Source organism: Salmo trutta, chromosome 8, assembly GCF_901001165.1.
Source record: "Salmo trutta chromosome 8, fSalTru1.1, whole genome shotgun sequence".
NCBI lineage: Eukaryota > Metazoa > Chordata > Actinopteri > Salmoniformes > Salmonidae > Salmo > Salmo trutta.
Genome location: NC_042964.1, coordinates 27,566,002 through 27,628,705, shown reverse-complemented (window position 1 = coordinate 27,628,705; position 62,704 = coordinate 27,566,002). Strand labels below are relative to the sequence as shown.

Sequence of the window (62,704 nt, the reverse complement as noted above, 5' to 3'; positions counted from 1 at the left end):
TCCATGAGGAGATGCACTGCAGTACTTAATGCAGCTGGTGGGCAATCTGAAGAGCCAATTGGAAGCTGGGGATGATTAGGTGGCCATGATGGTCAGATTGAGAATTTAGCCGGGACACCGGGGTTAACACACTTACGATAAGTGCCATGGGATCTTTAGTGATCACAGAGAGTCAGGACACCCGTTTAACAACCCATCCAAAAAGTGGCACCCTACACAGGGCAATGTCCCCAATCATTGCTATGGGACATTTTTATTTTTTTTGACCAAAGGAAAGAGTGCTTTCTACTGGCCCTCCAACACAACTTATAGCAGCATCTGGTCTCCCATCCAGGGACTGACCAGGAACAACCTTGCTTAGCTTCAGAGGCAAGCCAGCGGTGGGATGCAGGGTGGTATGCTGCTTTCTCTGAACAAGAATGAAAACAATAACATACATTTTTTGTAAGGGGCAGCATTTCAGGTAGTACAATGGGATCTTTTCACACAGACAATTTCATTTTAAAGAAATACAACCAACCATAGAGGACTCATCTTTATATCTGTGCCTTTATAGCATCTGTGACAGTATGGGCAGCACCGTTGAGGATATCTCAATTTTGAAATAGTCAATTTTGGGGGTAAATACAGGCAAATATATTGATAAGTCACCTTGTCCTAGAAAGATTTACACAGTTATCAAAACGTCACGTCAGCATGACCCCTAGGTTTTATGGGTATTATGACTCATACTGTGGTACTCTATACCCATAAAACCTAGCGGTCAAACAGGGAAATGGTTCCAATTGTTTTTCCACCATTCATTTTTCCCATAGGGGACAAGAGAAACACTTAAAATAAGGGCTGTGTTACCCTGGCATGATGTTTTGATAACTGTGTAAAGTACTTAAGTAAAAATACTTTAAAGTGCTACTTAAGTCGTTTTTGGGGGGTATCTGTACTTCACTATTTATATTTTTGACTACTTTTATTTCAGAAAATATTGTACCTTTTACACCATACATTTTCTTTGACACCCAAAAGTACTTGTTACATTTTGAATGCTTAGCAGCACAGGAAAATAGTCAAATTCACACACTTATCAACCGAACATCCCTGGTCATCCCTACTGCCTCTGATCTGGCGGACTCACTGAAAACAAATTATTTGTTTGTAAATGATGTCTGAGATTTGGAGTGTGCCCCTGGTTTTCCGTAAATAAATAAAAAAGAAGAAAATGGTGCCATCTGGTTTGCTTAATATAAGGAATTTGAAATGATTTCTACTTTTACTTTTCATACTTAAGTATATTTGAAACCAAATACTTTTTAGACTTTTAGTCAAGTAGAATTTTACTGGGTGACTTTTACTTTTAAGGTATCTTTACATTTACTCAAATATGACAGTTGGGTACTTTTTCCGCTACTGTGTGTAAATCTCTCTAGGACAAGATGACTTATCAATATATGTGCCTGTATTTACCCCCCAAAAATGAAATGTTAATTAGCTGCTAATGTGGTTATCATAAAGAACTACAAATTCCATGATGATCTGGGCAAGACTGCCGAAACGAAGCAAAGGTAAGAATATGTGTATTAACTATCTAATGTTATCTAAATGTAGTGAATAAATTGGCAACATTTCTTTAAACGGACTGTTAACGGTCTTGTTCAAGTTTTAAATTGACACAATACCCGTAAGCAAAGGTGTCAGCAAGAGATGACGTGCAGGAGCTTGCAGGGATTTGTAATTTTGCACGGTCTACTTTGATGCTAATTAGCATTTTTGAATCTGAGAGTAAATAGAGCCAAATATATTGATAAAATCACCTTATCCGAGAGAGATTTCCATGTGATCGATTCTATTAAAATGTAAAATGTTTCAAGTTTAACTGTAGTTTGTATCCTGTTTAGTGAATGATTACTGTGAGAATTAATGGAGTTTAGGCCATTAATTTAGGGAGGTTGACCTAATCAGAAAAGAGGAAATTGCCTAGGATCAGAGAGCAGGGTCAGGCCCAGGACAATGAAGATGGACGGGTTGTGATTCTGACATCTAGCTAAACCAAGAGAGGACCATGGACATTCCACAGGGATGTATAGCTGGGGAGGTGACACCTACAAGAGGGTGGTGACCAAAAGGAGGGAAGAGTATAAGATGTTTTGTGAACTTTCTAAATGTGTGCACACAGCTGACTGTATCCTTGGTATTAAATACTTGAAACTTCTCTTGAGCTTTTGGTCTTAATTCCTTATTGCAGAGAGGTTGCAATAGCATTTTTCTTTTTAACACATGGTTATCAAAACGTCACACCAGGGTAAGCCTTCACGAAACACAGCCCTTATTTTAAGTGTTTCTAAAATCCCCAAGTAAAAAACATGAATGGTGGAAAAACTATTAGAACCATTTCTGTTTGACTGCTAAGTTTTATGGGTGTTATGGCACCTCCAATGTGGGGCTCTATGGTCTAGGCTAAAATAGCCTCTATCATGCTCTATGGATTCAATCTAATAATACCAGGTGGGTGCAGTAAATCAATTACCTTGGCTAGTCTTTCAACCAGTCTGTAAAGAAGCATGTAAACACTTTTCGATTACTTTAGTAATGTGGAATACATTGAAGGCTTTTGCATATGTAATTTCTGTGTTCAATATTTGCAATTACAATCCTTGCCAAACCTTTCAATGGGAACATTATGCCATAGACATGTCAGATGACCATAGTGATATGCAAAAATTGTTTACTCAGTGGTGTCACAGGCCGGCTCATAGCCTGTGGCAAAAATGAGGGGACATCAACAACAGGTATAGGCCAATTCAAAAGGTTCTTTATTGTAAACAAAACTATTAACTTTAAACAAAGAAAAAGGAATGAGGTGTGGAAATGTAGGGTGTATGTTAAGTGCATGGATGCGTGAATATGTGTGTGTGAACATGACTGTGTGGAAACTACGTAACTACAAAGGAACAAACAAAACAGGATCATACCTGGAGGAGCAGGGAGAGCGAAAGAGAGATGTTAGTGGAGCAGTTTTATACCCTGAGCCCAGGTGGCTCCAATCACGCCAGCTCCAATCACAAATGACCCTCCTCTGCCTGCAGGAGGAACCGCCCCTACACTGCAGAGGAGGAGCCGTGACAGTGGTTTAACATGGAGGAATTTCCTTTATCTGCCACAAATGTGAGATTCCTTCTACTTTTGTCTAATCCATTCAATAACTTTTTGTTGCCACTGGATTTCAAATAATCAAACAGATTGGATAATGTAAAAAACAACTGTTTCCATTTGAAATGTTTTCTGCTGGACATAAATACTTTGGAATGAGATACAGTGCACATCCAAACATTATCTCATTCAGATCACATGCCTCTGATGTAAACGTCATGCACGTGCATATATGCGGTTTCTTCAGATTGCAAGTAAAAAAAAATATTTACCAATCCCAGTCTGCCCCTTTTGTATTGATCAAGTTTACTGCAAAATGTAAATCTTAGGAAGTCTATCTGCCACTATAGTTTCATTTAAAGAAGCACTTAAGGAAGCAATATCCCACATATAAATACAGTAATGTACACATGCTTAAGGGTAAACTAATATGTTTTGAGCAATATTTTCAAAAACTTAACGGAGTAGGCCATTCAAGGAGTTGGTCTAATGGTTCCTTCTGATGAGAAATAGACAAGCTCGTGTACTGTGTGAAGGCGTTGGGCGCACGCCTCTGTCCAGGCGTTACTTATGCCTGCCAGATTTTACAACGCCTGGATAGGTATTTTGCGTATCAGCTAACCATATCATATATTATAGCAATATGTCCATCAGTGACACAGTCGATGACATGGCACGCAACCATTGGTTGATGCATGCAACGTCTGAGCGGGAGAACACGACCAAATCATGTATTGCTTGAGTGGACTTTATGCAAACTGGAAACCACATATCCTGCAAATTTGAAGAAAATGCTACCGAAGTTCTAACAACACAGACTGCAGTACTCGTGCTGCTAAAACACTCGATAAGGCCCTCCCTTCGGCAAATCTTACCACGACTCCATATTGGCTCCTCCCTTCGTATAGGCAGAAACTCAAACAGGAAGTGCCCATGCTAAGGACTATTCAACGCTCAAGATTGTTTTGATCACGCGGACTGTGATATGTTCCGGGTAGCCTCTGACAATAACATAGACAAATACACTGATACAGTGACTGAGTTTATCAGGATGTGTATAGGAAGAAGAATTATAGTAGACGGTTTGTGTTCGAAAGTGATTGATGACCTATTTTATGTGTCACGTGGTTGTGCCCATTTATGTACATCTGGTCCGGATGTTCTCACATTATCGAGTGAGTGCTTATGTAACCTGATATTGCAGCTCTTTTGGGTAAAGCCTGTGTTTGCACTAAAGCTGTCCTGGTGAATGTTGTGTAGTGACCTTGTTGAACTGTGGAATGTGTTTGAACATTTGAAAGAGTTGTGAATTAGTTTTTTTGTAGTGAGCTTATGTCTCTGCTGTTTAGTGATCTTGTATATGAAACAGTAATTTCCGGGGAGGGGGGGTGGGTATGCCTCAGTATAAGTAAAGAGCTGTGAACACTACAAGTGACAAGACACCTCAAGAGAGAAGAACCACAGATAATTCTAAAGAAGAAATAAATAAAACATGTCTCATAGACCAATTGTTGGTGTATTGTGTCCTTCGTATCATGAACACAATGACAAAACCATCGAAGCTATTCTTTGTGAGGCCCCTGATTGTTTTAATGCTGTGGTGGATATGAGTGACGGACATATGGGTTACATTTTCCAACCGGACGATTCAACGGTGAAGATTTTCACAAACGGCTGCCTCAACACCCTTTTTCAACCAAAAACAGGGAGTTTTTCTCCTGCGTTGCGGATGAGAGAATGGCTTAAGTTAAGACTTGCTCTAGTTTAGATCGAACAGGCCCTCAGTGGAACATCCCTGCCCGGGGTACGCATTGGAAGAGGAAGTTTGCGGGCGAGATGATTTGAAGGCCATAAGAATCTCTTCAGTGCCATATAGTCCAATCTCCAAAGTGACCATTTTAGGTTGTGCCGAATTCAATAGTCCAAATGTAACCAAATCCGTTAGTTCATATGTATTTTAAAAAGCCTGCACAGAGGTCAACTATTTTGTGCCCGTCTTTAGCTTTAGGTGGGGAGATTACTTTAAAGTCCTTGAAATCATGAAACAAGTGGAAAATCTTTTCCAACATCGTGAACATTTACGTCGATGGGCCCTTCTGTCTTCATGACATAACATGGGCCTAAAGGCAAGAAGGCTGATCTATCAGGGGAAAGAAAACATACGAAACCTGAAAGGCGCTGGAGATCAAGGGGGGATGAGACAGTGTCGGAACCGGTCACATCTTGATGATGGGGATTTAGAGACGGATCATAGTGTTGGCTTACAATAGATCATTCCCAAAGCCTTTTTCTCTAAGAAAGGAATTAAAGAATAATTACGTATAAACAGTTGAATGTACAGTTGAAGTCGGAAGTTTACATACACCTTAGCCAAATAAATTTAAACTCAGTTTTTCACAATTCCTGACATTTAATCCTAGTAAAAATACCCTGTCTAGGTCAGTTAGGATCACCACTTTATTTTAAGAATGTGAAATGTCAGAATAATAGTAGAGAGAATGATTTATTTCAGCTTTTATTTCTTTCATCACATTCCCAGTGTTATGTCGTGTGTGTAGGTGGCAGGAAAGTCAGGCGCAGGAGAATCAAACTTGGTATAAATGGGGTAGTTTAATAATGTAAAACAAAAACTCCAAAACCAAAGTACATAATAAAATAAACGTGGGTACAAGAACCCGTCGCGCACCAATCCATAATCACGAGCATAACAACAAACAATCTCTGACAAGGACATGAGGGGAAACAGAGGGTTAAATACACAACATGTAATGAATGGGATTGGAACCAGGTGTGTAGGAAGACAAGACAAAACCAATGGAAAATGAAAAATTGATTAATGATGGCTAGAAGACCGGTGACGTCGACCGCCGAGTACAGCCCGAACAACGAGAGGCATCGACTTCGGCAGAAGTCGTGACAGTACCCCCCCCCCAACGCGTGGCTCCAGCTGCACGTCGACACCGGCCTCGGGGACGACCCGGAGGATGAGGCGCAGGGCGATCCGGATTGAGACGGTGGAACTCTCGCAGCAGGGAAGGATCTAACACGTCCTCGACCGGAACCCAGCATCTCTCCTCAGGACCGTACCCCTCCCAGTCCATGAGGTACTGAAGGCCCCTCGCCCGACTTCTCGAATCCAGGATGGATCCAACAGAGTACGCCGGGGCCCCCCTTGATGTCCAGAGGGGGCGGAGGAACCTCCCGCACCTCAGCCTCCTGGAGCGGGCCAGCCACCACCAGCCTGAGGAGAGACACATTTAACGAGGGGTTAATGGGGTAATCGGGGGGAAGCTGTAACCTATAACATACCTCATTCACTCTCCTCAGGACTTTAAACGGCCAGCTTCCGGCAGGGCAGGCGGAGGGGCAGGTTTCGGGTCGAGAGCCAGACCCTGTCCCCAGGTACGAACACCGGCGCCTCACTGCGGTGACGGTCTGAGTCAACTTTCTGGTGCAGTACGGCACGCTGAAGGTGGACGTGGGCGGCGTCCCATGTTTCCTCCGCACGCCGGAACCAGTCGTCCACCACTGGAGCCTCGGTCTGACTGTGATGCCAAGAAGCCAGAACCATCTGATACCCCAATACCCACTGAAAGGGAGAAAGGTTAGTGGAGGAGTGGTGGAGCGAGTTCTGGGCCATCTCTGCCCAGGGCACGAACGCCTCCTACTTCCCTGGCCGGTCCTGGCAATAAGACCTCAGAAACCTACCCACATCCTGGTTAACTCTCTCCACCTGCCCGTTACTCTGGGGATGAAAACCTGAGGTAAGGCTGACAGAGACCCCCAGACGTTCCATGAATGCCTTCCAGACCCTTGACGTGAACTGGGGACCCCGATCAGACACTCTATCGTCAGGCACCCCGTAGTGCTGGAAGACGTGTGTAAACAGGGCAGTTTGTAGGGCCGTAGGGAGACAGGGCAAAGGGAGGAGACGACAGGACTTAGAAAAACGATCCACAACGACCAGGATCATGGTGTTACCCTGTGAAGGTGGAAGATCGGTTAGGAAATCCACCGACAGGTGCGACCATGGCCGTTGTGAAACGGGTAAGGGTTGTAACTTACCTCTGGGCAGGTGTCTAGGAGTCTTGGGTGCACACTTAGCAGGAGGAAACATAAACCCTCACGTCCTTAGCTAAAGTGGGCCGCCAGTACCTCCCACTAACACAGCGCACCGTCTGACCGATCCCAGGATGACCAGAGGAAGGTGACGTGTGGGCCCAATAGATCAGCCGGTCGCGGACAGCAGACGAAACATACAGACGCCCAGCTGGACACTGAGGGGGAACGGGCTCTGCACGTGACGCCCGCTCAATGTCCGCGTCCAGCTCCCACACTCCCGGTGCCACCAAACAAGAGTCTGGGAGTATGGGAGTGGGATCCATGGACCGCTCCTCTGTGTCATACAGCCGGGACAATGCGTCTGCCTTAACGTTCTGGGAGCCTGATCTGTAAGAGAGGGTAAACACAAAACGGGTGAAAAACATGGCCCACCTTGCCTGGTGAGGATTCAGTCTCCTTGCCGCCCGGATGTACTCCAGATTGCGGTAGTCAGTCCAGATGAGAAAGGGGTGTTTAGCCCCCTCAAGTCAATTTCTCCACGCCTTCAAAGCCTTGACGACAGCCAACAGCTCCCGGTCCCCCACATCATAGTTTCGCTCCGCCGGGTTGAGCTTCTTCGAGAAGAAGGCACAGGGGCGGAGCTTCGGTGGCGTACCTGGGTGCTGAGAGAGCACAGCTCCTATCCCAGCCTCGGACGCGTCCACCTCCACTATGAACGCCAAAGAGGGATCCGGATGGGCCAACACAGGAGCCGAGGTAAACAGAGCCTTCAGGTGCCTAAAAGCCCCGTCCGCCTCAGCTGACCACTGCAAGCGCACCGAGCTCCCTTTCAGCAGTGAGGTAATGGGAGCAGCTACTTGACCAAAACCCCAGATAAAGCTCCGGTAGTAGTTGGCAAACCCTAAGAACCGCTGCACCTCCTTCACTGTGGTGGGAGTCGGCCAATTACGCACGGCTGCAATGCGGTCACTCTCCATCTCCACTCCTGACGTGGATATGCGATGCCCTAGGAAGGAGACTCCTGGGAAGTGCAGCGTCTACCAGGAGATTTATCGCACAATCCCCCCATCAGTGGGGTGGTAATTGAGTTGCCTTCTTTTTACAGAAGGTGAGAGCCAAATCGGCATATTCTGGGGGAATGCGCACGGTGGAGACCAAGTCGGGACTTTCCACCGTTGTAGCACCAACGGAAACCCCTAAACACCTACCTGAGCACTCTCGCGACCACCCCGTGAGAGCCCTCTGTGGCCAAGAAACAGTGGGGTTATGACAAGCTAACCAGGGTAGGCCCAGCACCATGAGATACGCAGGAGAGTCAATAAGGAAACGACTCATCTTTTCTGTGTGACCCCCCCTGCGTCACCATACTCAAAGGAGCGGTGGCCTCCCTGATAAACCCTGACCCTAATGGTCGACTATCTAAGGCGTGAACGGGGAAAGCCACATCCACGGGTACAATGAGGGTCACTAAACTATGAGCTAACGCTTTATCAATGAAATTCCCAGCCGCGCCTGAATCTACTAGTGCCTTATGCTGGGAACGCGGGGAAAATTCAGGAAAAATTACAGACACAAATATATGTGCAACAGAGGGCTCTGGGTGAGAATGGTGCCGACTTACCTGGGGTGACGCCAGAGCGCCCTGCCTGCTGCCTCGATTCCCAGAGGAACCAACCCGGCACCGACCAGCAGTGTGACCTCTGCGGCCACAGATGGTGCACGAGCGGGAACCCTCTCTGGTGTCCCTGCGCACCGTCCCTCCCAGCTCCATGGGTATCGGAGAGGGGGTGCGGGAGGATGGAACCACCAGACCCAGATCTGGACGTCCGCGAGCAGCCAGCAGGTTGTCCTGCCGGATAGACAGATCCACCAGCTGGTCGAAGGTGAGGGTGGTGTCTCTGCAGGCCAGCTCCCGACGGACGTCCTCGCGCAGACTGCAACGCTAATGGTCGATCAGGGCCCTATGGTTCCATCCCGCGCCGGCAGCCAGGGTCCTAAACTCCAGGGCAAACTCCTGGGAGCTCCTCATCTCCTGCCTCAGATGGTAGAGGCGCTCACCCAACGCTCTGCCACTGGGTGGGTGGTCGAAGACTGCCCGGAAACGGCGGGTGAACTCCTCAAAATGGTCCAACGCCGCATCTCCCTCTCCACACACGGCGCTGGCCCACTTCAGGGCTTTCCCGGTGAGGCACGAGACGAGGGCGAAACCCTTCTCACGGTCCAATGGAGCTGGGTGGACCGTGGCCAGATAAAGGTTTAATTGGAGGAGGAAACTCTGTCAGTTGGCAGCACTTCCGTCGTACCCCTGTGGCAAGGAGAGACGGATCCCACTGGGTTCAGATGGAAAAGGGGCGCTCAGGATAGACCCCGGTTGTGAGGCACTGGAAGAACTCCCTGTCTCTCCCAGCAGTCCATATTCTGGACAACACGATCCATGGCGGCGCCCAAATGGTAAAGCTTCTCCATATGCTCCTGGACGCGCTCCTCCACCTCCATGTCCGGGGTACCTTCTCCTGCTGACTTCATATTTAGGGTCAGAGATTCAGTTATGTTGTATGTGTAGGTGGCAGGGAAGTCAGGCGCGGGAGAATCAAACTTGGTATAAATGGAGTAGTTTAATAACGTAAAACAAAAACTCCAAAACCAAAGTACATAATAAAATAAACGTGGGTACAAGAACCCGTCGTGCACCAATCCATAATCACGAGCATAACAACAAACAATCTCTGTCAAGGATATGAGGGGGAAACAAATGGTTAAATACATAACATGTAATGAATGGGATTGGAACCAGGTGTGTAGGAAGACTAGACAAAACCAATGGAAAATGAAAAATGGATCAATGATGGCTAGAAGACTGGTGACGTCGACCGCCGAGCACCGCCCGAACAAGGAGAGGCATCGACTTCGGCTGAAGTCGTGACACCCAGTGGGTCAGAAGTTTACATACACTCAATTACTATTTGGTAGCATTGCCTTTAAATTGTTTAACTTGGGCAAATGTTTTGGGTAGCCTTCCACAAGCTTCCCACAATAAATTGGGTGAATTTTGGCCCATTCCTCCTGACAGAGCTGGTGTAACTGAGTCAGGTTTGTAGGCCTCCGTGCTCACACACGCTTTCTCAGTTCTGCCCACAAATTTTCTATAGGGTTGAGGTCAGTGCTTTGTGATGGCCACTCCAATACCTTGACCTTGTTGTCCTTAAGCCATTTTGCCACAACTTTGGAAGTATGCTTGGGGTCATTGTCCATTTGGAAGACCCATTTACCACCAAGCTTTAACTTCCTGACTGATGTCTTGAGATGTTGCTTCAATATATCCACATAATTGTCCTTCCTCATGAAGCCATCTATTTTGTGCACCAGTCCCAATGTATGTACATGTACAGTTGAAATCGGAAGTTTACATAAACTTAGGTAGGAGTCATTAAAACTCATTTTTCAACAGCTCAGTAAATTTCTTCTTAACAAACTATAGTTTTGGCATCTACTTTGTGCATGACACAAGTCATTTTTCCAACAATTGTTTACAGACAGATTATTTCACTTATAATTCACTGTATCACAATTACAGTGGGTCAGAAGTTTACATACACTAAGTTGACTGTGCCTTTAAACAGCTTGGAATATTCCAGAAAATGATGTCATGTCATTAGAAACTTCTGATAGGCTAATTGACATAATTTGAGTCAATTGGAGGTGTACCTGTGGATATATTTCAAGGCCTACCTTCAAACTCAGTGCCTCTTTGCTTGACAACATGGGAAAATTAAAATAAATCAGCCATGACCTCAGAAAAAAGAATTGTAAACCTCCACAAGTCTGGTTCATCCTTGGGAGCAATTTCCAAAGGCCTGAAGGTACCACGTTCATCTGTACAAACAATAATACGCAAATATAAACACCATGGGGCCACGCAGCCATCATACCACTCAGGAAGGAGAAGCGTTCTGTCTCCTAGAGATTAACGTACTTTGGTGCGAAAAGTGCAAATCAATCCCAGAACAACAGCAAAGGACCTTGTGAAGATGCTGGAGGAAACAGGTACAAAAGTATCTATATCCACAATAAAACGAAACCTATATTGACATAACCTGAAAGGCCGCTCCGCATGGAAGAAGCCACTGCTCCAAAACCGCCATAAAAAAAAGCCAGACTACGGTTTGCAACTGCACATGGGGACAAAGATTGTAGTATTTGAGGAAATGTCCTCTGGTCTAATGAAAGAAAAATAGAAGTGTTTGGCCATAATGACCATTGTTACATTTAGTGGAAAAAGGGGGAGGCTTGCAAGCCGAAGAACACCACAGCACGGGGGTGGCAGCATCATGTTGTGGGTGTGCTTTGCTGTAGGAGAGACTGATGCACTTCACAAAATAGATTGCATCATGAGGAAGAGTTATTGAAGTGACTATGCATAGATGATGTGGACACCAAGGAACTTGAAGCTTTCAACCTGCTCCACTGCAGCCGCGTCGATTAGAATGGGGGCGTGCTCTGTCCTCTTTTTCCTGTAGTCCACAATCATCTCCTTTGTTTTGATCACGTTGAGGGAGAGGTTGTTGTCCTGGCACCACACGGCCAGGTCTCTGACCTCCTCCCTATAGGCTGTCACGTCGTTGTCGGTGATCAGGCCTACCACTGCTGTGTCATTGGCAAACTTAATGATGGCGTTGGAGTCGTGCCTGGCCATGCAATCATGAATGAACAGGGAGTACAGGAGGGGACTGAGCATGCACACCTGAGGGGCCCCTGTGGTGAGGATCAGCGTGGTGGATGTAACCGACATGTAAGAATTGGTTACCCTTGATGTCCAGCAGTCAGTGGTAAGGCAAACTGCTGCAGCTTTTTGGACTCTTTCCCGCACTGAAGCCTGTGTGCTCTCGTACAGTTGTGGAATAAGTGATTTTGAAAGGGTTTTCCTGCTTGGAATTGTGTACATTGGATTTAGACTATTGCTATAATTTCTAAAACCTCTGTCCTCCACGATCGGAAATGGCTGGAAATCGGTGGCAATCATTTTAGCCAATGCAATATCAATTTGGCCTTGTTTTGCTATAGACATAGACTTTGGCATATACTGGTCCATAGAAGGCTGCGTTGCTGTGAGTCGCGGAGTAGGCCTACTTGACTGAGTGGATACATCTCCACGTGTGGAGGTGCTGGCTCCACCACTATCCACAGCAGGCCCGCTAGTTTCTCGAAGCTCCACTACAGCTAGCTTCACAGTTGGGTGCACAGTTTGCATATACCGGTGTAGGTTGTGCGTAGAACCGGCTTTATATGAGATTTTGTTTTGGCAAATTCGACACTGTGCTCTAACATACTCTAACTTTTTACCTCAACACCGAGATTTTAACACCTGCATATTTGCTGTGCATGGACAGAGCCATGCTCCGTTTGTTTCTATGCTCCACCACTATCCACAGCAGGCCCGCTAGTTTCTCGAAGCTCCACTACAGCTAGCTTCACAGTTGGGTGCACAGTTTGCATATGCCGGTGTAGGTTGTGTGTAGAACCGGCATATGAGATTTTGTTTTGGCAAATTCGACACTGTGCTCTAACATACTCTAACTTTTTACCTCAACACCGAGATTTTAACACCTGCATATTTGCTGTACATGGACAGAGCCATGCTCCGTTTGTTTCTATTGCAGAGGCTGTGGTACAGCTAAGCCTAATCAGACTTGCCTGTGCTAATGGAGCTCCAGGCAAAGTAAAATGATACAAATGACTTTTTTGATGCACACCCCTCAAATGATACAAATGTAACAACAGCCTGAGCCACAGAACTTGAAACAACAATACAGATGTAACCATGTGTGCCATACAATGTATTATCTGAGTGGCACTGGTGCTCCCAAATCAAAATTCCATGTACATTCCACAGGTCACGTTTATAAGTGTGTTCCAAAAAATTATCAAGATTAGGAAATGTTTCACGGCACACCTGAGAGTTCCAGTAGAGTAAAGTATAATGTACTGAATTGTACTGTACTCTGCTATACTATACGTACTTAACTGTAGTCTACTGTACTGTATTCTACTGTACTGTACTCCACTCTATTGAACTAAACACTGCTGTACTGTGCTGTACTGTCCAACTTGTGAAATGTAGATGTCTATGATCGGTTCAGATTTGGTCCGGTCCAGACCAACCAAACGTGAGCATTTTGATCATATAGAGATCTACAGTCAGTGCATTCAATTAAGGTATATAAACAACCACATATCACAGTCATAGCAAGACAAAAACGTTTCTGTAACCTTTACTGAGAATGTTGCAGTTGAAGTGTTCCGTTTTTTTTTTTTTGACAGATGAGAGCAATAATACATATTCCACACAGCAATCTTCAGTTGGCTCCATTTTCTCTTTTAAATTGTAATTCAATATCCAGAAAATACGTATTTTCACATTTAATTTAGAACAGAAAATTAACCTGATTTCAATGTCCGGAAAACGTTATTTGGCTCAATGGGTAGCAGTTGATCAAATATTGTATTTGCTCTAGCATGATGTATCTAGTAATATGCATTATTGAAATAAGCATTACAATGTTTCATCAACTGACTTTTGGCCTGTAAGGTGATGTGAGTAGAACGAACGCTTCATAGGCTAGAAGTATGACATGTTGCCTACAGTCAATGCTAGACTATAATTGCAATTAGCCTACAAAAATCATACCGGTATTCATTGAAGTTTATAAACAAGCAAGCTAAATGCACGCTAAACCTATGCGGCTACACTCGAACGTCTGCTGTGGAGATAACCGCTCTTTAACCAAACTATCAACAGAGTACTGGGTATAATAAATAATTAAATTGCGCGAAGGGAGCTGCAGCTGAATTGCTGATGTAAGGGGTTCAGTGCAGCATTTCATGTCGCAGGGTGGAAGGAAGCCTTGTAATCTGCCCGGCGTTTATTGCTATCTCACACATGCAAGTCCGACAAAAAATATGCTGTCAATAGTTAAAAACTGCGTGTTATTTTCATTTGTGTGCTTGTACATAGCTACGCCGATTTCTTTAAAAAGGGTTTCCAGATGTCCTTCAGCATGCAGCTGTTCCAAGGAGTCCATCATTTGTTTTGGATCTTCCTATGTCCCAAGGATCATCCCGAACGACATTAATTCACTGTAAGTAACTTCAGTCATACCTGATTTAGTCTAGGCTACAAATAATGATGTCTTTGCCGCTAATGCAAGTTATGACATATGAACGAACGAGTTATAGTAGGCCTACATATCTCATATTGTATAGGATAAGAGATGTTTGTGGTGACACTCGCACAAGCTTGTTATAATATATATATATATGCAATGGCATAGGGTAGACCGGGGCTAACACTTTTGCTTATTTCTGAAAAAACGGAGTTAGATTAATAATATTTTTATACAAACATAGGCTACATGTCTCAGCTACCATTGCCCGCTGTCACTACGTTTCTAGGACATACCAGTCATATACAATTTAAACCGAAAGTGGTGGAGGTGAAATGTTACATTTAACCCCACAGACTGGGTTAAATGTAACACTGTCTTCAACTATAAAAATGAGGGGTTATAGAAAAATGTTACGATTTGAAACTGATATTAAGATAAAAATACACAAAATGGACAAAAAATGTTTTATTACAGTTTAAGAATGCCATATTGACCAAAAACGGTGTAGCCAGAATTTATTAGCATTCAAATGTATGAATTAGACTTAATATATATTTTTTATTATCTTATTTCTAGTTGATGTAAAGAGGTGACATTTTATACAATTATGTAAATATGTCTAAATACCGTAATAAAATCTGATATAATTTTTGGTAACCTGCGTTTACAACTAGCCCTCATTTACTAATCTGAGTCTAATCTGAGTTTTGTGAGGAAATACAACAATAATGAATGTAATCAACAATACCAATCATAATACCTCTTCATACTGATCAAAATTAGGCCATGGCTACGGATATGGTGTTTTTGCGTCCGGAAAGCTCTTTTTTAAATCTGAGGATCCGAATCACGTTCTGCGCATGTGTTATTTTACGTTTTTTCTCATTTAGCTACTGCTCATACTCCCCCTCCCTTCACGTTTCGCTCTTCTGAACCATTATGTAGCCTTTGTCTTTGCCTCTTATTTTTCTGAATATCTGAAATTAAAAACCCTGCAGCGATTTGAACGAACATTCCAAAACAGATATACTATGAACCTTCTCTGTCTGTCTGTTGTAACGGATATTGCAGTTGCACAAGCAGGACGCAGTCCGTACACTTTGGACACATTCTGTATGATTATGTAGGCTAATCTTTATAGTTGCTGCCATATCATGGTTCCTGAAAAAGTGTGTATAAGGACCGGTAAAAAATAATCTGACATTGGGCGAGTTCGTTTTGCATCGCCCGGTGTCATAGTTATGCCATATATACTGATATCGTGTCGATAATAAATAGCTGAATCCATGTCAGCAGCTAAGAAAAACATGGAACCGCTAGACGGCCTGTTTGTGTCGTATTTACAGTATGCTTTCAATACTGACAACACATTTTGTACAAACGTCGATATTGTATTTTGTGTAAAACATTTAAATAGCTGCATGTAGCCTACTCTCCTCCTGAAAAAAATAACACGAAATCGCGTTTATGCCTACTGAGGAATGGAATGCAATAGTTTGAACAGTTTTGTGTACAACATGAAATGTGTAAACTACCCCAGTGACGAGACAAAGGCGATCAAGGAGGGGTGAGTGGCGTCAGGGCACTCAGCACAGCAGCTAAGTAATCACCGGAGCGGGCACAAAAAATATCCTGCACGTGCACAGCAATATCCGCATTTTGCGGCAAATTGGGATACAGAAACTCTGTATCCGTAACCACTCCCGAGGGTTCCCGAGTGGCGCAGCGGTCTAAGGCACTACATATCAGCGCTAGTAGGGGTCACTACACACCCTGCTTCGATTCTGGGCTGTATCACAATCGGCCGTGATTGGGAGTCACATAGGGCAGCGCACAATTGGCTCAGTGTTGGCCTTCATTGTAAATAACAATTTGTTCTTAGTTAACTGACCTGCCTATTTAAGCCATCACAAAGGCGGCTTCCACCCAGTTACGTAACCCTGAACCTTAGAGGCCGCTGCCCCATATACATAGACTTGAAATCACTGGCCACTTTAATAATGGAACACTAGTCACTTTAATAATGGTTACATATTTTTGCTTTAGTCATCTCATATGTATATACTGTATTCTATTCTACTGTATTTTAGTCTATGCCACTCTGACAATGCTCATCCTAATATTTATATATTCCTTAATTCCATTCTTTTACTTTTAGGTTGTGTGTCTTGTCTGTATTGTTGTGAAGCAAGTGGGCACAGCAGACTGGGTTAGGGAGAGATTGAATATGTCCGTAAACACTCCAGCCAGCTGGTCTGCGCATGCTCTGAGGACGCGGCTAGGGATGCCGTCAGGGCCGGCAGCCATGCGAGTGTTAACACGCTTAAATGTCTTTCTCACCTCAGCCACGGAGAAGGAGAGCCCAAAGTCCTTGGTAGCGGGCCACGTCAGTGGTAATGTGTTGTAAAGCTGGCGAAGAAGGTGTTTAGCTTGTCCGGGAGCAAGACGTTGGTGTCTGTGACATGGCTGGTTATCCCTTTGTAGTCTATGATTGTCTGAAGACCCTGCCACATACGTCTCGTGTCTCAAACCGTTGAATTGCAACTCCACTTTGTCCCTATACTGACGTTTTGCCTGTTTGATTGCCTTGTGGAGGGATTAACTACACTGTTGGTATTCAGTCATATTCCCAGTCACCTTGCCATGGTTAAATACAGTGGTTCACACTTTCAGTTTTGTGTGAATGCTGACATCTATCCACTGTTTCTGGTTAGGGTTGCTTAATAGTCACAGTGGGTACAACATCTTCTATACACTTCCTGATAAACTCAGTCACAGTATCCGTGTATTCGTCAATGTTATCCTCAGAGGATACCCTGAGCATGTCCCAGTCCGCATGATCAAAACAATCTTGACGGGTGGATTCCGATTGGTCGGACCAGCGTTGAATAGTCCTTTGCACGGGTGCTTCCTGTTTGAGTTTCTGCCTATAGACAGGGAGGAGCAAAATTGAGTCGTGATCAGATTTGCAGAAGGGGGGGAGGGCATTGTAGGCATCCCAGAAGTTGGAGTAGCCGTGGTCGAGTGCTACAGTCAATGTGTTGATAGAACTTCGGTAGCTTTTTCCTCAAATTTGCGGCCTCGGGATATGTGGTTTCCAGATTGCGTAAAGTCTGTCCAACTCATCCCAAACCATCTCAATTGGGTTGAGGTCGGGTGATTGTGGAGGCCAGGTCATCTGATGCAGCACTCCATCACTCTCCTTCTTGGTCAAATAGCCCTTACACAGCCTGGAGGTGTGTTGGGTCATTGTCCTGTTGAAAAACAAATGATAGTCCCACTAATGCCAAGAGTGTGCAAAGGTGTCATCAAGGCAAAGGGTGGCTACTTTGAAGAATCTAACATATACAATATATTTCGACTTGTTTAACACTTTTTTGGTTACTACATGGTTCCATGTGTGTTATTTTATAGTTTGATGTCTTCACTATTATTCTACAATGTAGAAAATAGTAAAAATAAAGAAAAACCCTTGAATGAGTAGGTGTGTCCAAACTTTTGACTGGTACTGTATTTATTCAACAGTTTTCAAAATACAAGTACCCCACAATTAGATCTTTAGTAGCTTCTGATAGACTAATTGACATCATTTGAGTCAATTGGAGGTGTACCTATGGATGTATTTCAAGGCCTACCTTCAAACTCAGTGCCTCTTTGTTTGACATCATGGGTAAATCAAAAGAAATAAGCCAAGACCTGAGAAAAATAATTGTAGACCTCCACAAATCTGGTTCATCCTTGGGAGCAATTTCCAAACACCTGAAGGTACCACGTCCATCTGTACAAACAATAGTATGCAAGTATAAACACCATGGGACCACACAGCCGTCATACCGCTCAGGAAGGAGACGCGCTCTGTCTCCTAGAGATGAACATACTATGATGCGAAAAGTGCAAATCAATCCCAGAACAACAGCAAAGCACCTCGTGAAGATGCTAGAGGAAACAGGTACAAAAGCATCTATATCCACAGTAAAACGAGTCCTATATCGACATAACCTGAAAGGAAGCTCAGCAAGGAAGAAGCCACTGCTCCAAAACCGCCATGAAAAAGACAGACTACGGTTTGCAGCTGCACATGGGGACAAAGATTGTACTTTTTGGAGAAATGTCCTCTGGTCTGATGAAACAAAAATAGAACTGTTTGGCCATAATGACCATTGTTATGTTTGGAGGAAAAAGGGGGAGGCTTGCAAGCCGAAGACACCATCCCAACCGTGAAGCACGGGGGTGGCAGCATCATGTTGTGGGAGGGACTCCTGCAGGAGGGACTGGTGCACTTCACAAAATAGATGGCTTCATGAGGGAGGAAAATTATGTGGATATATTGAAGCAACATCTCAAGACATCAGTCAGGAAGTTAAAGATTGGTCGCAAATGGGTTTTTCAAATTGACAATGACCACCAAGCATACTTCCAAAGTTGTGACAAAATGGCTTAAGGACAACAAAGTCAAGGTATTGGAGTGGCCATCACAAAGCCCTGACCTCAATCCTATAGAAAATGTGTGGGCAGAACATAAAAAGCGTGTGCGAGCAAGGTGGCCTACAAACTTGACTCAGTTACACCAGCTCTGCCAGGCGGAATGGGCCAAAATTCACCCAATTTATTGTGGGAAGCTTGTGGAAGGCTACTCGAAATGTTTGACCCAAGTTAAACAATTTAAGGGCAATGCTACCAAATACTAATTGAGTGCATGTAAACTTCTGACCCACTGGGAATGTGATGAAAGAAATAAAAGCTGAAATAAATCATTTTCTCTACTATTATTCTGACGTTTCACATTCTTAAAATAAAGTGGTGATCCTAACTGACCTAAAACAGGGAATTTTTACTAGGATTAAATGTCAGGAATTGCGAAAAACTGAGTTTAAATGTATTTGGATAAGGTGTATGTAAACTTCCAACTTCAATTGTATGAACATAGTGTACAGTTTGCCACTACTCTCCTGCACTGTAAAAAAAAAAGTCTGCCCCCTGATAATTGCACTGCTACAACTTCTCTGCCTCCTCAGTTTCTTTGAAACTGTACCTTTTTTCTCTCTCTATATATATATACATACACTGCTCAAAAAAATAAAGGGAACACTTAAACAACACAATGTAACTCCAAGTCAATCACACTTCTGTGAAATCAAACTGTCCACTTAGGAAGCAACACTGATTGACAATAAATTTCACATGCTGTTGTGCAAATGGAATAGACAACAGGTGGAAATTATAGGCAATTAGCAAGACACCCCCAATAAAGGAGTGGTTCTGCAGGTGGGGACCACAGACCACTTCTCAGTTCCTATGCTTCCTGGCTGATGTTTTGGTCACTTTTGAATGCTGGCGGTGCTTTCACTCTAGTGGTAGCATGAGACGGAGTCTACAACCCACACAAGTGGCTCAGGTAGTGCAGCTTATCCAGGATGGCACATCAATGCGAGCTGTGGCATGAAGGTTTGCTGTGTCTGTCAGCGTAGTGTCCAGAGCATGGAGGCGCTACCAGGAGACAGGCCAATACATCAGGAGACGTGGAGGAGGCCGTAGGAGGGCAACAACCCAGCAGCAGGACCGCTACCTCCGCCTTTGTGCAAGGAGGAGCAGGAGAAGCACTGCCAGAGCCCTGCAAAATGACCTCCAGCAGGCCACAAATGTGCATGTGTCTGCTCAAACGGTCAGAAACAGACTCCATGAGGGTGGTATGAGGGCCCAACATCCACAGGTGGGGGTTGTGCTTACAGCCCAACACCGTGCAGGACGTTTGGCATTTACCAGAGAACACCAAGATTGGCAAATTCGCCACTGGCGCCCTGTGCTCTTCACAGATGAAAGCAGGTTCACACTGAGCATGTGACAGACGTGACAGAGTCTGGAGATGCCGTGGAGAACGTTCTGCTGCATGCAACATCCTCCAGCATGACTGGTTTGGCGGTGGGTCAGTCATGGTGTGGGGTGGCATTTCTTTGGGGGGCCGCACAGCCCTCCATGTGCTCGCCAGAGGTAGCCTGACTGCCATTAGGTACCGAGATGAGATCCTCAGACCCCTTGTGAGACCATATGCTGGTGCGATTGGCCCTGGGTTCCTCCTAATGCGAGACAATGCTAGACCTCATGTGGCTGGAGTGTGTCAGCAGTTCCTGCAAGAGGAAGGCATTGATGCTATGGACTGGCCCGCCCGTTCCCCAGACCTGAATCCAATTGAGCACATCTGGGACATCATCTCTCGCTCCATCCACCAACGCCACGTTGCACCACAGACTGTCCAGGAGTTGGCGGATGCTTTAGTCCAGGTCTGGGAGGAGATCCCTCAGGAGACCATCCGCCACCTCATCAGGAGCATGCCCAGGCGTTGTAGGGAGGTCATACAGGCACGTGGAGGCCACACACACTACTGAGCCTTATTTTGACTTGTTTTAAGGACATTACATCAAAGTTGGATCAGCCTGTAGTGTGGTTTTCCACTTTAATTTTGAGCGTGACTCCAAATCCAGACCTCCATGGGTTGATAAATTGGATTTCCATTGATTATTTTTGTGTGATTTTGTTGTCAGCACATTCAACTATGTAAAGAAAAAAGTATTTAATAAGATTTTTTCTTTCATTCAGATCTAGGATGTGTTGTTTAAGTGTTCCCTTTATTTTTTTGAGCAGTATATTTGTTTTACCTTTATTTAAGTTAAGAAGAAATTCTTACTTACAATGACGGCCTAACCCCTTGGGCGACACTGTGCCAATTGTGCGCCGCCCAATTAGACTACTTGATCGCGGCCGGTTGTGATACAGCCCGGGATCGAACCCGGTTCGGTAGTGATGCCTCTAGCACTGCAATGCAGTGCTTTAGACCGCTGTGCCACTCGGTTACCTAAACGTAATCTTTTCTACTTTTAATTTGCTCTGTGCTTACTCCATAATCTTACTATCTTTCAGGAGCATTGTCAACGGGTCCTTCTCCGAGATCAAGGAGACCATGTTTGCTCACATGCCATCTCTCCAACTCCTGTGAGTCAATGACACTTGTACTATACATGAATATACAAACGAGACATGACTATCGGTATGTGTGTCCATGGGAATGGGTAGGGGTTTTACCAGTTGGGCAATTAAGTTGAACTCAACAACAGATGGTCATAAAAAGTCAATTTTATAAGTGAAAACTCAGAATGTAAACAGTGTCGTTCTTAAAAAAATGTGATGTTTGACCTACAACAACAACAACACATGACAGTAAGTCACTATGGATAAAAGCGTCTGCTAAATGGCATATATTATTATATATTATTAATATATTTAAGTTTGTGACTGTAGTTACATTTATTCACATCATAGTTAAGCCCCTGCTAGTGTTGCTGCAGGTAGAAAAGCCTAGGAAATGTTCTGTACTTGACACAAGCTTTCTCCAATTAATCAATCAATGTCTGGTTGTGTGTGTGTGTGTGTTTTGCGGGGTCAGGAGAATCTTTGTTGCTTTGACATTTCTGAAGATAACTATTTATTTCATGTGATTAGTGATTAATTTACGTTTGTCCCTCATTTTAAGCTCCACCCTGTAACGTGAACTGAACTCTTGTTTTAATATAGTAAAACTATACCTTATTTTTATCAAAAGAAAAATTTTAACATCTAGTAGTCAAATCATAGTGTAAAAGCAGGTGATACTCTTATTGGCCATTTTATGGTGTTTTGTGGTAGAAAACTGAGCACGTTGAGCATAACACACCAACCCTGTTACCCATAGATAGATGGGCTGCACATGTTTTAACAAGTTCAAATGTTTTGTTAAGTTTACATTTAATTGCACACAACATGCTTCCATTCACCCTGTCACAAGGGGAGTTATAGCTGATTTTAAGATGAAATTGTCAACCCTGTTACTTTAATTGGCATTTTTCTTAACTTGATCTCTTGAGATGGTAAAACATGATTTTTATTAAGTTGAACATGTGCTCTTATGACAGAATATAAACATTTGTTAAAAAAAAAGTTAAAATAACTATAAAATAGTTATTTTTGACAGAATTACACTACCCAAAAAGGACTCTATTTATGGAACGACGCATATCTATTTAGCCAAAGCCAAGACATGAATGTTGATCTTACCATATTCTACCTTACACATGACTTGATATTCACATAGTTTTTGTGTGTTTTTTAATTACCTTAATGTTTGACTTGTCTATTTGAGCATGTAGAGAATGTAGGCTTAGTGGAGTGCTCAGTACTGAATTTGATGATGAGCATACCGAGCAAACGGGATGTCCTGAGCACAATCGGCGACATTCCCATTAGGACCCTTAAGAGTTTTGAATGTTGTGGGATGGTCCAAAGGGAAAGTTCTCTGGGGGACCTTTGTCTAGTCCCCTGTAAGTTCCTAGGATGTCACTGAGGACAATATCAGGACCTTTTTAGGACATTCTCAGGGTGTTCGTTTTACTAGTCCTTAGACATTGCGTGATGGTCCCAAGGGAACGTTCTCTAGGACTTTTCTTGGGACATTGTGTCATTGTTCCCTGGAGGTTTGTCTAGTTCCTGGTTTGTCCCGGGGATGTCCCCGAGGACATTTTTAGAACATTCTTGGGAAGTTCTGTTATTTTGTTTAATTCCCGGTTTGTTCCAGGGACATCCCTGAGGACGTTTTTTTAAGACGTTCTTGGTACGTTGTGTCATGGTCCCCTGAAGCTCCCCTGATTGTCCTAGGTGTCCCAAACCATGATACACTATATATACAGAAGTATGTGGACACACCTTGAAATTAGTGGATTCGGCTATTTCAGCCACACCTGTTGCTGACAGGTGTATAAAATCGAGCACATAGTAGAATTGCCCATACTGAAGAGCTCAGTGACTTTCAACTTGGCACCATCATAAGATGCAACCTTTCCAACAGTTCATCAAATTTCTGCCCTGCTAGAGCTGCCCCAGCCAACTGTAAGTGTTGTTATTGTGAAGTGGAAAGGTCTAGGTGCAACAACGACTCAGCTGCAAAGTGGCAGGCCACACAAGAACACATAATGGGACTGCCAAATCTGTCCTTGGTTGCAACACACTCTACAGAGTTCCCAACTGCCCCTGGAAGAACTGGTCGACGGGAGCTTCAGCCGAGCAGCCGCACGCAAGCCTTAGATCACAATGCATAATGTCAAGCGTCGGCTGGAGTGGGGTAAAGCTTGCCGCCATTGGACTCTGGAGCAGTGGAAATGTGTTCTTTGGAGTGATGAATCACACTTCACCATCTGGAAGTCTGACGGACAAATCTGGGTTTGGTGGATGCCAGGAGAACGCTACCTGCCCAAATGCATAGTGTCAACTGTAAAGTTTGGTGGAGGAGGAATAATGGTCTGGGGATGTTTTTCATGGTTCAGGCTAGGCCCCTTAGTTCCAGTGAAGGGAAATCTTAACGCTACAGCATACAATGACATTCTAGACGATTCTGTACTTCCAACTTTGTGGCAAAAGTTTCAGGAAGGCCCTTTCCTGTTTCAGCATGACAATGCCCCCATGCACAAAACGAGGTCCATACAGAAGTGGTTTGTCGAGATCGGTGTGGAAGAACTTGACTGGCCTTCACAAAGCCCTGAACTCAACTCCATCGAACACCTTTGGGATGAATTGGGACGCCGACTGCGAGCCAGGTCTTATCACCCAAAATCAGTGCCTGACCTCACTAATGGTCTTGTGGCTGAATGGAAGCAAGTCCCTGCAGCAATGTTCCAACATCTAGTGGAAAGCCTTCCCAGAAGAGTGGAGGCTGTTACAGCAGCAAAGGGGAGACCAACTCCATATTAACACCCATGATTTTGGTATGAGGTGTTCGACAAGCAGTTGTCCACATACTTTTAGTCATGTAGTGTAAATAAAGTAATGAAAAATGTATCAGGGTTCTAAAGTAAGTGGTATACTATTAAGCTAAAATAGTGTAAATTCTTTAAACAATGACAATGTTATTGCATTTGACATGATCACTTAGTAGTACTGACTTTCCAATATGACCCCACCTGTGATGAATTCACAACCTCTGGATTTGGAGTATGCTTTTTCTTCCTGCTGTGCCACAGTTTGTAGAATTTCAGAAGTCCCCTACACATGTATCACCTATAGTGCCATCTGCACTGCTATTTTAATTATCAGTTAATCTGACTATTCTTTCATTGATTTCATTTATTTGAGGTTGGTGTTTTAGTATAGTTGTCTAATGTTGGTGGGGCATATTATTCTGTTTTAATGTTACTCCTGAATCACTATGATATATATAATGGGTTTTGTTGAGTGTTATTTATGATTTTTTTACCCCCTTTTTCTCCCCAATTGCCATCTTCTCTCATTGCTGAAACTCCCCAATGGGCTCGTGAGAGGCGAAGGTCAAGTCATGAATCCTCCAAAACATGACCCGCCAAACCTTCTTAACACCTGCTCGCTTAACCCAGAAGCCATCTGCAAAAATGTGTCGATGGAAACACTCTTCAACTGACTACCGAAGTCAGCCTGCTAGGCGCTCGGCCCGTCACAAGGAGTCGCTAGAGCGAGATGAGCCACACAGGAGGCTGTTGAGTGTATTTGTAACTGAGCTGAGATTTAATTTGAAGTGAAAAGTGTAGGAATAGGCCTACAGGCAATGTTCCCTCAACATTTTTTGGGCACTGAGAAAATGCCAGGTCTGCTGAGCACAAACTTGAACATTGTGGAAATTCTGTGCAACTTCCAGCACGCGTTTACTGTGAGCACTGTACCCGCTTTAAGTTACAGTTTCAACAGAGGCCAAGTAGGCCTGCCAGAGTGGCCTACCATCAAAAACAATGGAGAAAAATGCATTACATTTTAACATGAAAATAGCTGTTAGATCATTCAACCTTCAGTAGCAGCAAATGTGTGGTGTTCAATGTAAGTCTACATTCCATGAAACTTTAGAAAAAAAAACATGCAGGGCTTGACATTAACCTGTTTATCTACTCGTCTTTCAGACAAAAAGATGACTGAAAATGTTGTGTTTGATGCAAGAAACCACTTTACAAAATACAGTTCATTATTATTCCCATACCATTATTACAGGGAATCAGACAAATTATGATACACTCTGCCTACTGGCTACTTAGATTATTCAAGGCTGTCTCACAATACAACATTGCCTCTTTAAGACATAAAGAAAAGCTCTTTACCTTACTCGCTTTTCAAAGATATCTAGAAATGCACACATTTTGTGCTCTTGTAGGAAGCAACCACTACCCATTGTTGACTAGAAATTAGCTATAACTGTGCTAATGAATCACTAACTAGCAAAGAATATGAACAAATGTGCCCAAGTGACAACATGCTTTGATCTCAAAACAAGCGCATCTACAAGTGACCGTTCATACTGTAAACACAGTCCTGTTCAAAGTGAATGGCACAGATCCATATATGGCAATGGCTATTTGCATATACAGTGCATTCGGAAAGTATTCAGACCGCTTCACCTTTTCCACATTTTGTTACGTTACTGCCTTATTCTAAAATAGATTAAAACACTTTTTTTCTTCATCAATCTACACACAGTACACTATAATGACAAAGCAAAAACAGATTTTTTGAAGTTTATAACATATATTTTTTAAATAACACATTTACATAAGTATTCAGAACCTTTACTCAGTACTTTGCCGAAGTACCTTTGGCAGCAATTACAGCTTTGAGTCTTCTTGGGTATGACGATACACTTGGCACACCTGTATTTGGGGAATTTTTCCCACTCTTCTCTGCAGATCCTCTCAAGCTCAGCAGAGGGAGCACCCCCCTATCCACATCGACGGGACAGTATTGGAGAAGGTGGAAGTTTTAACTTCCTCTGCATTCACATCACGGACAAACTGGAATGGTCCACCCACACAGACAGCGTGGTGAAGAAGGCGCAACAGCGCCTCTTCAACCCCAGGAGGCTGAAGAAATTCGGCTTGTCACCAAAATCACTCACAAACTTTTACAGATGCACAATCGAGAGCATCCTGTCGAGCTGTATCACCACCTGGTACGGCAACTGCTCCGCACACAACCGTAAGGCTCTCCAGAGGGTAGTGAGGTCTGCACAACGCATCACCGGGGGCAAACTACCTGCTCTCCAGGACACCTACATCACCCAATGTCACAGGAAGGCCAAAAAGATCATCAAGGACAACAACCACCCAAGCCACTGCCATCCAGAAGGCGAGGTCAGTACAGGTGCATCAAAGCTGGGACCGAGAGACTGAAAAACAGCTTCTATCTCAAGGCCATCAGACTGTTAAACAGTCATCACTAACATTGAGTGGCTGCTGCCAACATACTGACTCAATCTCTAGCCACTTTAATAATAAAAAATTGGATGTAATAAATGTATCACTAGTCACTTTAAACTATGCCACTTTATATAATGCTTACATACCCTACACTACTCATCTCATATGTATATACTGTACTCTATACCATCTACTGCATCTTGCCTATGCCGTTCGACCATCAATCATCCATATATATTTTTATGTACATATTCTTATTCATTCCTTTACACTTGTGTGTATAAGGTAGTTGTTGTGAAATTGTTAGATTACTTGTTAGATATTACTGCATGGTCGGAACTAGAAGCACAAGCATTTTGCTGCACTCGCATTAGCATCTGCTAACCATGTGTATGTGACAAATAACATTTGATTTGATTTGAAGTAGGATGGAGTTGCGTAGCTGCACAGCTATTTTCAGGTCTCTCCAGAGATTTTTGATCAGGTTTAAGTCCGGGCTCTGGCTGGGCCACTCAAGGACCTTCAGAGACTTGTTCCGAAGCCAAAACCTGCGTTGTCTTGGCTGTGTGCTTAGGACCGTTGTCCTGTTGGATGGTGAACCTTCGCCCCAATCTGAGGTCCTGAGAGCTCTGGAGCAGGTTTTCATCAAGGATCTCTCTGTACTTTGCTCAGTTTATCTTTCCCTCGATCCTGACTACTGTCCCAGTCCCTGCCATTGAAAAACATCCCCACAGCATGATGCTGCCACCATCATGCTTCACCATAGAGATGGTATTGGCCAGGTGATGAATGATGCCTGGTTTCCTCCAGACGTGACGCTTAGCATTCAGGCCAAAGAGATCAATCTTGGTTTCATTAGAACAGAGAATCTTGTTTCTCATGGTCTGAGAGTCCTAAAGGTGCCTTTTGGCAAACTCTAAAAGGGCTTTAATGTGACCTTTACTGGGGAGTGGCTTCCATCTGGCCACTCTACCATAAGGGCCAATTTGGTGGAGTGCTGCAGAGATTGTTGTCCTTCTGGAAGATTCTCCCATCTCTACAGAGGAACTCTGTAAGAGTGACCATCAGATTCTTCGTTTTCTCCCTGACCAAAGCCCTTCTCCACCGATTGCTCATTTTGGCCGGGTCGGCCAGCTCTAGGAGGTGTCTTGGTGGTTCCAAACTTCTTCCATTTAATAATGATGGAGGCCACTGTGTTCTTGGGTACCTTCAATGCTGCAGAAATGTTTTGTTACCCTTCCCCAGATATGTGCCTTGACACAATCCTGTCTCAGAACTCTACGGACAATTCCTTCAACCTCATGGCTTGGTTTTTGCTCTAACATGCACTGTCAACTGTGGGACCTTATATAGGCAGGTGTGTGCCTTTCCAAATCATGTCCAATCAATTGAATTTACCACAGGTGGACTCCAATAAAGTTGTAGAAACATCAAGTATTATCAATGGAAACAGGACACCTGAGCTCAATTTCAAGTCTCATAGCAAATGGTCTGAAAACTTACAGTTGAAGTCGGAAGTTTACATACACCCTAGCCAAATACGAACCACCAAACAGGCAAAGCGTCAATACAGGACTATGATCGAGTCGTACTACACCAGCTCTGACACTCGTCGGATGTGGCAGGGCTTGCAAACCATTACAGACTACAAAGGGAAGCACAGCCGAGAGCTACCCAGTGACACGAGCCTACCAGACGAACTAAACTACTTCTATGCTCGCTTCGAGGCTAATAACACTGTACCGGAGGACTGTGTGATCACGCTCTCCTCAGCTGATGTGAGTAAGACCTTTAGACAGGTCAACATTCACAAGGCCGTAGGGCCAGACGGATTACCAGGACGTGTACTGCGAGCACGCGCTAACCAAGTAGCAAGTGTCTTCACTGAAATGTTCAACCTCTCCCTGTCTGAGTCTGTAATACCCACATGTTTTAAGCAGACCACCATAGTGCCTGTGCCCAAGAACACTAAGGTAACCTGCCTAAATGACTACTGACCTGTAGCACTCACGTCTGTAGCCATGAAGTGCTTTGAAAGGCTGGTCATGGCTCACATGAACACCATCATCCAAAAAACCCTAGACCCACCCCAATTTGCATACCGCCCCAACAGATCCACAGATGATGCAATCTCTATTGCACTCCACACTGCCCTTTCCCACCTGGACAAAAGAAACACTTATGTGAGAATGCTATTCATTGACTACAGCTCAGGGTTCAACACTATAGTGCCCTCAAAGCTCATCAATAAGCTATGGACCCTGGGACTAAACACATCCCTCTGCCACTGGATCCTGGACTTCCTGACGGGCCGCCGCCAGGTGGTAAGGGTAGGTAACAACACATCCGCCACGCTGATCCTCAACACAGGGGCCCCTCAGGGGTGCGTGCTCAGCCCCCTCCTGTACTCCCTGTTCACTCATGACTGCACGGTCAAGCACGACTCCAAAACCATCATTAAGTTTGCCGATGACACAACAGTGGTAGGCCTGATCACCGACAACAACGAGACAGCCTATAGGGAGGTCAGAGACCTGGCCGTGTGGTGCCAGGACAACAACCTCTCCCTCAACGTGATCAAGACAAAGGAGATGATTGTGGACTATAGGAAAAAGAGGACCAAGCACGCCTCCGTTCTCATCGACAGGGCTGCAGTGGAGCAGGTTCAGAGCTTCAAGATCCTTGGTGTCCACATCACCAACAAACTAACATGGTCCAAGCACACCAAGACAGTCATGAAGCGGGGACGACAAAACCTATTCCCCCACAGGAGACTGAAAAGATTTGGCACGGGTCCTCAGATCCTCAAAAGGTTCTCCAGCTGCACCATCGAGAGCATCCTGACTGGTTGCATCACTGCCTGGTATGGCAAATGCTCGGCCTCTGACCGCAAGGCACTACAGAGGGTAGTGTGAACGACCCAGTACATCACTGGGGCCAAGCTTCCTGCCATCCAGGACCTCTATACCAGACGGTGTCAGAGGAATGCCCTAAAAATTGTCAAAGACTCCAGCCACCCTAGTCATAGACTTCTCTCTGCTACCACATGGCAAGCGATACCGGACCGCCAAGTCTAGGTCCAAGAGGCTTCTAAACAGCTTCTACCCCCAAGCCATAACATCTAGTCAAATGGCTACCTGAACATCTAGTCAAATGGCTACCCAGACTATTTGCATTGCCCCTCCCCCCCTTTCCACACCACTGCCACTCTCTGTTGTCATCTATGCATAACTCTACCTACATACCGTTTTATATGTACATGTACATAGTACCTCAACGGTGCCCCCACACATTGACTTTGTCCCGGCACCCACTTGTATATATTGTTATTTTTTACTGCTGCTCTTTAATTGCTTATTACTTTCATCTCTTATTCCTATCTGTATTTTTTTTAAACTGCACTGTTGGTTTGGGGCTCGTAAGTAAGCATTTCACTGTAAGGTTGTTGTATGCGGAGCATATGACTAATAAAATGTGATTTTATTTGATATTGCGTTGATTCGAGCACAATTCACACAGTAGAGCTAAACACTGATAGTGTTAACTAAAGGGGAAAACTAGAGAGTTGAGTGAAGTTCAATCTCAGGCCACACAAGAACACATAATGGGACTGCCAAATCTGTCCTTGGTTGCAACACACTCTACAGAGTTCCCAACTGCCCCTGGAAGAACTGGTCGACGGGAGCTTCGGCCGAGCAGCCGCACGCAAGCCTTAGATCACCATGCATAATGTCAAGCGTCGGCTGGAGTGGGGTAAAGCTTGCCGCCATTGGACTCTGGAGCAGTGGAAATGTGTTCTTTGGAGTGATGAATCACACTTCACCATCTGGAAGTCTGACGGACAAATCTGGGTTTGGTGGATGCCAGGAGAACGCTACCTGCCCAAATGCATAGTGTCAACTGTAAAGTTTGGTGGAGGAGGAATAATGGTCTGGGGATGTTTTTCATGGTTCAGGCTAGGCCCCTTAGTTCCAGTGAAGGGAAATCTTAACGCTACAGCATACAATGACATTCTAGACGATTCTGTACTTCCAACTTTGTGGCAAAAGTTTCAGGAAGGCCCTTTCCTGTTTCAGCATGACAATGCCCCCATGCACAAAACGAGGTCCATACAGAAGTGGTTTGTCGAGATCGGTGTGGAAGAACTTGACTGGCCTTCACAAAGCCCTGAACTCAACTCCATCGAACACCTTTGGGATGAATTGGGACGCCGACTGCGAGCCAGGTCTTATCACCCAAAATCAGTGCCTGACCTCACTAATGGTCTTGTGGCTGAATGGAAGCAAGTCCCTGCAGCAATGTTCCAACATCTAGTGGAAAGCCTTCCCAGAAGAGTGGAGGCTGTTACAGCAGCAAAGGGGAGACCAACTCCATATTAACACCCATGATTTTGGTATGAGGTGTTCGACAAGCAGTTGTCCACATACTTTTAGTCATGTAGTGTAAATAAAGTAATGAAAAATGTATCAGGGTTCTAAAGTAAGTGGTATACTATTAAGCTAAAATAGTGTAAATTCTTTAAACAATGACAATGTTATTGCATTTGACATGATCACTTAGTAGTACTGACTTTCCAATATGACCCCACCTGTGATGAATTCACAACCTCTGGATTTGGAGTATGCTTTTTCTTTCTGCTGTGCCACAGTTTGTAGAATTTCAGAAGTCCCCTACACATGTATCACCTATAGTGCCATCTGCACTGCTATTTTAATTATCAGTTAATCTGACTATTCTTTCATTGATTTCATTTATTTGAGGTTGGTGTTTTAGTATAGTTGTCTAATGTTGGTGGGGCATATTATTCTGTTTTAATGTTACTCCTGAATCACTATGATATATATAATGGGTTTTGTTGAGTGTTATTTATGATTTTTTTACCCCCTTTTTCTCCCCAATTGCCATCTTCTCTCATTGCTGAAACTCCCCAATGGGCTCGTGAGAGGCGAAGGTCAAGTCATGAATCCTCCAAAACATGACCCGCCAAACCTTCTTAACACCTGCTCGCTTAACCCAGAAGCCATCTGCAAAAATGTGTCGATGGAAACACTCTTCAACTGACTACCGAAGTCAGCCTGCTAGGCGCTCGGCCCGTCACAAGGAGTCGCTAGAGCGAGATGAGCCACACAGGAGGCTGTTGAGTGTATTTGTAACTGAGCTGAGATTTAATTTGAAGTGAAAAGTGTAGGAATAGGCCTACAGGCAATGTTCCCTCAACATTTTTTGGGCACTGAGAAAATGCCAGGTCTGCTGAGCACAAACTTGAACATTGTGGAAATTCTGTGCAACTTCCAGCACGCGTTTACTGTGAGCACTGTACCCGCTTTAAGTTACAGTTTCAACAGAGGCCAAGTAGGCCTGCCAGAGTGGCCTACCATCAAAAACAATGGAGAAAAATGCATTACATTTTAACATGAAAATAGCTGTTAGATCATTCAACCTTCAGTAGCAGCAAATGTGTGGTGTTCAATGTAAGTCTACATTCCATGAAACTTTAGAAAAAAAAACATGCAGGGCTTGACATTAACCTGTTTATCTACTCGTCTTTCAGACAAAAAGATGACTGAAAATGTTGTGTTTGATGCAAGAAACCACTTTACAAAATACAGTTCATTATTATTCCCATACCATTATTACAGGGAATCAGACAAATTATGATACACTCTGCCTACTGGCTACTTAGATTATTCAAGGCTGTCTCACAATACAACATTGCCTCTTTAAGACATAAAGAAAAGCTCTTTACCTTACTCGCTTTTCAAAGATATCTAGAAATGCACACATTTTGTGCTCTTGTAGGAAGCAACCACTACCCATTGTTGACTAGAAATTAGCTATAACTGTGCTAATGAATCACTAACTAGCAAAGAATATGAACAAATGTGCCCAAGTGACAACATGCTTTGATCTCAAAACAAGCGCATCTACAAGTGACCGTTCATACTGTAAACACAGTCCTGTTCAAAGTGAATGGCACAGATCCATATATGGCAATGGCTATTTGCATATACAGTGCATTCGGAAAGTATTCAGACCGCTTCACCTTTTCCACATTTTGTTACGTTACTGCCTTATTCTAAAATAGATTAAAACACTTTTTTTCTTCATCAATCTACACACAGTACACTATAATGACAAAGCAAAAACAGATTTTTTGAAGTTTATAACATATATTTTTTAAATAACACATTTACATAAGTATTCAGAACCTTTACTCAGTACTTTGCCGAAGTACCTTTGGCAGCAATTACAGCTTTGAGTCTTCTTGGGTATGACGATACACTTGGCACACCTGTATTTGGGGAATTTTTCCCACTCTTCTCTGCAGATCCTCTCAAGCTCAGCAGAGGGAGCACCCCCCTATCCACATCGACGGGACAGTATTGGAGAAGGTGGAAGTTTTAACTTCCTCTGCATTCACATCACGGACAAACTGGAATGGTCCACCCACACAGACAGCGTGGTGAAGAAGGCGCAACAGCGCCTCTTCAACCCCAGGAGGCTGAAGAAATTCGGCTTGTCACCAAAATCACTCACAAACTTTTACAGATGCACAATCGAGAGCATCCTGTCGAGCTGTATCACCACCTGGTACGGCAACTGCTCCGCACACAACCGTAAGGCTCTCCAGAGGGTAGTGAGGTCTGCACAACGCATCACCGGGGGCAAACTACCTGCTCTCCAGGACACCTACATCACCCAATGTCACAGGAAGGCCAAAAAGATCATCAAGGACAACAACCACCCAAGCCACTGCCATCCAGAAGGCGAGGTCAGTACAGGTGCATCAAAGCTGGGACCGAGAGACTGAAAAACAGCTTCTATCTCAAGGCCATCAGACTGTTAAACAGTCATCACTAACATTGAGTGGCTGCTGCCAACATACTGACTCAATCTCTAGCCACTTTAATAATAAAAAATTGGATGTAATAAATGTATCACTAGTCACTTTAAACTATGCCACTTTATATAATGCTTACATACCCTACACTACTCATCTCATATGTATATACTGTACTCTATACCATCTACTGCATCTTGCCTATGCCGTTCGACCATCAATCATCCATATATATTTTATGTACATATTCTTATTCATTCCTTTACACTTGTGTGTATAAGGTAGTTGTTGTGAAATTGTTAGATTACTTGTTAGATATTACTGCATGGTCGGAACTAGAAGCACAAGCATTTTGCTGCACTCGCATTAGCATCTGCTAACCATGTGTATGTGACAAATAACATTTGATTTGATTTGAAGTAGGATGGAGTTGCGTAGCTGCACAGCTATTTTCAGGTCTCTCCAGAGATTTTTGATCAGGTTTAAGTCCGGGCTCTGGCTGGGCCACTCAAGGACCTTCAGAGACTTGTTCCGAAGCCAAAACCTGCGTTGTCTTGGCTGTGTGCTTAGGACCGTTGTCCTGTTGGATGGTGAACCTTCGCCCCAATCTGAGGTCCTGAGAGCTCTGGAGCAGGTTTTCATCAAGGATCTCTCTGTACTTTGCTCAGTTTATCTTTCCCTCGATCCTGACTACTGTCCCAGTCCCTGCCATTGAAAAACATCCCCACAGCATGATGCTGCCACCATCATGCTTCACCATAGAGATGGTATTGGCCAGGTGATGAATGATGCCTGGTTTCCTCCAGACGTGACGCTTAGCATTCAGGCCAAAGAGATCAATCTTGGTTTCATTAGAACAGAGAATCTTGTTTCTCATGGTCTGAGAGTCCTAAAGGTGCCTTTTGGCAAACTCTAAAAGGGCTTTAATGTGACCTTTACTGGGGAGTGGCTTCCATCTGGCCACTCTACCATAAGGGCCAATTTGGTGGAGTGCTGCAGAGATTGTTGTCCTTCTGGAAGATTCTCCCATCTCTACAGAGGAACTCTGTAAGAGTGACCATCAGATTCTTCGTTTTCTCCCTGACCAAAGCCCTTCTCCACCGATTGCTCATTTTGGCCGGGTCGGCCAGCTCTAGGAGGTGTCTTGGTGGTTCCAAACTTCTTCCATTTAATAATGATGGAGGCCACTGTGTTCTTGGGTACCTTCAATGCTGCAGAAATGTTTTGTTACCCTTCCCCAGATATGTGCCTTGACACAATCCTGTCTCAGAACTCTACGGACAATTCCTTCAACCTCATGGCTTGGTTTTTGCTCTAACATGCACTGTCAACTGTGGGACCTTATATAGGCAGGTGTGTGCCTTTCCAAATCATGTCCAATCAATTGAATTTACCACAGGTGGACTCCAATAAAGTTGTAGAAACATCAAGTATTATCAATGGAAACAGGACACCTGAGCTCAATTTCAAGTCTCATAGCAAATGGTCTGAAAACTTACAGTTGAAGTCGGAAGTTTACATACACCCTAGCCAAATACGAACCACCAAACAGGCAAAGCGTCAATACAGGACTATGATCGAGTCGTACTACACCAGCTCTGACACTTGTCGGATGTGGCAGGGCTTGCAAACCATTACAGACTACAAAGGGAAGCACAGCCGAGAGCTACCCAGTGACACGAGCCTACCAGACGAACTAAACTACTTCTATGCTCGCTTCGAGGCTAATAACACTGTACCGGAGGACTGTGTGATCACGCTCTCCTCAGCTGATGTGAGTAAGACCTTTAGACAGGTCAACATTCACAAGGCCGTAGGGCCAGACGGATTACCAGGACGTGTACTGCGAGCACGCGCTAACCAAGTAGCAAGTGTCTTCACTGAAATGTTCAACCTCTCCCTGTCTGAGTCTGTAATACCCACATGTTTTAAGCAGACCACCATAGTGCCTGTGCCCAAGAACACTAAGGTAACCTGCCTAAATGACTACTGACCTGTAGCACTCATGTCTGTAGGCATGAAGTGCTTTGAAAGGCTGGTCATGGCTCACATGAACACCATCATCCAAAAAACCCTAGACCCACCCCAATTTGCATACCGCCCCAACAGATCCACAGATGATGCAATCTCTATTGCACTCCACACTGCCCTTTCCCACCTGGACAAAAGAAACACTTATGTGAGAATGCTATTCATTGACTACAGCTCAGGGTTCAACACTATAGTGCCCTCAAAGCTCATCAATAAGCTATGGACCCTGGGACTAAACACATCCCTCTGCCACTGGATCCTGGACTTCCTGACGGGCCGCCGCCAGGTGGTAAGGGTAGGTAACAACACATCCGCCACGCTGATCCTCAACACAGGGGCCCCTCAGGGGTGCGTGCTCAGCCCCCTCCTGTACTCCCTGTTCACTCATGACTGCACGGTCAGGCACGACTCCAAAACCATCATTAAGTTTGCCGATGACACAACAGTGGTAGGCCTGATCACCGACAACAACGAGACAGCCTATAGGGAGGTCAGAGACCTGGCCGTGTGGTGCCAGGACAACAACCTCTCCCTCAACGTGATCAAGACAAAGGAGATGATTGTGGACTATAGGAAAAAGAGGACCAAGCACGCACCCGTTCTCATCGACAGGGCTGCAGTGGAGCAGGTTCAGAGCTTCAAGATCCTTGGTGTCCACATCACCAACAAACTAACATGGTCCAAGCACACCAAGACAGTCATGAAGCGGGGACGACAAAACCTATTCCCCCACAGGAGACTGAAAAGATTTGGCACGGGTCCTCAGATCCTCAAAAGGTTCTCCAGCTGCACCATCGAGAGCATCCTGACTGGTTGCATCACTGCCTGGTATGGCAAATGCTCGGCCTCTGACCGCAAGGCACTACAGAGGGTAGTGTGAACGACCCAGTACATCACTGGGGCCAAGCTTCCTGCCATCCAGGACCTCTATACCAGACGGTGTCAGAGGAATGCCCTAAAAATTGTCAAAGACTCCAGCCACCCTAGTCATAGACTTCTCTCTGCTACCACATGGCAAGCGATACCGGACCGCCAAGTCTAGGTCCAAGAGGCTTCTAAACAGCTTCTACCCCCAAGCCATAACATCTAGTCAAATGGCTACCTGAACATCTAGTCAAATGGCTACCCAGACTATTTGCATTGCCCCTCCCCCCCTTTCCACACCACTGCCACTCTCTGTTGTCATCTATGCATAACTCTACCTACATACCGTTTTATATGTACATGTACATAGTACCTCAACGGTGCCCCCACACATTGACTTTGTCCCGGCACCCACTTGTATATATTGTTATTTTTTACTGCTGCTCTTTAATTGCTTATTACTTTCATCTCTTATTCCTATCTGTATTTTTTTTAAACTGCACTGTTGGTTTGGGGCTCGTAAGTAAGCATTTCACTGTAAGGTTGTTGTATGCGGAGCATATGACTAATAAAATGTGATTTTATTTGATATTGCGTTGATTCGAGCACAATTCACACAGTAGAGCTAAACACTGATAGTGTTAACTAAAGGGGAAAACTAGAGAGTTGAGTGAAGTTCAATCTCATGCTTCTCTGCGCGGGCTGATATGTCTTCTGTGCGGCACTCAGAGGGAACATTACTTACAGGTGTAATCAGTCATTGGTACAGACCTGGTGGCGTAGCAGGAAAATTGGAATGTCATGAACCTAGAGGTTGTGAGTTCTAATCCCAGGTGAGGACGTGTTCAATAATAATTACTGTATGAATAAACATACACAATGTGTGTTAAATACAAAACCTCCAGTGGACCATGACATAACATCCCAACAATGTCCTCGGGGACGTCCCAGGGAACTAGACAAAACCTCTAGGGTACAATGACAGAATGTCCTGCTGACTTCAGGTGACCGTTTTATGACGTCCCGGGGACATACTAACGAGTCATTATTGTTAGCAGGGAATATCCTTATTATGAAAGTGAGGAATGCATAATATGGCCACACTACCAGTCTGTACTCAGTAGGCAATTTTAAGGACAGATGCCTTGTTCCAGTGTAAGGTACAGTTGTCCATCAGCAATTTACATTTTAGTGCAAGCATGACATTGATTGTGACCCTCATGTTTATTAAAAAGCTTATCATAAGAAAACTGTACTTTTGAGCTCATCTCAGATTACAAGGTCACAAAAAGGGAACATGGAGATAATGTATTGTCAGTGATATACTGGAGGACAGAGGTAGATTTATCCTCAAACATAAACATCCCACACTGAGTAACACTATGATATCACTATGGTGAGATGACCATCATTTGAGGATAAAATGTTGACTTAATTTTTGATTGCTATTCTTTGAAATGAACTTAACCTTTTAGTTGTATAGTATATATCATGTTAAAATATCAGTGATTCTACATGTGAATGTTTGTCAATGACGTGTGACATTAAATGTTATGATATAATGAATTATAATAGATCATAATTATACATTTACTTTTTAAACTACAATGTATTTCTATATTTGCACTTGTGTTCAAAGTAACTAACTGTTTATATATTTATCATAGACTTCTTAATTCAAATTCAGTGATGACAATAAGGGACGATGCATTTTCTGGCCTTCCACACCTGGAGTACCTGTAAGTGCCTTTCCCTTCATTCACTCATCTTTAAAATAATGATATACTGAAGCTAATTTTGTTGTTCAAGAAATGAGTTACAGAGATACTGAGTAACTGTATCCCTTTTATTATAGTCGGGATTAATTCTACTATACATTAGCCCCATGAGATCACAAAATCAATTTTCTCTTTTGAAGTGCTGTATATCCTTTGTTCTTTAGGTTCATTGAGAGTAATAAGATAGAGACTGTCTCCAAATATTCCTTCAGAGGACTCAGGGACCTGACTCACCTGTAAGTTCAAATAATCATCATTGTCATTAGAGGAAGTTAGATTTAACAACGTGATGTTAGATGGTTCCTCACTTTGAAAGTAATCTATGGGCCAAGATAAACTATAATCCATGGTTTGGTTTAACTACGAATTTCAGCTAACTTTAGCCACCGCTAGCTAACAAGCAATGGAAGTGATAGGAGCAATCAACAACAACAAAAAAATCATGGCCAAATCAACTGAAATCAACTATTTGTGGTTTGACATTACGTGAACTGACAGATCGAAATTTGAGTTATAGATCTGTCATTCTAATTGAAGGTAAGTGTGATAAGTGTGTGTGTTATTGTGTGCTGTTATACAGTATGTGTGCTATTTCCTCCTTAAGTTTTGTTTTTGTTTGTTTTTGTTCACCAGATTCTACAATATTGTTGGTTATTGAAAATATATTTCACAACGGTATAGTTGGTACAATGATTCTCTACAAAATACATTGCTTGTTTTGTCACATAAACTGAAATTAGGTGAACATTTTAGAATTTTAGCAACCAGTTAATGGCAAAGCAATTTCTACATAATGCAGCTTTAAAAGTGATTAGGCCATTTACAATCACTTCCATTGATTGTTAGCTAGCGGTGGCTAAAATTAGCTGAAGTTTATAGTGGCTGTTTAAAGAAAACTGAACTATGGATTATAGTATTTCCTGGCCCATAGACTATTTTAATAAGGGTGAGGAACCATCTAACTTCAACTTGTTGAATCCTGAACTTCTCCTTTAATTCCAGTGAAGAAAATGCATGTTTGGGGATAATGCAGTAGTATTTTAGCCCACATTGTCTTCTTACCAGGGAATTACCAGGGCTACAAGGGCTTACCAGAGCTACAATGATATTCTACCTGAAATGCAACCTAATGGTTTCCCACTTATTTTCCACTTGCATTTTGTTAGTAGTGATGTATTAATGTCAATTGGGGGCTAAGGGCTCTACTTTTAGCTTGTCACAAGGCAGTGCTATTGTCAAATGCAAGTAGGTTGGCCATTTTGGCTTGTTAATACTGGTGCTGTTATTTTCTAACCATATCGCCAGGGTTGGCAATTTACCGGTTTAACATCAGCTCGCCTGCACTGAGGTGAAAACTCAAATGGTAACATTTAATGACCTAGTGCAGTCAAAAACATGATTTCCCTGTGTTTCATATATATTTCCACACTATGAGGTTGGAATAATACTGTGAAATGTAGAAAATTATGATAATGCCCTTTTAGTGTAAGAGCTGTTTGAAAAGACCGCCTGAAATTTCAGCCTGTTTTGGTGGGATGGAGTTTTAGTCTGCCTGGTGGTATCACCAGGCGATAAATTAGTTAATAGACCAGTAAGAAAGAGAGTTCCAAACCTCTCTGCCAATAACATCTAGTTTTCAGTTTTCCCTTCCCCACTCAGAAATTGCTTGAGGAATTGCTTTTAACTAAGAAGCTATTTTTGTTTCATTTTGACAATTTTAATTGATAACAATCACAATAAGGTACTTAATTGTTAACCAGAAATTATTTGATATTGAATAAAATAAATAAAAAAATGTCTGCGTTGGGCCTTTAAGACCAACCAGTATATTATAGCCTAATCAGTAGTTTATCACCAATGCTCTATTAAAAGATCACCTTTGGGAGCAGCAAAACAGTCAGCGGACATCCCTCTTTTCTTTTTATATTGGATATTATTTTTGGTCAGCTCCTTTGAAAACTTTGGATGAGCATCATGTGCATTATACCCTCTACTTTCTATAGCCTACAATGCTATTATGCCAATACAGTCTGAGTGTCTGACCTGAATGTAAAGTTGTGGAGATTCGACCACTGTCCATGTTGCTGAATTCTCCGCTAATTGCCAATATTTGCCTGTTTGTTTGTTTACTCTTTCTTCGGGTGACAAAGTTTGGCATAACAACAACAAATGTAGGCTAATCTTATTAAAATGTTTGGCTCGCACATGCAATGTAATTTACTATGGTGTAATGCAAATGCGATGTGTAGACTGATAGACTTCCATGTTGAAGCTTAACAAAAACTGCAAACATTTCTAACAAATGTAGAAAAATGGATGGATACTTATTGTTGTTATTACTGCTGCACTGGACATCGCCTTTGGAAATAGAGCTGTTAAAGTGTGTGAAAACACAGACTACTACTGACATTTTTTTTTTAATGTATGAACATACAATATTGCTATGTGAAATATATATTTTACAATCTTTGTCGGTATATTTTTTTCTGGAAAATCTTGCCCTTTGGCACTCTGTGTTTCCATGATGATTAATTGACAGGAATATCTGCTGAATGAATCTGACAATGCTGTTTTCCCTCAGGTCTTTGGCAAACAATAAATTAAAAGCGTTACCCAGGGATTCCTTCATCGACCTGGACTCATTGATAGAGCTGTGAGTTGTTATGCATGTGCATTCGATGTGTTGTGATTCTTTCTTTAACTGTATAAAAAAATATATGATTACTTTCAGGATAACTTCAACAAAGGTAGTTTTCAAAGAAAGACTTGAAGGACAAGTTTTTACTTTTTTTTCAACCAAATCTCAATTTTTTTATGTAAATGGAATGTTATAGAAGAGTTCAGACACTTTTTTGGCGATTTTAGTTGGTTATGAGAAACTGTTTTGAGAAACTTGTTCTGCAATTCCAGGGTAGGAATAAAATATATAATTTTACACTCTCTGTATAGTGATGCAGATCTTTAGATGTTGTACATATGAAATTGTGTCATTACAAACTTTTTTGGCAACGTTATATTCCATTGTGTTCGACTCGAGCAATACTTTTCTGGCTAGCCAGCGCATGCGCACTCTTCTATAACATGCCATTTACATAATAAATAATAATTTGGTTGAAAAAAGATGAACTTGTCTTTTAAATGCTTTCTTTAATGCTGAGCACAGCTCCCATACTGTCTGAAATGAACAGCAATGGCAAACCTTGCATGTGTTGCAGCTGTATTATACATACTGAATTGTTCATTTCTCTGGTTAATTTAACCTATTCTAATATTCATGCAGGGAAAGTAATCTAAAAGTCATTATTTTGAGTAATCCAATGGATTACATTACTGATGACAATTTTAAACAGGTAATCTGATCTATAATGTAATACAAACCATCAAAATCACAATTGGAAACATTTTCATCAGCATAACACTGAAAGTAAATTTGTGTTTCTCCTAAAGGTAACACATACAATGAGTTTATTTTGATGAGTTCTTGAAAGAAACATGTTCTCGTAAGGATGAGTTGGAGGAGGAAATGAAGAAGGATTCTTACACCCCTAAGCACTATTTGAATGCCATTCGTACTCTAGAGAAGGTCAGAAAGGTTGAGTGGTCTAAACCAAAGAAAGCCACAGGAATTGATGACTTATCTAATTCAGTTATGAAATCACCTAAATTGTTGCGAACACTATTTGGACTCTTCCAGGCTTGTTTTGAGAACAGCATTATTCCATCTGTATCGTACAAATCTACAATCAAGCCTATTCCAAAATCTTCAAAAATGACCCTAAAATCCCATTGAACTACAGAGGGATTACTCTCATTAGCACTGTATATAAATTGTATTCCTTCATTCTAAATTAAAGGCTCTCCCACTAACTAGAACTGTCTGGTCAGCTTGCTGATGAATAGAATGGCTTTAGTACATATACACTGAGTATACAAACATTAACTCAATTAACACAACTCAATATTATGAAGGTATTCCTAATGTTTGGTATACTCTGTGTATACAGTATACTGTCTCTAAAGTAATCCGAATGATAGAATGATAGAGAGAAAACCAACTTTTGCCTGTTTTATTGATTTTCAGAAGGCTTTCGATTTGGTTAATAGAAACCTTGCTTTTAGACAAAAATGGGAATTGATGGAAGGTTCTATGATCCAATTAAAGCCCTGTGTAGATGTCCAGTTGCCTGTGTACAGGTAAATGAACAGAGGCCTGTTTTGGCTCAAACAAGGTGAGGTGCTCTCCCCAACGTTATTTGCCCTTTTTGTTAACAAATTGGCCCATCAAATCAAACATGAACATTTAGGAGTTAAACTAAATGACACGACTCGGGATACTACTGTATGCAGATTATATTGTCCTTGCAGAGACTGAGCATGATTTGCAATGTATGTCAATCTCTGGTGTACGAAGTGGCGATAATGATCAACCAAGATAAAACCCATATAATGCACTTCAGAAAAAGTGTACAATAAGAAGTAATCATTACTTTTCTTTTGGAGCAATATGCCTAAAGTACACTTGCTCATATAAATACCTTGGTTTCCTTTTCGATGAATACATGACCTTTGAGAGGTGTATAAAGTCCCTATCTGATTCTTCAGGTAGAGCGTTGGGGTCCATTGGTAGTAAATTGGAAATCTGTAAAGACCTTGGCTATTATACATATTCACAAGTCTATAATTCATGTGTGTGTACTATATTGAACTATGCTGCTGAAATCTGGGGTTGTAAAGAAGCCAAAACAGCTAACTCTATTCAAAACAGAGCCATAAGATGCTTCCTTGGAGTGCATAAGCCTTGCTATTCAAGGAGACATGGGATGGGAGCCCAACGAAATAAGACAGAGTGGTGAAATTATTAGGTTATGGAACCGTTTTATCGATATGCCTGAGGACAGAGTAACAAAAAAGGGTTTTCAACTGGGATAAAACACACAATTACCCTTGGACAAAGGAACTCAATTACATATGTAAGGAAGCTGATCTACAACACATATTTAGAAACAAGTTACGATGCAATGTCACCCTGATCAAACACAAGTTAACCCTTAGCTACAAAGAAAAATGATCAACTGATACAGTTGAAGTCGGAAGTTTACATACACTTAGGTTGGAGTCATTAAAACTCATTTTTCAACCACTCCACAAATTTCTTGTTCACAAACTATAGTTTTGGCAGGTCGGTTAGGACATCTACTTTGTGCATGACACAACTAATTTTTCCAACAATTGTTTACAGACAGATTATTTCACTTATAATTCACTGTATCACAATTCTAGTGGGTCAGAAGTTTACATATACTAAGTTGACTCTACCTTTAAACAGCTTGGAAAATTCCAGAAAATTATGTCATGGCTTTAGAAGCTTCTGATAGGCTAATTGACATAAATTGAGTCAATTGGAGGTGTACCTGTGGATATATTTCAAGGCCTACCTTCAAACTCATTGCCTCTTTGCTTGACATCATGGGAAAATCAAAAGAAATCAGCCAAGACCTCAGATTTTTTTGTTGTAGATCTCCACAAGTCTGGTTCATCCTTGAGAGCAATTTCCAAATGCCTGAAGGTACCACGTTCATCTGTACAAACAATAGTACGCAAGTATAAACACCATGGGGCCACGCAGCCGTCATACCACTCAGGAAGGAGACGCATTCTGTCTCCTAGAGATGAATGTACTTTGGTGCGAAAAGTGCAAATCAATCCCAAAACAACAGCAAAGGACCTTGTGAAGATGCTGGAGGAAACAGGTACAGAAGTATCTATATCCACAATAAAACGAGTCCTATATCGACGTAACCTGAAAGGCCGCTCAGCAAGGTAGAAGCCGCTACTCCAAACCGGTATAAAAAAGCCAGACTACGGTTTGCAACTGCGTAGTACTTTTTGGAGAAATCATACTTTTTGGTGAAATGTCCGCTCGTCTGATGAAACAAAAATAGAACTGTTTGGACATAATGACCATCGTTATGTTTGGAGGAAAAAGGGGGAGGCTTGCAAGCCAAAGAACACCATCCCAACCGTGAAGCACGGGGGTGGCAGCATCATGTTGTGGGGGTGCTTTGCTGCAGGAGGGACTGGTGCACTTCACAAAATAGAATGCATCATGAGGAAAAATGATGTGGATATATTGAAGCAACATCTCAAGACATCAGTCAGGAAGTTAAAGATTGGTCGGAAATGGGTTTTCCAAATGGGCAATGACCCCAAGCATACTTCCAAAGTTGTGGCAAAATGGCTTAAGGACAACAAGGTCAAGGAATTGGAGTGGCCATCACAAAGCCCTGACCTCAATCCTATCGAAAATTTGTGGGCAGAACCGAAAAAGCATGTGCGAGCAAGGAGGCCTACAAACCTGACTCAGTTACACCAGCTCTGTCAGGAGGAATGGGCCAAAATTCATCCAACTTATTGTGGGAAGCTTGTGGAAGGCTACCCAAAACGTTTGACCCAAGTTAAACAATTTAAAGGCAATGCTACCAAATACTAATTGAGTGTATGTCAACTTCTGACCCACTGGGAATGTAAAAGCTGAAATAAATCATTCTCTCTACTATTATTCAGACATTTCATATTCTTAAAATAAAGTGGTGACCTAACTGACCTAAGACAGAATTTTTACTTGGATTAAATGTCAGGAATAGTGAAAAAAAAGGTGTTTGTAAAGTTCTGACTTCAACTGTAGGTTTGTATGTACAGTACCATTGAACAGTTTGGACTCACCTACTCATTCAAGGGTTTTTCTTTATTTTTTACTATTTTCTACATTGCAGAATAATAGTGAAGACATCAAAACTATGAAATAACACATATGGAATCCTGTAGTAAAAAAAAAAAAGTTAAACAAATCAAAATATATTTTAGATTTTAGATTCTTCAAAGTAGCCACCATTTGCCTTTATGACAGCTTTGCACTCTCTTGGCATTATCTCAACCAGCTTCACCTGGAATGCTTTTCCAACAGTCTTGAAGGGTTCCCACATGAGCACTTATTGGCTGCTTTTCCTTCACTCTGCGGTCCAACTCATCCCAAACCATCTTTATTGGATTGAGGTTGGGTGATTGTGGGTGCCAGTTCATCTGATGCAGGACTCCATCACTCTCCTTCCTTGTCAAATAGCCCTTACACAGCCTGGAAGTGTGCTGGGTCATTATCCTGTTAAAAAATCAAATGATAGTCCCATTAAGCCAAACCAGATGGGATGGCGTATCGCTGCAGAATGCTGTGGTAGCCATGCTCATTAAGTGTGCCTTGATTTCTAAATAAATCAATCATCGACAGTGTAACCAGCAAAGCACCCCCATACCGGCACACCTCCTCCTCCATGCTTCATGGTGGGAACCACACACGCGGCGATCATCCGTTCACCTACTCTGCGTTTCACAAAGACACGCCGGTTGGAACCAAAAATCTCAAATTTAGCGCCATGATGTACACCTCTTTGTACACTCATCAGACCAAAGGACAGATTTCCAGTGGTCTCATGTCCATTGCTTGTGTTTCTTGGCCCAAGCAAGTCTCTACTTATTATTGGTGTCTATTAGTAGTGGTTTCTTTGCAGCAATTTAACCATGAAGGCCCGATTCACCCAGTCTCCTCTGAACAGTTGATGTTGAGATGTGTCTGTTACTTGAACTCTGAAGCATTTATTTGGGCTGCAATTTCTGAGGCTGGTAACTCTAATTAACTTTTCCGCTGTAACTCTGGGTCTTCCTTTCCTGTTGCGGTCCTCATGAGAGCCAGTTTCATCATAGAGCTTGATGGTTTTTGCGACTACACTTGAAGAAACATTAAAGTTCTTTACATTTTCCAGATTGACTGACCTTCATGTCCTAAAGTAATGATGGACTGTCGTTTCTCTTTGCTCATTTGAGCTGTTCTTGCCATAATACGGACTTGGTCTTTTACCAAATAGGGCTATCTTCTGCATACCTCCCATACCTTGTCACAACACAACTGATTAGCTCAAACGCATTGAGGAAAGAAATTCCACAAATTAACAAAACACACCTGTTAATTGAAATGCATTCCAGGTGACTACATCATGAAGCTGGTTGAGAGAATGCCAAGAGTGTGCACAGCTGTTATCGAGTCAAAGGTTGACTACTTTGAAGAATCTCAAATATAAAATATATTTTTATTTGTTTAACACTTTGTTTGGTAACTACCTGATTCCATATGTGTTATTTCATAGTTTTGATGTCTTCACTATTATTGTACAATGTAGAAAATAGTAAAAATAAAGAAAAACCGTGGAATGAGTAGGTATGTCCAAACTTTTCACTGGTACTGTATGTGCATATATAATTATCATAATTTTATTTGGATACAGCCAATAGAGTGTCTTATAAGCCCATGTGGGCTGGGAATCAGGAAGATGCATGACATTAATGTAAAATCAATCAAATAATTAATCATACAATGAAAACAATAACAGACCCTTTTGTGACGCCAAATTTAACACTAGTTAACGGGGAGGAGTCATCATCTAATAACACAAATTGGAGTCTGTTGAACAAGTAAGAGCGAAACCAAGAGAGCGCCCGACCTCGAAGACCTTCATTTGTCTCTAGGCGTCTGAGAAAAATATGATGGTCAATAGTATCACATGCTGCACTTAGAGCGAGACGCATGAGTATAGAGATAGATGTTCATTTGTATGTTTTATAAGTGCGGGTTCAGTGCTGTGGTGACTGATAGGTTTCATTGACAGAATTGGAGTTTAGAAAATCTGTAAACTGCTGGGCTAGGGTATGGTTATGCTGTGACTGATATCTGGTTGTCTGTCCTTGCAAAGTGACCTGCGAGGAAATGCCTTTGAGTGTGACTGCCGTGCGAAGTGGCTGATGATGTGGCTGAAGAGCACCAATGCCACGGTTTCTGATGTAATTTGTGCCGGACCCAAGGACATGAAGGACAAGCGGCTGAACGACATGGCCAGCCTGCACAATGAATGCATCTCCACTGGTGAGGGAGCTGACTAATTGCCAGTGGTAGAAAAAGTATTAAATTGTCATACTCGAGTAAAAGTAAAGATACCTTAATAGAAAATTGCTTATATTAAGCAAACCAAACGGCACCATTTTAATTATTTTTTTTATTTACAGATAAACAGGGGCATATTCCAACACGTGTGTTTAATGAATCCGCCAGATCAGAGGCAGTAGGGATGACCAGAGATGTTCTCTTGATAAGTGTGTGAATTGGACCATTTTCCTGTCCCACTAAGCATTGAAAAGGACCATTTTCCTGTCCCGCTAAGCATTGAAAATGTAACGTGTACTTTTGGGTGTTAGGGAAAATGTATGGAGTAAAAAGTACATCATTTTCTTTAGGAATGTAGTGAAGTAAAAGTTGTTAAAAATATAAATGGTAAAGTACAGATACCACAAAAAGTATTTTTACTTAAGTACTTTACACCACTGCTAATTGCCATGGTCTTACTTAAGCCCTCCATCATAAGGCTTACTTAACATAAACTCATTACAATGATAGTGTAATTTATAAGAGTTGCCATAAACTATGAGAAGCATATTATGCATAACCATAGTAGCACTTTGGAGGTTATGAGGAAATTCTCAAAACAACTGATGACACCAGTTTACGTGACAAGACTGAATTCAAACATTACAGTTTTGTTTTTATGTGCAATTTACTTTTATTGTTGCCTGAAGACTGAATTTAATATAGCTGCTCTATCGATCGCTACATACAGGACATGTCTGAATCTGCCACCCTAGAAGTCGTTTGTGTGACTTCAAAATGATGGGCGTTCTACAAAACAAATTCATCAGTGATTGGATCGTCTCTAACAAATCTAACCAATCAGAGTATCAAAGTTGATAATGTCATCGTGTAGGACCAACCCATCGGTTTCTGGGAACAGTCAGAATGTGTTTACCTTCCAGAAGTCGTCTGGGATAGAGATAAACCGCGACTTATCATGGGCATGGCGTGGCGTTTGGCCGGAGCGATGTGGATGGGTTGCCAGGCAACTTTTACTGTACTTTTCGCAAGCATTTGGCAATAACATAATTTGGAACTACTCGGGATACATTCAGTAACATAACAAGAATATTAATGAAAACTTTTGGGATTGATACAACATACGACTTAAAAGGTTTGAGTGAGAGGTCTAACTGATGTCTCCAAATGGCCACAACTTCCAAAGTGTGCACGGTTCCTAATTCCTTTCAATGCACTTTAATGATTTACAGAAAGAGCATATTTGGTGCTTTCTTTAGCTCTCCTGGCTGGGTCTTTTGGAGCAACTGAAGCAACACCACTTGTGGTTTTTGTATAGATCGCACCCCTGCGTCCTCAACATCTCACAATTACTGTTGTTGTCTACACTTAATCTCTCGTGGACAGATCTACATAAACATAACTGGTACCGTAGAATCTATCGTAAAGGAATGGGATGCATAGGATAACGAGCAGCAGTTGATCCAGTGTTTGGGTTTTTCATCACTGGTTATTTGGACAAATCACAATTTTGCAGGTGTTAGCATCTTTCAAATTTCAGAAGGGGAGGGGACATTCAGCCCGTAACTTGCAAAGAGAGGTGTAGCTCCTCGTTCTGCTTCTCATACTACCATCTCTTAACACGTGTGGACCCAGAACTTAATTGAGCAGCTAACCAATTACGTGAAACTTTAGTTCAAGATTAGTTTACACTACACAACATTTTTTTATTACAAATCATACTAATGCTAAGATTGCCCACTCTCCACAGATTTTATCCACCATCAGTCGGTGCCATCAGAGTCTCTGTCTGTGGACACATTCTCTTATAAAAATGACGTCTATGTGGCCATCGCTGCACCCAACACAGAGAGTTGTATGGTTTTACAGTGGGACCACATTGAGATGAACTTCAGGACTTATGACAATATCACAGGTATTTGGTAACATGACATCTTATGTCACTGAGGCTGACATATTCCTCTCTCAAACACACTTGTTGTGGGCAAGCGCACAGTAACATTTCAAATAGACCGGATGAGTGAAATTATTATTTGCAGCACGATTTATGTTTTAACTTATTCTTTCAATGGGAAGGATGTTTAATTTAACCAGAGTGTTAGTATACATGCAGATACCTGCTGACACTGTACACACACATTTTTAGCGAGCTCCAATATCATATTTCCCATTTTTTTAAACATTACAGTGTGTTTACTGATAACGTGTGTTGGCGAGAGGAAAATGCCACCCTGAATGTCAAGTGACAAAATCACTGCTTAAATATTAGTATTTATATGGGGATGAGGTAGTTGGGTGGGCTATTTACAGATGGGCTCTGTACAGGTGCAGTGACCGGTAAGCTGCTCTGACAGCTGATGCTTAAAGTTAGTGAGGGAGATGTAAGTCTCCAGCTTCAGTGATTTTTGCAGTTCGTTCCAGTCATTGGGAGCAGAGAACTGGAAGGAAAGACGGCCAAAGGTGGAGTTGGTTTTGGGGATGACCAGTGAAATATACCTGCTGGAGTGTGTGCTACGGGTGGGTGTTGCTATGGTGACCAGTGAGTTGAGATAAGGCGGGGCTTTACCTAGCAAAGACGTATAGATGACCTGGAGCCAGTGGGTTTGGCGACGAATATGAAGCAAGGGCAAACCAACGAGAGCATACAGGCAGCAGTGGTGGGTAGTATATGGGGCTTTGGTGACAAAACGGATGGCACTGTGATAGACTACATCCAATTTGCTGAGTAGAGTGTTGGAGGCTACTTTGTAGATGACATCGCCAAAGTCAAGGATCGGTAGGATAGTCAGTTTTACGAGAGTATGTTTAACAGCATGAGTGAAGGAGGCTTTGTTGCGATTTAATTTTGGATTGGAGATGCTTAATGTGAGTCTGGAAGGAGAGTTTACAGTCTAACCAGACACCTAGGTTTTTGTAGTTGTCCACATATTCTAAGTCAGAACCGTCCAGAGTAGTGATGCTAGTCAGGGGGGTGCGGGCAGCGATCGGTTGAAGAGCATGCATTTAGTTTTAATACCATTTAAGTGCAGTTGGAGGCCACGGAAGGAGTGTTGCATTGCATTGAAGCTCGTCTGGAGGTTAGTTTAACACAGCGCCCAAAGAAGAGCCAGAAGTATACAGAATGGTGTTGTCTGCGTAGAGATGGATCAGAGAAGCAGCAAGAGCGACATCATTGATATATACAGAGAACATATACATATACAGAGAACAGAAAATGTGCTGCATATTATAGAGTTTTATCAGCAATCATTTTGTGGTTTATATCTAGTGCTGTTTCTCTTCCTTATCCTTAATTAATATATTTCCAGTATTTTAAAGCCAAAAAACTATCATTTGAATTTCTAAATGTGTCTATTCTGTGTCTCAAATCTCAGGCCAGTCAATCGTTGGGTGCAAATCGGTCATCATCCAGAACCAGGTCTTTGTCATAGTGGCCCAGCTCTTTGGTGGTTCTCACATATACAAGTTTGATGAAGACCAGAGCAGGTTCAGCAAGTTTCAGGATATTGAGGTATCCAAGATCTCCAAGCCCAACGACATTGAAGCCTTCCAGATTGCTGGCGAGTGGTTCTTTGTGATTGCCGATAGCTCAAAGGCGGGGCTCTCCACTCTCTACAAGTGGAACGACAAGGGCTTCTACTCCTATCAGTCCCTGCATGAGTGGTTCCGTGACACTGACGCTGAGTTTGTGGATCTGGATGGCAAGTCCCACCTCATCTTGGCCAGCCGCTCCCAGGTGCCTGTAATCTACCAGTGGAGCAGGAATGCCCAGACGTTTTCCCTGCAGGGAGAGATCCCCAACATGGAGGATGTGGTGGCCGTCAAGGCCTTCCGGGTCAAGGAGGACCTCTACCTGGCCATGACGCGCTATATAGGTGACTCTAAGGTACTCCGCTGGAGTGGCAAACAGTTTATGGAGATCCAATCCCTGCCCTCAAGAGGCGCTATGATCCTCCAGCCATTCTCCTTCAAAGAGCGCCACTATCTAGCCCTGGGCAGCGACTATACATTCTCACAGATCTACCTGTGGGACGCTGATAAGAAACTCTTTGAGCGCTTCAAAGAGGTGTACATCATGGCGCCACGCTCCTTTACCGTGGTATCCACCGACCGCCGGGACTTCATTTTCTCCTCCAGCTTCAAGGGCAATACGCAGATCTTTGAGCATATCATCATCGACTTGAGCTTATGAGATAGCCAGGGCTTCAGCCCCTGCATCTTATGTCTTCCATTATAAACGTTGACATTTTTGTGGGGGAAAGGAGGGAGAAGGGGCCAAGAGAGGGAGAAGTAACTCAAGCAGCATTATCAAATATGTTTTCCTATTAAGCACCTCTTGTGTTTGTATACCATTTTTAAATCGGTCATGTCCCTACTGTTCTATTGACTTTTATATGCACAGGTAATCTCTGTTAACCCAGAACTAAAATCTCAAGTCATTTGGTCACCTCGGTGATTAAGTTGTGGATCTATACGTGGTAGTTCCGGTTTCCAAAGTCTAGCAAAAGGAAACTCTCAGCCAACTCTTTTCCTTTTCCACAATGTACATTGCCTTATCAGCACAGGTGTTTTAGTGTTTTGTTTGTCCTGCTGCTGCGCCACCTAGCTATGAATAGTGATCACTCCCAACTGCTTTGTAGATACAGGGAAAAGTCGCAGCAGCACAAACCTTTAATAACAATATTATGTGACATACAACCCTTGTGACCCTGAACCCAGAACTCTTAAACAAGCAGTACACATTTATGTTTGTATTTTGTTTATATCGTCCATATAAGCAGTTTCACAAATATTTGGGGATTTACAAAAGTTGTTGTTGCTCAGATTTGTTCTTTATTCCACATAAATGTACAATGACTCAAGTCCCTAAACAAGTCCTTGCTGCAGAGTACAACTAGATATGTGTGTATTGATTGACTAAGGACTATATTCAATCAGATCTGCTTTAGCCAACAACCATATAGCGTATTTTTGGGGCTGTGTCGGAGGTAGAACTGCGTTAGAGCTGTCAAATCCACAAGTAGCACATGGCATTATACCTAAAGCAGACATTGCCATTGGCTGCATGGAGTCATCTTACGAGAAATCCCATGCAAGTTCAAACACTGGAATGTGAGATGTAATCTAGAGCTCAATTAGGCTGATAAATCATTAAAACAAAAACATTTCTTCAATTTGAGAATCATTATTTCTACAGTGTATATATAGCCTACGCTTTCTCGTTCTGAACTTCTAACGCAAGTTGGATGGTTGTGGCTTCGTAACAATGATCTGCTTATCTGCTCACCGATTTGACAGCTACAACGCAGTTACACCTCCGACACCCTCAAAACATCAGTAATGCGGGTTTTGTCTGTTGCCGGTTAACTCTTGATCTGATTGAGTCCAGGCCTAAGGCATCATCATAGATATTGACTATGCTAGTTTGATTATTAAAAACATTGACCAAATAAGTGAACATTAATGCTCTACAGATGTATTCTTTTGAACAATAATGATACATATTAACATATTAACACATACTTTCTGACAGAAAATATGATCGCATTCTCCCTCCATATTGCACAGCTTGTGCTTTGCTGGTCAGTCTCATGTACTAACTCATTGTTATCAACTCTGAAATTGTCTTAAGTGGATCAAGCTCTGCCTCAAAACAGCAAAGTTACAGTTGGTGATCAGAGTTCAAATGAAAATGTATCATTTGTTTGGCAGAGAACACAGACACAATAATTGTATTGTATTTTTTTTTACATTCATTTCCCGGCCTCAAATGTAACATTTGCATAGTATATAATTTTACTGGTAGCGTATTTAACCACCATATGCCAATATTTGAGCCATACCTCCAAAAATTCCTCTTCTAAAGAAACACGTGTATGCTGCGGGGAACTGTCCACTGTAAACTCCTGTCTTGAGGACTAGTAAAAATTGCTTTTCATAGAAACAAATATATGAATGTTCTCTGCATGTTGATAAATGAGGCCGACTAAGAGTATGAGTCTACTTTAGACTATAGGCTGCTAGAGGAAATTCTTGCACAGTCTGCAGGCTCCCAATGATCCTTTTTTTCACTTGAAGGCTGAAATATCCAGTATACAACTGCGCATAACCAGCTAGCATTAGTATGGTGGCTAAGTGTGACATGTTTGCCTATGGGAAATTCTAACAGCTGCTTAAGTTGTTAGCTGAGTGTTAAACCAGACTTGTTCCTCTACATTAGCCGCTAATATGCTACATTGTAAGCATGGCCCCAATGAGTTCAGACAAGTTCATGTACTGCATGCAGGCATTATTGATAGGGTTGAGTAATTATTTTAGCAAAACACTGACCCTTCCAGCGTCACAGCTCTGTAAATAACTAGATGTCTGTCTATCAGACAATGGCATGTTTTATGCTTTTTATTGATTTAGTCAACCTATAACCTGCATATAGTCAAAAGACCAGGCCAAATTAATTAGAAGTTCAACAGTCACCGACAGAGATTTAGCATTGTAAAGTATTTTTTGCGTGATTTCCCACAGCAATTGGGAATGCCTAAAGTTTTGATCTGTGATGTTCTTGCATGAACAGATGACTTGTGTAGGTAAATTATAATGATTAAATAGTTAATTAAAAAGTTGTACAGAATAATGCTGCCAATATTTTAACCAAAACTAGAAGGCATGAACACATCACTCCAATGTTATCCTAATTTCACTGGCTGCTTGTAAAGTATCAGTCTAACTTTCAGATTTTACTCTTAACTTTTAAATCATTGCACGGCCTTATCTGACATGCTCGTTCCATATAACCCAGGGAGAAAGCTCCGCTCCCAAGGTGGCCTGTTGACAATACCTAGGTGTAGAACCAAGGCCGGGAGCGGAGCATTCTCTATCAGAGACCCATAGCTATGGAGTGACTTACCCTGTTAGGTAAGAGGGACAGACACTATTGAGGTTTTTAAATGACACTTGAAAACCCACCTTTTTACGTTGCCTTTAAAATATGATTTTGTTGTTATTTTAGCATCCTTTTTTGCTTCATTTTCTTTTCTTAATGATTTATTGCCTTCCGTTTAAAAAAATCTCTTACCTTTTATTGTTTTTACTGTAATATGTGTTGTGATTTTAAATGCACTTTAAATAAAGTTTGATTTGATAAACGATGTTACTCTACAATGTATTCAACTTTCTTGACTGACACATAATCACAGAAAATTCAAAGCTGAGCAATGGAGGGTGACATGGGACTGACAGGTATTGGTAAAAAACATACCAAACATCGGTTTATTATTTGCCGTAATATTCATACGCTGACGACCTGGAAATTTCCAGCACATGCTTAATGCCAAGGTAAAGCCCACACAATTGACAGCTCATTATTCTCAGAAGACTAGCTGGTCCGGACAGCTTCTTCCTGTTTCATGATTGGTTAGTTTCGAAAGTAGTTTATGCTGGGTACAAAAAATAAACTAATGAAATAAAGGATTCTAAAAGCTACAGGGGATACAAATGAAAGTGATATTTGAGAGACCTCAAATATCACTTTTAGTTTGTGAGTGTGTGATATAGGGGTATAGAAAAGTTTATTTTGACATTTATAAAGAAAAACGTATAACCAATAGCAGCTATGGTGACACTGCCATGTTGATCTGAGCTTTGCTGTTGGAAAACCACTACAGTGTCCGACTTCCGACTGTCGCAGATGTACCTCCCCCAATCTCCCTCGTCAACTTTCGTCTACAGTTAGCTTCGTTAACCTTACTACTCAAACACACCCATTGGCTCCCAATCAACAAGGATGCTGCCTTCAAAATGGGCGTATTCCAATCCTAAGGTACCTTAAAAAACCACAACAGTGAAAATACCCTTTTTCAGCTGAAAGACGATGCCCAGAGCTTACTCGTGATGTTACACAACAATTTAAGTTAATAAGTCTTCGCGAGTTGCGATTGAGCTGAGCCAAACAGCCTTTCGAAGTCCACTTGGGCGCCTAAGCCATGGAGCAAATAAAAATAGAGGGTGCAAACGTGTTTTTACACGTCCACTTTTTTACCAGATACAGTGCCTATCATAAGTATTCATCCCCCTTTGATTTCTTCACATTTTGTCAGGATCTTTATAGGACAATGTCAGGACTTTCATTTTACTAGACCTTAGGATGTTGCATGATGGCTGCTTGGGAACGTTCTCTGGGGGACGTTTGGTAGTTCCTTGTATGTTACCAGGATGTTACTGAGGACCACGTTAGGACCATGTCAGGATTATTTTAGGACGTTCTCAAGACTTTCATTTTACTAGTCCTTAGGATGTTATGTGATGGCCTCAAGGGAACGTTCTCTGGAGGACATTTGTCTAGTTCCCTGTAAGTTACCAGGACATCACTGAGGACCATGTCAGGAACTTTTTAGGATGTTCAGGTTTTTTATTTTACTAGTTATTAGGACGTTGTGTGATGGTCCCAAGGAAAAGTTATTTCTGGGACCTTTGTCTAGTTCCCTGTAAGTTACCATGATGTCATTGAGACCATCTTAGGACGTTTGTAAGATGTTCAAGACATTTGTTTTACCAGTTGTCAGGACGTCACGTGATTGTACCAAACCCTTATAAGAAAGGCCGAGTGGGTAATTTGTTAAATATATACTATATATACATTTTTATTGGCCAAGTTTGTATTTGTTTTGTAATTTTTTGTTGGGGTGGTACATTATCCATTTCTATGTATACGTTTATAAAATATGTACCCGTAGGCTGCCACTCAAAAGAAAAACAACAGTAAGAAATACTCAGAGTTTAATTAATAACAAATGTAATTTAAACAGGAAAAGAAAACAACAAAAGAAGTGAGCCTCCATGACTGCGTTACCATGCACGCCTCCAACTCAATCATAAAGTTTGCAGATGACACTACAGTAGTAGGGATGATTACCAACAACGACGAGACAGCCTACAGGGAGGAGGTGAGGGCACTCAGAGTGTGGTGTCAGCAAAACAACCACTCACTCAACGTCAACAAAACAAAGGAGATGATCGTGGACTTCAGGAAACAGCAGAGGGAGCACCCCCTCTATCCACATCGACGAGACAACAGTGAAGAAAGTGGAAAGTTAAGTTCCTCGGCATAAACATCACGGACAAACTGAAATGGCCCACCCACACAGAGTGTGGTGAAGAAGGCGCAACAGCGCCTCTTCAACCTCAGGGGGCTGAAGAAATTTGTCTTGGCACCTAAAACCCTCACAAACTTTTACAGATGCACAATTGAGAGCATCCTGTCAGGCTGTATCACCACCTGGTACGGCAACTGCACTGCCAACAATTGCAAGGCTCTCCAGAGGGTGTTGCGGTCTGCACAACGCATCACCGGTGGCAAACTACCTGCTCTCCAGGACACCTACAGCACCCGATGTTACAGGGAGGCCAAAAAGATCAAGGACAACAACCACCCGAGCCACTGCCTGTTTTCCCCACTACCATCCAGAAGGCGAGGTCAGTACAGATGCATCAAAGCTGGGACCGAAAGACTGAAAAACAGCTTCTATCTCAAGGCCATCAGACTGTTAAACTGCCATCACTAACACAGAGAGGCTGCTGCCTACATACAGACTTGAAATCATTGGCCACTTTAATAAATGGATCACTCATCACTTTAATAATGCCACTTTAATAATGTTTACATAGCTTGCATTACTCATCTCATATCTACACTACCATTGAAAAGTTTGGGGTCACTTAGAAATGTCCTTGTTTTTGAAAGAAAAGCACATTTTCTGGCCATTAAAATAACATAAAATTGATCAGAAATACAGTGTAGACATTGTTAATGTTGTAAATGACTGTTGTAGCTGATTTTTAATAGAATATCTACATATGCGTACAGAGGCCCATTATCAGCAACCATCACTCCTGTGTTCCATTGGCACGTTATGTTAGCTAATCCAAGTTTATCATTTGAAAAGGCTAATTGATTATTAGAAAACCCTTTTGCAATTATGTTAGCACAGCTGAAAACTGTTGTCCTTATTAAAGAAGCAATAAAACTGGCCTTCTTTAGACTAGCTGAGTATCTGGAGCATCAGCATTTGTGGGTTCGATTACAGGCTAAAAATGGCCAGAAACAAATAACTTTCTTCTGAAACTCATCAGTCTATTCTTGTTCTGAAAAATGAAGGCTATTCCATGCGAGAAATTGCCAAGAAACTGAAGATCAGTTACCCAACAAAATAACATCAATTTATTTAGACTAATTGTTTTTATGACTACAGACAGTAGGCTAATATTCCTCTTTTCTTGCATTAATTAATTTGTCTGCATGTCTATTCAACATTTTGCAAAAAAATTAACCATGCCATGAATTAAGAACGATCTACATATTTTTTTTCACAATGCAATGCGGCCCATTGACAACTCAAATCGCTTTAAAGAGCCTTCTAATATTAGACAACAAATAAATAAACTAAAACAACTTCAAAAACAGTCCATTCATAACTGGATTTCTTCAAATTGCTGTGCAGGAAAAGGATGTCATCCACCGTGCCTGGTCGCAGGCTCGCTGCTGGCTTCTCTCTGAAACCACACATCCATCTGTAGGTGACGCCTTATCCTTTGGAACCACGCAATTACCAGGTGGACAGTAGGCCTCTTGAAGCAGTAGAGGAACTCAACAAGATCCGCAAGTATTCTTTCACACTAGCTGGCCTTATGTTATCTGCAGTGTCACACTCTGTGGTGGATAACATCCACTCTTCGTTTATGTAATGGACTGTAAGACACAGGTATCCTATTTTTCGAAAATCGTCTCCACATGTCAAGTGTAATTGCGCCATTGCATCAACCCCTACAAATATATTCTAATGTATTATAATGCACATAATTCAAATGAAATTAGCTGTAGCTATAGGAGAGAGACTGCATGCTAAAGACAAATATAAATAATGTGTCTTTAAGACTGCATTATATGACTTATGAATGAGTCACTCAGCCCTATGCTTCTGTTGCCTATTTGAGTGTTTGTTTAATATCCTACTGATTCTGTGGTCACCATGCCCCATGCAACCGCAAAATGTTGGTTAAAGAACTTTCACAAATCCGTCTGTTTTTAAACTTTGCTATGCTGTATTAAAGGCTTTACAATGTTTTTCATTAGAACAGACTCTATGGTATTACTTCTACTTTATTTAGTGTTATTTACACTGTTCCAAACTGGCAGATAGATTACAATATAATTTAACAGCACTTGCTTGTCATGCAACAGTATCTCTTGCACTTTGGCAATGATTTTACATGAGGCCTAATTCACATGATATGCCTAAAATACTTATATCCCCTAGGCTAATAAATAAATCATATTTTTCCTTTCAATTGTTTAATTGCTCTATATCATGATATTTCAAGTTATCCCTTTGGAGCACATGCAAAAGCGATTTGGAGTTGTTGAGCAGGAGTGACAAAATGTATTACAATTCCGTGCGCACACTCAAAAAATGTTGTTGTTGTTTCTACTTAGTCAGAAGAAGCTGTAAATGGACCATGTAACACGCATATAGACGCACATACAATATTTGTTCATCAACATCATTATGTTTTCGTTAATAAAATAACGATAAGACTTTCAAAATGTAGATGTTTATTTAAACTACTTCCCGCAAGCTCCACGACCACAGGTAAAACCTTGCTTAGATTATCAATAAATAAATGGTGACTTCTGACTTGTTGCATCTTACGGACAATTTGGAGTATTATTGATTACTGTGAAGGTCGGGTTTGGATCAGTTTATGTAGATGTTTGTCGTATCCTTCAGTGTTGCACCTGCAGGTCCATTGGATGTTTTGACTATTTATTCCAGATTGATTCCCCGATATATAACAAACACGTAGCCTATGCAATGGGTAAGGTGCAAGCTATATAGACCTTTTTATGTTGAGGGAATCTCGTATTCATAAATTGGCTCCAAAGCTGATCAAAAAAGGCAAGAATGGTCTTAATTTTAATTCGTCAAGCCGATGAAATACTTGATTGCTGGTAAACAATCGGCCTACATGAAAAGGAGGTGGAGAAAAAACGAATTCTAGAGGTTAGTGTGCATTTGCATGGCAAAGGGAAATATACGCATTTTGGAATTATTTTCTGTAATAATGCATTCAAAAAAGATTTATTGGGAAAAGAAAGCAAAATGTGAAAAATGCCTCAGAGCAAGATGAGATGCTTTTTAAGAACCAATGTAAAGTGCTAGAAAGAGTGTCAAGACACTGGAGCACCGGGCCAAATAGTGTCCCCCTCTGCGTCACAATGGGATTCGATGAGTTCTAGCTTCTGTTGCTAGGGGTGTAAGAACATATTGTTAAATATGAATGAATAATTTAAGCTGTTTTTAGATTGACGTTGCTAGCTACTGTATTTCTTTTTCTCAGCCTGCCTAGTCAGCTAGCCAGCCAGACAGTTTTATTTAGCTAACGTTAGCTAGCTACTGTACCTGTTATTGTAGCTTTCTGTTTGAATGTAGCTTGCACTTCAATGGCATCCCTCGATGAGATTTTATCTTTCCAACCAGGTGAGGTATTCAGAAAAAACACCTGATCTCGAAAAGAGGCGTAACATTCTGAGAAATTCACAATTCAGGGTAACGTTAAGCAGTTTACTTCTATTAGGTAACTGGACAGATTTAGCTATGTGCAACCATTTTCCATCTAACATAGCTAGTTGCTAGCTATACATATAGTTCAGTGGAGGCTGCTGATGGGAGTTATATGTCTGTCATATTGAGGTGTCTAGCTATAAGTTAAACCTGATCAATCAAATGTATAGGTGTAAGCAATTATGGTAATTGCAAATTCCCTTAATTAATAAATAGGTGTCTTCGCTAGACAGACAGACGGACGGACAGAGGGAGAGAAAGACAGTGCAAATGTACTTAGGCTTGAGTATTTTAACAACTCTTCTCTTCCAACTTGTTAGGCAATCATATCTACCTACGAGGGAAGGATGGCCAGACACACAGGACGGTGATTTATACTAAGGAGGAGAGGAGGCCGTGCTGACCGAGATGCATGCTGGCCATTTCAGAGTGAAGCGCATGATTGCCAAAATCAACCTAGCTTCTTCTGACGGGGAATTGTCAAGAAGGTGGACAGCTGGGCAAGTGAAATAACCTTTTGTTTATCAATCACAGGGTTCAATTCTCGGGCCGACTCTCTTCTCTGTATACATCAATGATGTCGCTCTTGCTGTTGGTGATTCTCTGATCCACCTCTACGCAGATGACACCATTCTGTATACTTCTGGCTCTTCTTTGGACACTGTGTTATCTAACCTCCAGACGAGCTTCAATGCCATACAACTCTCCTTCCGTGGCCTCCAACTGCTCTTAAATGCAAGTAAAACTAAATGCATACTCTTCAACCGATCGCTGCCCGCACCTGCCCGCCCGTCCAGCATCACTACTCTGGACGGTTCTGACTGTGGACAACTACAAATACTGTGGACTGTGGACTGTGGACAACTGTGGACTGTGGACAACTGTGGACTGTGGACAACTACAAATACCTAGGTGTCTGGTTAGACTGTAAACTCTCCTTCCAGACTCACATTAAGCATCTCCAATTCAAAATTAAATCTAAAATTGGCTTCCTTTTTTGCAACAAAGCATCCTTCACTCATGCTGCCAAACATACCCTCGTAAAACTGACCATTCTATCGATCCTCGATTTCGGCGATGACATTTACAAGATAGCCTCCAACACTCTATTCAACAAACTGGATGCGGTCTATCACAGTGCCATCCATTTTGTCACCAAAGCCCCATATACTACCCACCACTGCGACCTGTACGCTCTCGTTGGCTGGCCCTTGCTTCATACTCGTCGCCAAACCCACTGGCTCCAGGTCATCTACAAGTCTTTGCTAGGTAAAGCCCCGCCTTATCTCAGCTCACTGGTCACCATAGCAGCACCCACCCATAGCACACTCTCCAGCAGGTATATTTCACTGGTCACCCCCAAAGCCAATTCCTCCTTTGGCCGCCTTTCTTTCCAGTTCTCTGCTGCCAATGACTGGAACGAACTGCAAAAATCACTGAAGCTGGAGACTCGTATCTCCCTCACTAACGTTAAGCACCAGCTGTCAGAGCAGCTCACAGATCACTGCACCTGTACATAGCCCATCTGTAAATAGCACAGCATAGCCCAATACCATACTGTATTTATTTATTTATTTATTTATCTTGCTCCTTTGCACCCCAGTATCTCTACTTGCACATTCATCTTTTGCACATCTATCACTCCAGTGTTTAATTGCTATATTGTCATTACTTCACCACCATGGCCTATTTATTGCCTTACCTCCCTTATCTTACCTCATTTGCACACACTGTATATAGACTTTTTCTACTGTATTATTGACTGTATTTTTGTTTATTCCATGTGTAACTCTTGTGTTGTATGTGTCGAACTGCTTTGCTTTATCTTGGCCAGGTTGCAGTTGTAAATGAGAACTTGTTATCAACTAGCCCACCTTGTTAAATGAAGGTGAATTAAAAAAAGTGGTATGTATGTGTGTATGAAATTATTATGATTTCAATGAATGTCATATCAGAGTGCAAACAATGTTTCAATTTGTCACTTTTTTGCTTAAAGATCAGTACACTGTCTAGCCTGCCAGAAGTTTGAGAGGGCGAAGACTGTGGCGCCGGAGTTGAAGCCCATCAAAGTTGTTTCACCATGGCACGTGATCGGTAAGTGTCCCAATTCAAATTTTGCCCTGATAAGTTGGTTTGTAATGTTTGCTTTATTTGACAGGAGAGTTCAATATTATAGAATGTGTGTGTGTGTCAGTATCCTTGCAAATATGAAAAGCTGCATACTGTATGACACAGATACGGGTAAGAATAAAGTAATCTTCTCTCTAAAAATTAAAATGTTAGGGGTGGACCTCATCGGACCCTTCACGAAATCCAGGAATGGCAACAGCTGGTGTCTGACGGTGACCGATCACTTTACCAAGTGGGTGGAGGCAATACCCATTAAGATCAGTAAAGGAAGAGTATGTTCTTAACTCGGAATTCCCTTCTGTAACCCATTAAAAAGGGTGGTTGGAACAAATAAATAGATTTTCGTTTTGTATGATACCTATCAAGGACGAGACTGGCAAGGCCACCTCCAAGGCGATGGTGGACATCTGCAACACACATGGTTCTCCTGAGGTCATCTTGAGTGACCGAGGTCATGAGCGCTGGAACAAGGTACAGATCTTGTAGGTTATATTCTGTCACCAATGGCGTGTTTTATTTTTCTCCATGGTACATAATCAGATATATTTCAATATCTTACATTGTCAATAGATATCGCTTTCCTACCCCCTCCTGCAGGTTTGGTGAATGGACCAACCAGACCCTTAAGGCTGCCATGGACAAGTCCCTTGATTGGTACCTGGAAGAGTGGGAGAAAAACCTGAAAGTAATTCTCTTTGCACACAACAGCAGCATCCAGGCCTCCACAAACAAAGGTAAACAATTGAGGTAAACAATGCAATTGAATATACAATTATTGCATATGCTGTAGTCTTTCAAATTTGTGATTGACTTAGTGTTGTTTGTCTGTATTTTTGTATAACGTACTTTCAGATAACTGAA

The 62,704-nt window shown here is 42.3% G+C and overlaps 1 protein-coding gene across 2 annotated transcripts; it reads left to right on the top strand.

Moving 5' to 3' along the window:
- Positions 1-14,018: 14,018 nt before the first annotated feature.
- On the top strand, positions 14,019-54,254 carry lgi2a (leucine-rich repeat LGI family, member 2a). Of its 2 annotated transcripts, XM_029760700.1 has the most exons (8): positions 14,019-14,342; positions 21,285-21,356; positions 38,003-38,074; positions 38,278-38,349; positions 40,695-40,766; positions 46,912-47,081; positions 48,850-49,014; positions 50,474-54,254. In XM_029760700.1, exons 1-8 carry the CDS (start codon positions 14,086-14,088, stop codon positions 51,289-51,291), a joined length of 1,698 nt encoding a protein of 565 aa, XP_029616560.1. In that variant the 5' UTR covers positions 14,019-14,085; the 3' UTR covers positions 51,292-54,254. The 2 variants fall into 2 exon arrangements, with proteins under 2 accessions (XP_029616560.1, XP_029616561.1); XM_029760701.1 differs by lacking the exons at positions 38,003-38,074; positions 38,278-38,349.
- The last annotated feature ends 8,450 nt before the right edge of the window (positions 54,255-62,704 follow it).

What these genes read in the sequence shown, in the direction of transcription:
- lgi2a (XM_029760700.1), top strand. Translation starts at nt 14,086, where the DNA reads ATGTCGCAGGGTGGAAGGAAGCCTTGTAATCTGCCCGGCGTTTATTGC. An exon ending in ATGCCATCTCTCCAACTCCT is followed by an intron (nt 21,357 to 38,002) that starts GTGAGTCAATGA and finishes TATTTATCATAG; the next exon opens with ACTTCTTAATTCAAATTCAG. An exon ending in CTGGACTCATTGATAGAGCT is followed by an intron (nt 40,767 to 46,911) that starts GTGAGTTGTTAT and finishes GTCCTTGCAAAG; the next exon opens with TGACCTGCGAGGAAATGCCT.